Source organism: Lissotriton helveticus, chromosome 12 (assembly GCF_964261635.1).
Source record: "Lissotriton helveticus chromosome 12, aLisHel1.1, whole genome shotgun sequence".
Lineage (NCBI taxonomy): Eukaryota > Metazoa > Chordata > Amphibia > Caudata > Salamandridae > Lissotriton > Lissotriton helveticus.
Window position 1 is genome coordinate 28,209,270 of NC_136073.1, and position 72,089 is coordinate 28,281,358.

At 49.2% G+C, this 72,089-nt stretch overlaps 1 protein-coding gene across 1 annotated transcript; it reads right to left on the bottom strand.

The window, feature by feature from the left end:
- Positions 1-25,091: 25,091 nt before the first annotated feature.
- On the bottom strand, positions 25,092-54,792 carry TMEM102 (transmembrane protein 102). The gene is given in 3 exon segments (XM_078669079.1): positions 25,092-26,559; positions 54,489-54,747; positions 54,749-54,792. Coding segments are annotated over 3 exon segments (1,527 nt in total). The 5' UTR covers positions 54,764-54,792; the 3' UTR covers positions 25,092-25,306.
- Positions 54,793-72,089: the final 17,297 nt, after the last annotated feature.

A 72,089-nucleotide genomic window follows, 5' to 3' on the forward strand; every position in this document is an offset into this window, starting at 1 on the left:
ACCGGCAAAACAATACGGCAATGAGCGGGGTGGCACCCGCGCCGTCAAACCACCACACAGGGCGGGCAAAATACAGCGCTCACGGCGCTCGGGCAAAATCCAGCGTTTTCAAGCGCTAGGCAGGCGATCTCAGCGCTCCTAGCGCTGAAGGGCAGAGAGCAGCGCTCTCAGGCTGCAGGCAACGAAGTCCTCAGTGCTCCCCAGCACTGGAGGACAGGACAGGGCTCCAGCAGGGGCTGGAGGCAGGCAGGGGGGCAAGGCTGGGCCAGCGCCAGCACACTGGGTCTCCAGGCAGGGAGACAGTCCAAGTGGCGGTCCTCCTGGCCCCAGCAGCAGCAACAGCCCCCTCTGGCAGGATCCAAAAGCAGAACATTTTCCAAGGGGACACAGCCCCTTCTTATAGTACCAAATCCTTTGTTTCAAGGTGCAGGGTGGGGGGGGAAACCAGTTTCAGCTGGCTCTGGAGCACTCTTGATGGCCCAACCACCCATTTCATTCACTGGGGAGGCTAGGGTCGTTAGACACACCACAGGGGGGCGGAGCCAGCATTGTGTGGGGAAAACCCAGCCCATCCAGGACACAGGTACACTCCTCCCACACATCACTCATGCTAATCTCCCACTCACCACCGGGCAGACCCATCCAGACTTCCTGGAGCCTGGCATGCCAGCCAGCTCCAGCCAATCACTCTCCAGCACCCTCACAGCACACGCACATCAATGTCCAGAAGTAGCACTTCCCTTCTAGACACATACAAGCCGCACATACCATTGCGCAGCATTCACTCTCACGAGTTCATACATACTAAACTCGAGCCTGCACTCCCCACACATCAGGAACTACCAGGGCACACACATTCCCCATGCATTCCTATGGGAGGGCAGGCCAGCCATACTACACGCACGCACTTTCACTCTGGGACACAGGGAAAAAGTGCGCCAAGACCCAAAAATCACTGACACAGGGTCACACATAAGGCAAAAAGTTTAGGGGCGAACCTGCCCTGCGGGCCAAGTCCAACAGATTTACTCAGACATACTGATAAAAGAATGCAGCGCATAACGATGTGTGGAAATTTCATCAGTGTGCTGATTTGTTTCGATCATATTTAAATATTTGTTTCCACCACCCTTTGGAATTACCAGAAAATGTGCTTCATTTGTGCTTTCCATATTCTGAAATATCTGCACAGTTAATTTACAGACATTTACATTTTGTTTTATGCTAGAAAAACAAATAACATTGTACAGAAGACCTAGAGTAGCCAGCACATTGTCAAATAAATTATCTCTCTTTGAAGCCTGAGAAATAAAAGTAAACACCAAGCTCCCTCAGAAGAGGGCTTGACAGGCATTTGACTTCTGTCTTAGATTGCACAGCAAATGTGAGAAGAGAAGAACAATATTTAATGGCCTGTTTAAAGAAATCCAAATACTGGTGGAAAAATACAGTAAATAGAGTTTAGGGAAGAGACATACTCAAGCTGGACAGCCGCAAACAAACGGAGTCAGCAAATAGAAAGCAAGCAAATGTGAGTTACAAAACACAAACCCAATGGTAAGCAAGGGGCAGAAGGCATTCACAGGGAAGCTTTCTGAATGTCCCCAAGATGTTGTTAGCAAACCAGACAGCTCAAACAATGAAGACCTGAAGCTTCAGAGCTGGACGTACCAGTTCGAAGTCACGCTTTAACAGAGCAGGGTAACTGAGGGGCATCCTCCAGGACACACGGTGTACAAGATTTGCCACATTACAACATTGAGCCTTTTCTAGAAAGATGAGGCTTTAAAGCAGTGGCGGCCGGTAGGGGACGGTGGCGAGGGTAGAAAAAAATTAAAAAGACTTACCTGTGGATTGTCAGCTGTTGCCTCCCCTCCGATTGTGCTAACCCCTGCCTCCTGGAAGCATCCAGACTCCCTTAGCCAATCATGATGCTGCCTTACAGCAGCGGTGTGATTGGTCTGAGCGCCAAGGTTCGGCGCTCATAGAGGGACTGGGAGCCTGTGTATGTTCTCCACCCAGGATGCAATGCAGCCTGGGTGGAGAACACGCAAAGTGTGTATGACAGTTTGACCGACCCAAGACGGCTGCCAAACCGTTATGCGTACTTATGGTACAGCCGCCACTCCTCCCCGTGCTAGCATCATGCGAGCCCAACCTCGCCCTAACATGGAGCTTAAAGGTAGACTACACATAAAATGGAGAGGTGTGGCGCCGCGGCCAGGGCGACTAACGCTGGAATCTTGGGGACCACGGTTCGATCCCCGGCTACGGCGGCAGGTCAGCCCAGCACCATGTGACTCTGGGCAATAGCTCGCTTAATCTTCCCGACGGCCCCCAGCGCCTAGAGACCCTTACGGGTGATTGTGCGCTTTACAAATGTGGACTTTACTTTACTTTAAAATAACGTTCTGTTATTATATATATATATTTTTTTCCTCGGCTCTTAGAGCAGTCGGTCGACGCCCCTGCTTTAAAGGCTTCCTTAATACGAGAACGGCGCCTGTCAGATGGAAAGAAAGAATCTTCGTTATCTGGCCATTTGCTGCTAACTTTTTATAATTGTATTTAATCAAGTGAATGACCCAAACGGGGGACACGAATGGAATCAAAACCGATGTAGAGTCAAAGACACTCCTTTAGCAACCATGCAAGATTACTATATCAATGACTACTGCTCTCTGGACAATATTATCTATGTTTGTATCTTTGGTTGAGAACAACCCATCATTGTTCTGTACACGGGGTGTGTTACATATTGCATACGCGTAGCTCTTGGAGGTCACCACCTGTGGAAGATCCAGGAGCGGTGTGGTGCAGCGGCCAGGGCAGCTGACTTCAGGGCACAGGGCGGCAGCTCAGCTCAGCACCATGTGACTCTGGGCAATAGCTCACTTAATTTACACGACAGCCCCTAGCGCCTTGAGACCCATAAGGGTGAGTAGTTTGCGCTTTACAAATACGGATTTACATTTTTATTAACAAGATCCCGATAAATGTTTTCTAAATCCACAGTTGAGATGGTGCCTTTGGCTCTGCGTGGAGGGGCTTCGAAGGGATGGGATTCCAGACAGCGGTCGGCTGGTGGTCCTCGTACAGGGGTGAAGGGAGGATTCACCGCCTGCTTTAGTCCACCAAACATGGCCTTCCTTCGGATTTGGAGATGAATGTGACTGGTATTCCTGAATAATCACTGTACCCCTTTATTATAAACTGATTTATCAGTGCATCTGCCTAACTCTAGGAGCCCTGAGGACCCAAACCCTCAGAAGATGCCGTTCTGACCAGAACGGTGGTGCTCGGTGCTATGGTCCATGGGGAGTAGAAGGGCTATTCTACTCTGAGAAACCAAACTTCAGGGGCTATGTAAAGCCAGCCAGGCTTCTCTGCTATGAGATGCTGCAAGCATGCAGTGGATGCTTGCAGACACACAACCTGCCCACTTGGTCCTACAAAGTGGCTGCGTACTGCTCATAGCACCTACCCATTGTCCCGGATAAAAAGCTGCTGCGTGGAAGACGACTACCACAAGGTGTGTCATCATCAGACACCCCCTCTTGATATCAGCAGATCAAGACACTCAGAGAAGCATTCAGAATCCCGGATGAGGAGCCCCTGTTCTGGAGTCTACCTGCCCTCTCTACTGCTGATGCCCCTGTGCTTGGGTCTACCTTCCCTCTCCACTGTTGACGCCCCTGTGCTTGGGTCTACCTGCCCTCTCCACTGCTGACGCCCCTGCACTTGAGTCTACCTGCCCTCTCCACTGTTGACGCCCCTGTGCTTGGGTCTACCTGCCCTCTCCACTGTTGACGCCCCTGTGCTTGGGTCTACCTGCCCTCTCCGCTGCTGACGCCCCTGTGCTTGGGTCTACCTGCCCTCTCCACTGCTGACGCCCCTGCACTTGAGTCTACCTGCCCTCTCTACTGCCGACGCCCCTGCTCTAGGGTCTACCTGCCCTCTCTACTGTTGACGCCCCTGCGCTTGTGTCTACCTGCCCTCTCCACTGTTGACGCCCCTGTGCTTGGGTCTATCTGCCCTCTCCACTTCTGATGCCCCTGTGCTTGGGTCTACCTGCCCTCTATACTGCTGACCCCCCTGCGCTTGGGTCTACCTGCCCTCTCTCCTGCTGACGCCCCTGTGCTTGGGTCTACCTGCCCTCTCTATTGCAGACGCCCGTGCTAGGGTCTACCTGCCCTCTCTACTGTTGACGCCCCTGCGCTTGTGTCTACCTGCCCTCTCCACTGTTGACGCCCCTGTGCTTGGGTCTACCTGCCCTCTCCGCTGCTGACGCCCCTGTGCTTGGGTCTACCTGCCCTCTCCACTGCTGACGCCCCTGCACTTGAGTCTACCTGTCCTCTCTACTGCCGACGCCCCTGCGCTAGGGTCTACCTGCCCTCTCTACTGTTGATGCCCCTGCGCTTGGGTGTACCTGCCCTCTCCACTGCTGACGCCCCTGTGCTTGGGTCTATCTGCCCTCTCCACTTCTGATGCCCCTGTGCTTGGGTCTACCTGCCCTCTATACTGCTGACCCCCCTGCGCTTGGGTCTACCTGCCCTCTCCACTGCGGACGCCCCTGTGCTTGGGTCTACTTGTCCTCTCTACTGCTGACCCCCCTGCGCTTGGGTCTACTTGTCCTCTCTACTGCTGACCCCCCTGCGCTTGGGTCTAACTGCCCTCTCCACTGCTGACGCCCCTGTGCTTGGGTCTACCTGTCCTCTCTACTGCTGACGCCCCTGTGCTTGGGTCTACCTGCCCTCTATACTGCTGACCCCCCGCGCTTGGGTCTACCTGCCCTCTCCACTGCTGACGCCCCTGTGCTTGTGTCTACCTGCCCTCTCTCCTGCTGACGCCCCTGCACTTGGATCTACCTGCCCTCTCTACTGTTGACGCCCCTGCGCTTGGGTGTACCTGCCCCCTCCACTGCTGACGCCCCTGTGCTTGGGTCTACCTGCCCTCTATACTGCTGACACCCCCGCGCTTGGGTCTACTTGTCCTCTCTACTGCTGACACCCCTGTGCTTGGGTCTACCGGCCCTCTCTACTGCTGACGCCCCTGCGCTTGGGTCTACCTGTCCTCTCTACTGCTGACGCCCCTGCGCTGGGGTCTACCTGCCCGCTCTACTGCTGACACCCCTGTGCTTGGGTCTAACTGCCCTCTCTACTGCTGACGCCCCTGTGCTTGGGTCTAACTGCCCTCTCTACTGCTGATGCCCCTGTGCTTGGGTCTACCTGCCCTCTCTACTGCCGACGCCCCTGTGCTTGGGTCTACCTGCCCTCTCTGCTGCTGATGCCCCTGTGCTTGGGTCTACTTGCCCTCTCTACTGCTGACACCCCTGCGCTTGGGTCTACCTGTCCTCTCTACTGCTGACACCCCTGTGCTTGGGTCTAACTGCCCTCTCTACTGCTGACGCCCCTGTGCTTGGGTCTACCTGTCCTCTCTACTGCGGACACCCCTGTGCTTTGGTCTATCTGCCCTCTCTACTGCTGACGCCCCTGCGCTTGGGTCTACCTGTCCTCTCTACTGCTGACGCCCCTGCGCTTGGGTCTACCTGCCCGCTCTACTGCTGACACCCCTGTGCTTGGGTCTACCTGCCCTCTATACTGCTGACACCCCCACGCTTGGGTCTACTAGTCCTCTCTACTGCTGACCCCCCTGCGCTTGGGTCTACCTGCCCGCTCTACTGCTGACACCCCTGTGCTTGGGTCTAACTGCCCTCTCTACTGCTGATGCCCCTGTGCTTGGGTCTACCTGCCCGCTCTACTGCTGACACCCCTGTGCTTGGGTCTACCTGCCCTCTATACTGCTGACACCCCCACGCTTGGGTTACTTGTCCTCTCTACTGCTGACCCCCCTGCGCTTGGGTCTACCTGCCCTCTCTACTGCTGATGCCCCTGTACTTGGGTCTACCTGCCCTCTCTACTGCTGACGCCCCTGTGCTTGGGTCTAACTGCCCTCTCTACTGCTGATGCCCCTGTGCTTGGGTCTAACTGCCCTCTCTACTGCTGATGCCCCTGCGCTTGGGTCTACCTGTCCTCTCTACTGCTGACACCCCTGTGCTTGGGTCTAACTGCCCTCTCTACTGCTGACACCCCTGTGCTTGGGTCTAACTGCCCTCTCTACTGCTGACGCCCCTGTGCTTGGGTCTATCTGCCCTCTCTACTGCTGATGCCCCTGCACTTGGGTCTACCTGCCCTCTCTACTGCTGACGCCCCTGTGCTTGGGTCTAACTGCCCTCTCTACTGCTGACACCCCTGTGCTTGGGTCTATCTGCCCTCTCTACTGCTGATGCCCCTGCACTTGGGTCTACCTGCCCTCTCTACTGCTGATGCCCCTGTGCTTGGGTCTAACTGCCCTCTCTACTGCTGACGCCCCTGTGCTTGGGTCTAACTGCCCTCTCTACTGCTGATGCCCCTGTGCTTGGGTCTACCTGCCCTCTCTCCTGCTGACGCCCCTGCACTTGGGTCTACCTGCCCTCTCTACTGCTGACGCCCCTGTGCTTGGGTCTAACTGCCCTCCCTACTGCTGACGCCCCTGTGCTTGGGTCTAACTGCCCTCTCTACTGCTGATGCCCCTGTGCTTGGGTCTACCTGCCCTCTCTACTGCTGATGCCCCTGTGCTTGGGTCTAACTGCCCGCTCTACTGCTGACACCCCTGTGCTTGGGTCTACCTGCCCTTTATACTGCTGACACCCCCACGCTTGGGTCTACCTGTCCCCTCTACTGTTGACGCCCCTGTGCTTGGGTCTACCTGCCCTCTCTACTGCGGACGCCCCTGTGCTTGGGTCTACCTGTCCTCTCTACTGCTGACGCCCCTGCGCTGGGGTCTACCTGCCCGCTCTACTGCTGACACCCCTGTGCTTGGGTCTAACTGCCCTCTCTACTGCTGACGCCCCTGTGCTTGGGTCTAACTGCCCTCTCTACTGCTGACCCCCCTGCGCTTTGGTCTACCTGCCCCCTCTACTGTTGACGCCCCTGCACTTGGGTCTACCTGCCCTCTCTACTGCAGACGCCCTTTGCTTGGGTTTACCTGCCCTCTCTACTGCAGACGCCCCCATGCTTGGGTCTACCTGCCTCGTGCTCTGCTGAATGAAGCCCCTGTGCATGAATCTTGCACCTCGGGTACTCTCTCCCTGCCTTGTTAAAAGGTTGGGAATGATATACATCGTGTAACCACCAATGTACAGCACATTTTGCTGAAAGAGACTTTTCCTTAAAACGCCATGGCTCGAGTTGGACTTTCGATGAATCATTGACCAGCATCCCATCCTATTCTTTTGTTTTTGCTCCACTCAAACAACCTCGTGCAGAGCTTCAAGTTTTGTTAATCACATATCTATGACTGTGAACAAAAATGCTACCAATGTTGAACCAAGATGTAAATGTAAATGTAAATGTACAGGAATTTATATAGCGCAAATCACCAAGCGGTTTCTAAGCGCTTGCTTAGGGAACCCGTCCTGGTATTCCCCTGTGAGATAACCCCGGCAGGGTATCCGCAAGGTGAAAGCCAGGCATCCCGCCGCGAGGGGCCGTTGTGGAGATTAAGCAAGCTATTGCCCAGAGTCGCAGATTGTGAACCCGTGAATCGAGTAGGCACCGGAGCGAGAATTGTCGAGCCCATGGACATTTTTTAGGACTAAAGACCCCGCCGAGCCGGGAATTGAACCCTGGTCCCGGGCTGACCTCTGCTTCTAGGTCTGCCTCCTCTAACCAGTGAGCCACACTTCTCCAAGATGCTAGAAGTCTTGAGTTCCCTGGACAGACATGGTAGACAGACTGCTGGATTGCAAAGTAATCCATGCAGTCCTTTTTCTTAATTACCCAGAACTCCCTTCTGGAGAGATTCCAGCACTGATTGAATGGGGGGGGCACTTGAAATGCACCTTTCCTGACTCAAGGGAGAAGGGATTGCACTCACACGGTCTGCCCAGATCCTGAAACTCTTGGTATTCAAGAGAACACATACAGTACAGAAAAGGCATCTAAAAGTATCTTTTGTAAAGTTGTGGGCTCTAGGCGCACATAATTTGTGAATAACGGACGCAGACACAGGGTATATGGTGCATAGAACTGGCAGGGTCACTTGACCGGTGAGGCCCGTGTTGGATGGGTGAGGGGTGGGTGTTTGGACCAGCCAGCAGGACACAACATTCCTCCCAAATTTTATTAAGACAAATTAAACAAACAAACAAAAGTCCAACCTGTGGGAAGGAATAAAACCAACTAAAACACATCAAGTCTGACAACTTCAAGAGGCAGTCCATAGGACAACGGTGGACAGGTGCAGCTGGGAGCACCCGGGGAGCTCAGCACGCGTCCATAATTTAGCCAGGTATCGCTGGACACGAACACCGTGCTGATGCAGTCCGGATCCCTCTGCATCAGGTCAGTTGGATGACAGCCCACCTATGTGATGTTGATCTGTCTAGCGTGCTTTTGCTGTGAGGCAATTGGTGTTTTATATTACAAACTTTGGTGCATCAAGAGCATTGGTGGAGTCCACCGTGAACACTGGATGGTGTTGCTTGATCCCTTGGAGACAGTCTTGGCATGCCGTGACCTATTGAACTCGGTTATTTGGCCTGGCTACCTCCTGGTATCCATCGGTGGGCAAAGTCAAATCCATTTCTCATGCTGGGGGGATGCCCCTTGGTTGAGAAGCCACGGGACTACCTGTGGGCTGCACTGGGGCTGCATACGTGTCTGCAACTGGACAGCCGCAAAAGAACCTCAGAACCACTGCAACGTTAGGGGTGGGTGTGTCCTGGTCAGAACACGTGCTCGCTAATGGGATCAGGAAGTAAACCAGAAGGGCATGTGGTCACTGGTTCTTCAGCTCGTCGCTGGTGCTTCGTGTTCGTGTGTATGGTAACGGTGCAGGATTCCAGCCTTGTTACTAGACGCTCTAAGAGTGGTGGTGATGCACATGTCAAATGATGGAGTGGTTGCCATTAGACGACTTATACAACAGGTGGCGATGACTTGTGTGGAGGGAGGGTGACTGGATGGATTTTGAAACCTGGTAGCTCATTGTATTCTTAGTGCAGCTCTTCTTTGGCGTGTGCGCTTGCAAGCAGGAATGCCATTTGCTTTAAGCAGCACGTGACAGGTGGCAGGACAGTCGCACTGTGAAGCGTGGGGCAGATACACGGTTCGCGCATGCAGGTGGCGTACCTTTGGGATTCCAGCTAAGCGGTCTCCTGTGACCTCACTGCACCCCGGTGGCTGGCTTGTGTTGGTATGTGCACTCAGATAGTGGTACGAGTCCTCGTTCCATTCCTGTCTCCTTGTTAATTTCTCCTGCGCACCTGTGGTCATCCATTCTTCTGTGTGACAGGATTGTCACACTCCTTTCTCTCCACTCCTTTTCTTCTTTGCAAATGCGGCAACGTGCCACGCTCTCTTCCTCATTAGTTCTTGCTTGCAGTGCACCGTGGCGCCCGGCCACATGTCTTCTTTGTGCATGCTGAAAAAAGTGGTGACATGCCACGTGTTGCATGTCAACTTTGCACATGCTGTGACGTGGCAACAGGCCATATGTTGTCAGCTCTTCTCCCTGGGACTTCCTGCTCACTCTGTCATATCCGTTAAATTGCACATCTTTCCCGTCACGGACCAATCACAGGTCTGGTCCTGTCTGTAAGACTGGACGTCTTCTCAGGTGCGTCAGCCATTTCATGGGTGGCATTAGAGGTAGGTGTGCTTTGAAGAATCCGGTCTACAGCTTCTTCCAGACCTTTATTTTCCTCGACAAGGTATTCCGGGTGCAACCTGGATCACGGTGGGAGGTGAGGGTCTCCTTTCTTTTGTGTCAGTGGCAGCTTCCCACTAGGGCACGTGCAACTGTCCTCATGCCTGTAATGGGGGGAAACGGCTTTTACAACGAAGCCGTTTCCACGAAATCTTTAACCACGCATGCAGTACAACGCATGCGTGGTTACAACTAATGCCTTTACCACGCATGCCTTTACTACGATGTTTGTAGTAAAGGCATATGTGGTAAAAGTTTAAACAAAAAGGGGGGGGGGCTTGGGGGGGTCTCCCCCCCAAATAAAACAACTCACCATAAGTCACGTCGGCATCAGAGTCGATTAAGAGAAATCGGTAAAAAAATGCCGTTTTCTTTTAACGACGTATGACGTCACCACGCAAATAGTCGGTGAAAGGTTTATGCGTGCTAAACGAATTCCGTTGTAACACATGCGTGGTAAAGGCATGCGTTGCAATGGAATTCGTTGTATCATCATATATTCGTAATGGGCTGATGTGTGGCACAGGCTTAAGGCAGTATTGGGAGCACTCCCTGAATAGTCTCTGGCCCACTGCGGGGCGCTGCTAGTGTAGCTAGGGTAAACACAGTCTCCTTCCTGCGTTCGGGCCACAAGGGGCCCTTCCTCTGGGATCTCCTTGATTCCTCACTTCATTGATGGCAGGGAACCTCCTTTCTGCCTCCTCTTCGCTTGAGGGTGCAGTGCTTGCGCCTCGAGGCTGTGCCGTCACGGTGTTGGATCCTGCCCAGGTGTGTGCGCTGGGCAGGGTTGGTCACTCCATGTGACACTCATTGATGGTCCCATGGTGGCCATTCCGTGCGGGGGCGTGCTGGCACAGACTCCTTCACGCAGCAATTCATTGTCTATGCGCCAGAGTGAGTATTCGCTCAGTCTCGCTCGTGCATTGCACATGGTTGCCACTCCTCTTGTGCTTCCTTCGACTGACGGGTGGGGGTGTTCCTGTGCCTCTGTGGAACACTGGCCTCCCTGCATGTCTTTGTGGAGCACTAGTGATGCTCATGCATAGTCTCTTCCAGGGTGCCCTCTGCTGGCACTCGGCCTGTGTCGTGACTCTTGCTGTGGCTTGCCTCCAGGGGTCATGCACTACTTTCCTTCTTTGCTGAGGCTGCTTGCAGTGGCAGGCGGGTACTATCTTGGGGCCTGTATTGCTCTCTTTGTTCTACTTTTGGCCTTCAGGTATCTGGATTGGCAGGGAGAACAGTGCAACCCTCTCGCTGGGCTGGGCTGGGCACGGCCATACTGTAGAAGACTCTACTTTTGCTGTTTGAGGAGAGTTGGTGCTGCGTCTTGCATGCAACCATACACTGTGTCTGCTCTGGCAGAGGTGGGGCTAGCAGTAAGTCCTCATGGCTGCCATCTGCTGGTGCTCTGTGTTTTCTATTGCTTGCAGTAGTGGCCACTTGCCACCAGGGGGCAGGAAGTGCTCGCTCAGCTAGTCTCAAATCACTGGGAGAGCTGTAGTGTCCCTGTCTCCCATGGGAGACAGGGAGCAGTGCAGGACTATTCCCACCTTTGGTAAGCCTAAGCATGGGGTGGGGTAGTGCAGGGCTACAGTTCAGGCTTGCTGTTTGTTTCATCCCACCTTCCCTGGCCTCTGGCTGCTACATCAGTTTGCATCCTCTCTTCCGTAGCTTGAGCGGAGTGCCTGGCACCTGGTAGGTTCCTTCTTGGGTGACCGCGTTCTATGTATTCACGTGTTGCAGGCACTTTTTCTTGCAACAGATTCACAGTGTTCGTGGCCCTTCTTAGCGCCAATAATGTTTTCTCGCAGTTGGAGTAACATCCATGCCGGGAGTTAATTACTAGTGGTCCTGGCAGCTCCTTTCCATAGTGTTGCAGCCCCTGTCTGTTCTCTGCTCAACCTGACTAGCTCTGCATGGGGACAACCCTAGGGTAATGATGCCTCCTGCTATTGTGGCCTCACCTGTCTTCCTTTTCTTCCCTTGCAGAGCGCACAGACGATGACTAGGTGGCGCTGCAGTCACCTTGCGGGGCCCTGGCAGCTTTCCTGAGACCATGGACATACATGGGCTTGACATGCAGGTGTGGTGTAGGTTCTGCACTGCCGGTGCGGTGTGTCGGGGGATGGTCAGAACAAACACAACACCCCTCCACTTTGTGGGGACTCCGCTATCCTTTGAAGGCAAGTATTTAAACTTACACTGCAGTCTCTCCTCATGCATCATGCTTCCAGGTGCTGGGGTGCCGGGGCAGGGGAACGACCACTAGGTGGCGCTGTAGTTACTGCCATGGGGGAAACATCCTTTACAACGCAACTTTTACTCCGCACTACCATTACGATGCAACTATTACAACGCAAGTCATTACAACGACTTGCGCTGGAGGGCGCTCTAGGATAGGGAATAGTTTAATTACTATCCAACACCTTCCCTACTATCCACGGGGACTGGAGTTGGACTAGTAAATTAAACTATTCACTATCCAGCTCCCCCCCAACGCAAGTCATTGTAACGACTTGCGTTGTAAAAGTTGCGTCGTAATGGCATGCGGAGTGAAAGCATGCGTTGTAATGACATACATCCCTGCCATGGCAGCCTCACTGGGGCTCACCGGGGCTTCTTCTCTAACCTGCAGCCGGGCACCGTATCGCTCTGCCTTTTTATGGTGCACACATCGGCACGCCCCTCTTCACAGGCCACGGCAGTCTCTCCAACTGTGGGCCTACACTGTCCTGATGATGCCTGTTCAAGCTATGAGCAGGTGAGGCAGGGGGCTTAAATTGCGGGACAATGCACATCTCCGAACAGAGCACTCACACGTCTTCCGGGCTGAAGTGCAGTGCCGGAACTACCGCTAGGCAGCACTGATGAAACGGAATTAATTCTATTCTCTCCAAAAAGTAACCACCGTCCAATCCAAGAGTGGCTCAAGAATCTTAATGGCCCAAAACTGCCCCCTCATCCTATCCGACTTAGTTAAGTCTCTTGGCATCACCCTTGACAAGAACTTATCAATGGAGGCACACATCAAAAACTCTGCAAAAGGTGCGCTTTTCTCACTAAAACACCTTAAGAAATTGAACCCTTTTCTTCCCCATGATGGCCTCAAGACAGTAGTTCAATCCCTAGTTCTCTCTAAAATCGACTACGGGAATGCCATCCTTACAGGGACTCCAAAAGCTCACCTAGCCCCTCTAAGGGCAGTGCTGAAGATGGCCGCTCGACTCATATCTGGAGTAAGATGATTTGAACACATCACTCCAGCTCTCAACTCCCTCCACTGGCTTCCCATGGAAAGGAGGTGTATTTACAAACTGGCCTACATCACACACAAAACAATCCACTCTCCGGCCCCCAACTACCTGAACAACAAACTGGTAAGAGCAGGTCAAACCAGAACACTGAGAAGCTCCAACTCACTCCTTCTTATTCCTCCAAAATTGAAAAATAAAACCACCCAGTATCGATCGTTTACTGGCAACGCTCCCAGGATGTGAAACCCTCTCCCTAGCGTCCTCAGACGCAACCCCTCCTTCTCCTATTTCCAAAGGGACCCGAACCTCCATCTCCTTAACAAATACTTTCCTGACCAACGTCAACAAACCTAGACTTCAATATCCGAGTTGATTCCTCTCTCTCTTGACATTCAAGGATAGTTGGTGACCGGACTGTGTTAGCCACCTTCGTTTGTTTTCTCTCCCTCCCCTGCACGGTTTACTTATTTTTCATGTTGCATTTTTTTTATCTCTGTTTTGCTTCCTTACCACTTTCCTACTATGTAATGTAATTTTCTTCTGTTTTTACAGTGTGTATGTAAAGCGCCCGATAACTACGGGTTAAGCTGGCGCTATATTTTGTAATTTGTAATTTCTACTGCTGCCACTCATGGATTTGTGGTCGCTCTCTTGGTGTGCAGCCCAATCTTCTCCACTCTCGAGGTGGTAGTTGGGTAGCCACTGAGATGTCACTCGCCATTGCAACTGTGCGGCCTTCAGTATGCTTGGAGACATGGGGTGATGCTGATACTGGTGAGTGAGCCCTGCTCCATCATGAAGCTTATGCCAGTCCGGCCCTCATATGGGTTTCTACAAACCGCTGCTTTATTACCACACTCAGTTGTGTCGCTGGCGGGTGTCTGTAGAAAGCTCCGTGGTGCTTTCCCTTTCTGCACTGCTCCCCCTCACAAAGGAGGAATTAGATGGCTTCACAGCCAAATCACACTTCTCCCTCACGGCAGGCGGAACGACCGCTGGTACGGGAAGTTGAGGAAGGCGGTCCGTTTCCTCCCCCAATACGGAAAAAGCCACTCTTTGCGCCGGCTGGCTTCGGGTGACTGGTGGGGTCAACCCGCCTCGTCGCCAATGTAAAGTTATGGGCTCTGGGTGATTAATGGACAGCCCGAAACCGGTCCCAGGATGCTTGATTCCGCTCCAGGAAAGACATGGCTTGGCAGTTCGGGCTGGACGGTTCCCATGAGGCACAGGGTCAAGAAGACTGATTTGCATATGGCCATGTCTGAACTGGCGTGGCTTGGTGACCAAAATAACGATGGATTAAACCCAGATCTGTGACTGGGGGTGAATGTTTTGTCAATGTGCAACATTCCGTCCATCACCTTGTGTGTTTTGTGATTAATGGACGCAGACACAGATTATATGGTGCATAGAACTGGCCATGGACATGTGCACTTGGGCTCTTTTATTGGCTGGGTCACCTGGCCTGTGTTGGATGGGTGAAGGGTGGGTGTATGGGCCAGCCCTCGTGGGAGAGGCTGGTAAAACACTAGACTGTGTCCAGTAAGACACAACATCCTTAATAAAATCAGAGTCAAAATCAGAGATACATTAAAATACTAAAATAGATCTCCCCATGTACAAGGTCTTACCTCCAGTATAAATAGATTTATTGACAAGACTCCGAGGTTGGGCTTGCAAGATGACGGACGGGTGGAGGGGAAGGGACGGGTGGAGGGGAAGGGACGGGGGTGGGGAGGAAGGGACGGGGGGGGGAGGAAGGGACGGGGGGGGGGGGGGGGCAGCGGTTCAGCCACAACAATAGCTGCCCCCTCGGCCAAGATTTTCTGGTGATACAGCTGTAACCATTAAATGGACTTGTTACAGCTACACTAATCGTGAACATTGTTTATTCACGACAGGCTGGCAAAGCCCTATAGCCTGGTGAAGTCGCCCTCCCATTATCAGAGACCCCCATAGCAAGGATGAGCAGACCAGGCAGAGCTGGTTTACGTTTTGCATTCTTAGACGTGTAGTCATGCACTTTTAACGTGAAATGAAAACCTGCAAGAACAAGAATACAAAATGACAAGTCAGAAGGCGCCTCTGACCCCTGACCCTGCAGTCAGAGAGCTCTGCGTTCCCAGTAACCCTGGTGCACACACTGCCTAACACAGCTGCTTAGCCCACCTCGTCTGCCAGGAATGCCAGTCAGACAGGCTCCAGTGTGGGCATCAATGTACACAGTGGCGCCGGCCTGGCTATGCGTGGCGACGTCAGCTCAGCAACAGGTGTGCTGCAGTTCTACCTGTGAGCATCAGGTGGCAGCAGAGAGCTTCAGATGAGAGTTTATTATCTCCAATGGACCACGTTTTGTCAGTGCAAGGTTGGTTAGCCTTATCGAGCTGCGGCGTTACATAGCAGTACTAGTTAACCGTAGTGATGTCAAACGTAAGGGCCAGGAGCCACTGCTGGTTACCCGCAGGGTCAGTCTATTGATGTCAATGGCTACGGGAAGGGTAGCCGGGGATGTCTTCCCAGTTACCGCTGGTTCTAGCTGGGATGCTGGTTACTCACAGTGAACGAATCTAGTGCTTGAATTCACTAGGCGGTTATTACTAGCAAAGTTACCTATGGCCCAACTAGGCTTACAACAAGTGCCACCTTATGTCTCTACTGTTAGCACTTATGTGCAGATGTCAGATGTGTGCCATTAAATCAGTCACATACGACTAGTTCCACCACAGTATGTTAACAGCATCTGGCCAACTATTAGCAACCGTGTGAAGTTATAGACTAGTTCACATAGTAGCGTTATGAAGCAGGAGTCAACCGGTTAACTCACAGGAAGGCTCGACTAAATAATATTATAATGCAATAGGTAATTGTGAATTCTATTTAACCTGCACCCGCGTTAGAAGAGCAGAGTTAAACGTAGTACTAGTTATTCATTCCAGTTAACCCGTAGAGCTGCCTGGAGGGGCGCGTTAGGTAGTTGTGCCAATTTTCACTGCTGGTTATCAATTCTCGTTAATGTGTAGAGCTGCCCGAAGAAACTGGTTAGGCAGTTTTGCTAGTTTTGACTGCTGGATTGTACTGGTGTTTGGAGCTATTACGTGTTTATTCTATTTAATAAATGTAAGTATTCTTTACTAATGTCCAAGTGTCTGGTTAAGCTGCAGTGCTAGTTACCGATGAGAATTACTCCGCTTTGGCGTCTGGAGTGTCCAGTTAAAATGCAGCTTTAGTTATCAGTTCTAGTTTATCTTTAGAGCAGTCTGGGGGACCTGCTGTGTTATGTTATTTCAATTTAATAGAGCACACGACTCACCCAGGGGCATCTCGACGCTGTATCGGATCATAAGTATCAGCGAGAGGGTAGGAATTAAAACAGATGGGCTGCAAGTAGTTTCCTAAAATAACAATGGTTACTACAAATGCGAACGTGCAGAGGCAGTTTGTTCCAGTAGTGGGGCGCAAGGTAAGAGAAGGCTTTTCCCCCACAACAGGTCAGCGGAATGCGGGGAACATTATTATAAGGCTTTATCACACGATCTTAGCCTGCGGCTCGGTGTATATAGTTTATTTTTTGCAGATATATATCAATCAATCAGAGTACTTGTAGAGAGCGCTACTTACCCGTGAGGGTCTCAAGGAGCTGAGGGGAGGGGGATGCCGCTACTGCTCGAAGAGCTAGGTCGTTAGGAGTCTTCTGAAAGTGAGTAGGTCTTGGGTCTGCCGTAGGTGGGTAGGGAGGGTGTTCCAGGTCTTGGGGGCGAGGTAGGAGAAGGATCTGCCACCGGCGGTCGTTCGTTGGATGCGGGGGACAGCGGGGAGGGCGAGGATGGCGGAGCAGAGCTGGCGGCAGTGGCGTAACGAACCTTGAGGGGCCCCCCTGCAGGGTACGTGAAGGGACCCCCTCTGGGCTCAATCTAGTGCCCCCCAGCAGAAGTGCGGTGCTGAGGTGGCCCCCTGGAGGGTGATGGCCCCCCCCACCGCGGGGGCTGCAGGGGCCTGTGTTACGCCCCTGGCTGGCGGATGGGGGTGTAGAAGCGGAGTCTGCTGTTCAGATAGGCTGGTCCGGTGTTGTGAAACGCTTTGTGTGCGTGGGTGAGGAGCTTGAAGGTGATCCTCTTGTCGACGGGGAGCCAGTGCAGGTCGCTCAGGTGGAGTCAGATATGCATGCCCTTTGCCTTTTAATGCATTGTGGGTAAGGCAGCAGATCTTGAAACAACCGCTTTTTTTTCAATATGACTGCAGCTCCTTGAGCAGCGGGGCCCAAGAGGTGCCGGTAGGCAATTGAGAACAAGCCTGGCTGTAGTGTTTTGGACTACCTGTAGTTTGGTTACCAGCGTCTCATTTGCTGCCGACAAGAGAGCGTTGCCATAATCCAGCCTACTTGTTACTAAGGCCTGTACTAGGGTTCTTCTAGCCTATGTGGGGAGATAGGGAAATGTTCTATGCAGTAGAAGCATGGTCAGAAAGTACATTATGGAGGTGGTCAAATTGTGCTCTTTCATCGTTAGAGTTTGATCGATTTTTATACCAAGATTCTTAACAGATTTCTTGGGCATAGACGCTGATCCCAATTGTTTAGACCACCATTCATCAGTCAAGATACTGGAAGCCTTTCCCAGCAGCATAATGTCGGTCTTGTCTACATTCAATTGGAGACGATTCTCATTCATCCAGTCAAAGACGGCTAACATACCCAGGGTACAGCGCTTTTTAGTGGCCGCCTGGTCGGACTCTAATGTAAAGAACAACTGGGTATCGTCCAAGTATGATCTTAGCAAAGGGGGGAATATAGATATTAAACAAAGTAGGGCTCAAACAGGAGCCCTGTGGGGAAACCTTGTCTAGTTGCATTTTACAAGAGGAATTTGGCCCAGGATGACGGTTTGATGTCTGTCTTTCAAACAAATGGTGGTGCCGTTTAAGAGCAGGGCCTTGAATGCCGATCTCTCGCAGCCTCGCCGGTAGACTAACATGAGAAACAGTATCGAAGGTTGCTGAGAGATCCAATAGCACAAGCATGATTGAGCTTCCTGCATCCAGAGCGAGTCGCAGAGCTTCAGTCACTGCCAGCAATGCCATATCTGTACTATGGCCAGGTCGAAAGCCAGATTGTGAGGGATCCAGGATATGATTGACTTCAAGGTAGGAAACTAGTTGTTTGTGGATTAAACCTTCAAGCAATTTGCCCTAAAGGGGAAGCAAGGATATGGGGCGATAGATTTGTTTTAATAAAAAAAAGAAATTGTTTCAAACACATGACGCCTTCCACTCCGCAGGGATGGTGCCCGTTTCCACCGAGTAGTTAAAAACCTCTACGATAGCCGCGGCAAGGTGGTTAGATAGCAACAACATTGTATTCGGAAGACACATTTCCAGAGGAGAGCCTGATTTGGCAGCCACCAGCGAGCTACGGATTTCCTCTAGGGTAAAAAGGTACAAAGCGGTCTAGGGAGATTTTCTCCTCAAAAAAATTAGCCAGTGAATCACAAAGCTCTTAGGAACCTGTAGGAGATTGGCACATGCTCGTGGGGTGGTGAAGTCTAGAACAATATTAAAAAGTGCTTTGGAGGAGTTACCTGCCAATTCAATTTGATTAATAATGGAATTTCGTCTTGAGATTTTGATATTGTAGTGATAATGAAACAATGCTGGTATGTAAAGGTCCTTGTAAAGTGGTGTTTTAGTTCTACGCCAACGTGTCTATAACTTCTTACACGCCGATTTTTCTAGATTTAGCTCGTTGGTAAACCAGGCAGTAGAGAGTCGTTGCACGGCGGAGCTATAGTTTTTATAGGATACTGTTAGATCGAAGGCTTCTGTTGGTGCCATGTTAAAAGTGTTCAGAATGTCAGTAACTCAGGATTGCACTACGACACACAGAAGTGGAATGGTTTACTAAAGTCTTTGCGAGTAAATTTGTGCAAGAGTTTATTGCTGCTCTATTATTTTTCATCAAGTCAGGTGATGGTGGAGTCTGAACATAAAAGGAGATTAGAAAATGATCAGTCCATGTAAGATGGGTTGGAGCCTCGCATTCAAGTAGTTCAGAATTGGAAAACAGTAGGTCAAGAGAGGGACCGGCTATATGCGTAGGGCCTCTGAATCGTTGGGACTGATCGAGCCTTTTCAGATCGGCTAGTAGTTTCGCCACTTCAGCGTTAGTGTGATCTTCCCCATGGAAATTGAAATCCCCCAGGAGAAGAAAGGTTTTAGTGGCTAGAACATGGGTGGCTATTGATTCTACCAGCTGTTGACTGGCACATGCCTTATAACTAGGGCTACGGTAAATCAAGGCTCCGTTCCAGCTTTCCGTAGCAGGGAGAATTATTTTGAAAATGCCTAATTCCATAGCATCAGTGTTACTAGTCGTGATCCATGTCACATTAATGGTGTTTTTAAAGACAGTGGCAATGCCTCCTCCTGTTTTCCAGACTATAGCTTTTTTAATTAGTTTATAGTTATCTAGAATGGCCAATGTGATTACGGGGATATTGGAGGGATTCAGCCAAGTTTCCGTCATACACAAGATATCCGGTAATTGAGTAGTGATTAAATCCCATATTTCTGTCGCGAGTTTGGCTAGCGATCTTACATTACAAAGGAGGCTTTTTAAATCTTTCTTAATGAGTTTTGGGCCATGGTCGGACCCAGTAAAGCTCCCCAAATCAAGTGAGTTTTGGAAACGACATTTGTAACAAGTCATCGGGCCCTCTAGGATATGGGGGAAGCTGTTGGTGCAAAAGAGTTGTTCAGGGGCAGTTAACTTGTGTGAGATCCCAGCTGGTAAGCAGTGGCCGTTGAATAATAATAGTGGGGGTCTGTTATTTTTCCCAGGTGAGCCAGGGGGTACTGGCTCCTGGGTGCAGACGGGCTTGCCTTTGACGAGGCATGCCCGCTGCACGCGTCCGCTTCACATCCGGCCCTGCATCTGCATATAACACCTTAACCGGCGGCTGTGATTTTGCGGAAGTGCGGCACTTCCGCAAAAAGGGCGGGGCCGCGTCGGCCATTGGCCGACGGCAGCAATGGGGAGGTAGTGCAGCACGGAACGGGTTAAGCCATGTGCACTAGAGCGCTAACAGCAGCCCACCTGGAAGTGAGTCACAAGGGCTTTCTCCGCAGCAAACCGCTATAAAGCTGCGGCGGTCTGGAAAGCTCGGACTTGGCGACTTCAGCAGACAGTGAGTTTAATGTAAGTGAAAAATTATAAAGAGATTTATAAAAGCGCAATACAATTACCCGAAGGTGCAAAAAAACTAAAAAAAATTAAAAATACAAGGTCAAAAACACAAGCACAGCGCAATACGTGTTTAAAATATACTGCTAATGTTTGCCTGGCAGTTACACCCAAGAGTGTAGCGATACTTAGACCTGGCACCAACTCTACTCTGACACCACGGAGAAGCCCCAGTCACAGAAGGCTTTGTCGATAGTGTGACATAAAATCATTCATGTGCTGTACGCGGGGCGGCTTTGCACCCGCCCCGGCTCTGGACTGCAGCGTGCACGGTTCTCGCTCATTGAAGCTTTCTGATAGGGTGTTGCGGCCGCGGCATGGAGACACCACAGCAAGATGGCGCTCACCATGGCCGTAACACTGGGCAGGGTGAGTCTACAGCCCTAGGATTCAAGTCCTGGCCCTGCCTGTGCTCACTCACCCCCACTTAAAGAGCTTCTTTCTACGGATATCCTCATAGCTTAGTTTGGGGGAGTCCAAGGGTTAGGGGGGAGGTGTTCTTGTGCGCAGGCTCGATGTCCAATCATGGCGGGATAGCTTTGCTAGGAGTCTGGATTCTGGAGTACTGCGTTTGAGCACCAAGAAAAGGTGTGCATGGCTCCTGGGAAGGGAAGTCTGTTGTCTGGGTGCAGTAACACATTCCTGCCTCTAGATGGGTCAGCAGAGCTGCAAGGGACAGTCGGTGGTGGTAGACAAGGGTCACCTTGTAGTTCTGTACTCTGGTGCACTGTGCTTGACCACCGGTGAGCACGGAGTCTGGGGGCGGTCACTGCTGGCCTGACCCTTGGAAGGGGTGGTCAAGAGTTGGGGTGCAGGGACTCTTCCCCGCTGAAGGCTTCTCACTAGGACATCAGGGATGGTGCAGCGCAGGCCTCCGAACATGGCACATCACAGCAGGAGGCAATGTGCCCAGCTAGCCCCAATCAAGGGCATCCCCACCCTGTGACAGGCCTCCTCCATAGAGTGACCCCTACGGTACCCCATCTACGACAACGCTGGTTTATTGCACACCCCTGAGAGCACCATTCCTTCTTCCATGGGTACCCTACACCCCCAATCTACCACTCTGAAGTACTGGGGTGACAGCTGTCACTAATCTTGCACGGTTTCCCTTAGCATGTGCAGATACACCCCCTTATCCTGAAAGCATCTCCAGAGTTAAAACAAAATAAGGGGCCTGTTGTACTCTTGGTCCAGCTATGCTCACCCCATTTCTTTTTCAATATATAGGGGTGCGGTGGTGAGGTGACACACCCACCAACACAACTCCTTTGGCAGTGAATATTAGGGTTCACACCCAGAAGGTACTAGACTCCTCCCACCAGCACTGACGGCACTAGGCACCTCTGGGGTGACACCCACCCCCACCTCAGAGTCTCGGTACACGTCACCACTGATGTTCAAACACCATCGCTACGCTGTCACTTTTCACCTGACAACTGTCCATGTTGTTGAATCCTGCGGCCCTTGAGGACCACTGACCCGGGGCCCCAGTAACAATTGGCGTGCCTTGGACTGCCTCTGCCCCGCGGACTCCTGACGTCCGCAGTTTTGACGTATTCTCGGTAAGTTCTAGTCCAGTCTGCACCTCCACCCCCAAGCATGCTACGCTTATCGCCGGAAGCTGCTGGACCAGCTAGTGATCCCTTGGCTAGTGCCTAATTTGAGCCGGTGCCTTCCGGTGCTCAGCACCGGCACTTAATTGGTTTCCGGTGCTCGGCACTTAATTGTCAACACCATACTTAAAACAGTCTACCAAATGGTGGGGCTGCACATCTAATTTAGAGATTAGCAGAAAAACAGTTATTTAGGAATTCAATATACAGTAGAATTGCTAATACCGGTCTCCTTAGCCATTCCTTTAGCTTTGGGGACCTGGAATAATCTCCTTGGGAGAGGAGTTGGCCTAACGGCTAAGGTGCTCGGGGATCTGGGTTCGAGTCTCGGTAACGACGCCAAAACCTCCTGTGATTCTGGGCAAATCACCTAATCTCCCCGTGCCTAAAATGAATGTGTGTCCTCATGTAATGTAACTGGTGCTATATAAAACTATATATAATAATAATCTGAACTGTCACTTCTACATGTGAGAGAGATAGTTTGTAGTTGTTTTAGCAGCAATTACAGGTGATGGGTGGTGCAAGCTGCAGTGGCCTCCTAGTCAGAGCCCTGGCACTCAATATTTTACAAATTAAGCACTGCTCTGAGCTCTAAAAAAGCAATCATTTATTCATTAATTCTGCTGCCAGAAAAGTAGGTGTACTTCCGGGGCACAGTGTGTTCCCCAACTCAGACACCCACATTCGGCTACGGAACATGAAGCCATCTCCTAACCCTAACTGCTACCCCCGTCCCCCACTCCCAACCACTCCCCAACCCACAGTGATGACAAGCGCTTGAAGCCTGCACAGACCACCTCTGAGCCCCTCCGCTGTTCAAGAAGACAAGAGATTTCAAGAGGAGGCCTTGTGACGTAGGCGTCTAGAGTATGAACCAAACCTTTCCGAAGCCAAGACGTCTGAAGACCACATGCTTTCTGCTGCTGGTTACGCAAACCATGCTATACAGCTCTTACTGTTGTAAACTGTGGAAGAGGTGTGGCGCAGCGGCCAGGGTGCCTGACTACGGGGTTCACGGTTCGATCCCCGGCTCCGGCAGCAGGTTAGCTCAGCACCATGCGACTCTGGGCAATAGCTCGCTTAATCTTCCCGAGGGCCCCCAGCGCCAGGACACCCCCGTCGGAGGTAGCTATGCGCTTCACAAATGCTGGTATTTACATTCAAACCCCTTCATCAGCGTCGGATTGGGAAGGCGGGCAGCCGGGCATTGGCCGGTGACCTGTGGGCTGTTTTTTTGTTAGCTCTATGAACTGACCCACAGAGCCTTACTGTCGCTGCCCCGCCTTTTGCAGCAACCTTGCTCTGTCAGTGTTCTGCCACTATAGACTTTAGCTTGGTCCCCGTGGGGCTGGGGCAGACGCTCCGAAGGGAGAAGTGTGGCTCACTGGTTAGAGCGGCATACTCTGAAGCAGAGATCAGGCCCAGGACCAGGGTTCAAGTCCCGACGCGGCAGGGTCTTGAGCTCAATGTCCGCGGACTCAATAATTCTCGCCTCGGTGCCTAGTCTAATCATGGGTCCCACTCTGCAACTCTGGGCAATAGCTTGCTTAATCTCCACAACGGCCCATACAACACTGGGATGCCTGGCTTCACCTTGGGGGTGTCCAGGAGGGGCTTCTCACAGGGAGAGCCAGGAAGGGTTCCACAGCGTTATACAGCGCCGGGACGCCCCGTTGGGGCAGCTGTGCGCTTTACAAAATACACTACAAATACAAATACAGTGTCACTTCCCTGCTGTTAAACTGAGGTACCTTGCTGGGAGCAGGTCATGCAACAGTTGGGCCATTATCACCTCAGCTCACCTGGAGCAACAGCAGCGCCAGGCCATCGCCATGAGGCTATACGGGAGATGGAAGAGTAAGTGAAGGGTGATGGGTCCCATCTTCTACTCCCCCTCCCGCCAACTTCGCTCCTCCAACCAAGCCTTCGCCACTGTACCTCGCATCAACAAGACCACCATGGGAGGCAGATCCTTCTCTTACCTGGCTGCCAAAACATGGAACTCACTCCCCGCTTACCTTCGCCTCACCCAGAATCACCTAGCGTTCAGAAAGCAGCTTAAAACGTGGATATTTGACAAATAATCCTCCTCCCCTTCCTAAGCGCCTTGAAACCCTCTGGGTATGTAGTGCGCTATATAAATCCTATGACTTGACTTGACTTGACATCTGGGGCCAGTTGTTGGCACCTCAGCCTTTCAGGCCTTGGTAGAGGGGATGTATGTTTGCTTAGGCCTCACTGTGAGGCATCTTTCACAGAGAGAACATTTGAGAGGATGTAACGTTAGGGTCGAGTCCCAGCCTCAGCTCAACATCTTGTGATTCTGGGCAAATGACAATAGTCTTCTGTTCGCTCATGTTTTAAGAGCCTGCTTAGGCTGGAATAATAATACTAAAAGAAGACTCGTTATACAATAATAACAATGTCCCCATTCCTCTTTCCATGGCTTTTCAGTCTTTGTTTAGTTTTTAACTATCTGTCATGGATCATTAAGGCAGCTTTAGACTAGATTTTAAACTCCACTCACCCTATGTTTATTGTTTAATGCCTTAACCGCGGCGGTTTTTCCGCTGTGGTGCGGGCGTTCTAAAGGGTGGGCGGGGCTCCGTCAGCCATTGGCCGACGTTGGTCGACGGGAGCACGGAACGGGTTGAAGTGCATATTGATCAGAGGAGAAAATATCAGCATTTGGCAATTTTCTTAATTTTCCTACGACCAGGACATTACAATACCAGTAATGCTGGTTAAAAATGGGCAGGTGGCAAACATAGCCACATAGGGAGGTGTGCCCTTTGGGCCACATTATTTCACCTCACTCGCCCAGCCAAAAGGTAGTGCATCTAGCTTTCACCAATGTTTCTGGCTCTATGTGCTTTAAAATATGTAATTTATAAAACATTTCTCTCAAAATGAGCCCAATGAGATTAGCCAAATGCTGTTTTATAAATGGGTGAACTCTGGGAATGTGGCCCACTATTTTTAAGGGGTGCCCGGGCCAAATTGTGATCCCAATCCTACCCTGCCCTTCATAGTAGGATTCCAGTGCAAGCGCCCCTCTTTGAATGCAAAGCCAGCCGCGAGACCCCCGGATAGCCGACCACCAACACCTCCCAATACAACTGATGCACCGACAGTACCACAGACGGGTGAGAAGGCGCGCCGCGCCGGCTGCGTCACTGCTTGCTTCTGGGACAGTAGGACACCGTAGGAACAAGGTGGACTGTTGCATCGCTAACAGATTGAATATTATAATTTTATTAATTCTATGGAAATTGAAAAGTAAAACGAATTCACTTTTGGAAAAAGCATTTGGTTCACACAAACCCCTTAACGTTTACTTTTTAAATTTCTTTTGGCAATAATATCATATTATAAAGTTGGGTAGATTCAACAGAGGGTAAGAAAGTACCATTTCCCCCTTATCTACAGTTAACCAATCCACTGTCAGCTCAGAAGAACTTGTCGTTGATGCGGAAGTGGGGCCTTGTGACGTCATCCGGGTTCAGGAACACCGAAATGGACTTCCCTTGATTCTCTGTCACCAACTGCTTGATCTTTCGGGCCAGCCCGTTCTCCTCCGCCATGATAGGTGGGGCGCCTTCAGCTGCTAGAGCCGCCGGCAGCACCCCGGCACCGTGCAGCTTGCCTGCCGCCTTGGCGTGCTCGATGGCGGTGCTGAGGTGCTCGGCTGGCTCGGCCCGCACCGAGGACAACTTGCGGGCCAACAATATGGCGGTCTCGTCAGAGAGGTGCTCAAACATATTACACTGTGGGAGGAAGAAGTTGGGGCAGCACTTGTTGAGCAGACAGTAGTTCAGGTCATCCACCAGGCCAAGCAGGAAGTGGGCCGTGTTCTGTGATTCCAGCAAGTAGCTGGTGGGGAGGCGGTCACAGGCCCAGAGCATGATGGTCCTCAGATGGTAGGGGCTGATGGCCCGGGGCCTGGACAGCAGTTTGACAATGATGGCCTTGCAGGCCTGGAAGGCTTGCAGCAGCGGTGATGGGATACACTTCTTCAGCTGCACCTCGCTGCGCGAGAACGCCAGGCGCCACTCGTGTGTCGCGAGCCCACCACGCGAACAAGATGGTACTAAGTAGAAGCCACCAATCACCTCCTCCTCTGTGATCTTCCCGTCCCAAAAGTGGTTCTCTGACAACCAGCCCTGGGCTACTGCTGGCCACCCCTTGAAGGACACCACAGGCACGAGGTCATACAGAATGCGGCTGGAGCCAGCGGTGAGGATTACAGTGGTCAACTGGCCATTCTGCTCTGCGCGCACTGTCCTTGGCATCCCACGTTGGGGGTTCTGGCGGATCTCTTCCAGCACAGAGGACACTGAGCGGAAGAACCAATCAGCCACCTTGGTGGGCGAGAAGTAGAGGGCACCGCTACCCGGCGGGTCCATCCCCTCTTCGCAGCAGAGTTCCCGCCAACGCTCAATGACGGTCGCATCAAAGAGATGTAAGCTGAGCCAGGTATGGCAGGGCAAGGACTGGCGCATGTCCAGGGTGACCGGTTGGTTGCGATCGTGCAGCTTCAGGGCAGGCACCAGCAGGGTGAAGTCCAGGTCATAGTCGGTACCTCGGGCGTAGTCCCCCAGCTGGTCGGGGTCCATGTCGAGCACACCCTCGCGGATGCCGCCCGACAGAAGCAGGTACTCGTTGGCAACCGGGAGTCTGTGGTCCAGCTTCTGCACCAGGCCTGAGGAGACAGAGAAGAGCTAGCGTCATGATGATGGGGAAAGAGGAATGAGTTAAGAAGGACTGAGAAAGTGACAGAATATCAGAGAAGTAAAGACCTGGTCAGAGAAGCCAGTAACAAAAGGAAAAAAAATAGTGGAAATTAGAAAAAGGCCAGGGGAAGGGAGAAAAAGGAGAGGGGAAGGGAGATCGCGATGCACTGTGGAAAGAGGGGGAAGGGAAAGCCACAGAAAAGTCAGAGCGTTGAGGTTGGAGTAGGGGAGGAAGAAGAAGAGGAAGGGGGGGGGGGACATGAGAAGTAGTATTTGAAGAAACAAGGTATACAAATCCATCAGGATTCCAGCGTCACTACCTGCATGATTTCTAGGTCTCAACCACACACAGCTTAAGTTGTTTGTTGTCAACAGACTATTCCATTTAATACCCATATGCCTAATGTGGGCTCTGGATCGGCCACTTCCAGCCATTGGCTTTTGTGTTCTTCCGGTTACAGCCATTGGTTTGTGACACTGTCAATCACATATCCCGATCAGCCCACATGCTTTCACCTCATTCAGTCATCTGTTTCTGCGTCATTCTGCCTCCAATGGAGTGCATGCATTACTGTGCACGAGGAGCTATTTTCTTTGCAGCGGCTCCCTCACTCTCCGTTGCACTTCTGCTCTTTCCCTGCTTCCCACCTGCTCTGGTTGCCATGCCCTGCACTATTCCTAGCCACTTCTAAGACCCGTGTTCGCCTAGTGGCCCACACACTCTTTCTTCAACCCCTTACCAACCTGCACATCAATATTGCCAATACTTGTATAATTTCTTTCGTAATTCCAACATCAACCAGGCGCCCATCTGGGACTGGTATTTTTCCATAAAGGCATTTAAATAGGATTGATTGCCCGTGCGTGGACACCCGCACACAGGCAGACATCTTTGAAAGGTATTCTTTCCATAAAGACATTTAAATATGATTGATTGCCTGTGTGTGGACACGCAGGCAGCCATCTTTGAAAGGTATTCTTTCCATAAAGACATTTAAATAGGATTGATTGCCTGTGTGTGGACACGCAGGCAGCCATCTTTGAAAGGTATTCTTTCCATAAAGACATTTAAATAGGGTTGATTAACTGTGTGTGGACACACACACACACACACACAGGCAGACATCTTGGAAAGGTATTCTTTCCATAAAGACATTTAAATAGGATTGATTGCCTGTGTGTGGACACGCAGGCAGCCATCTTTGAAAGGTATTCTTTCCATAAAGACATTTAAATAGGGTTGATTAACTGTGTGTGGACACACACACACGCAGGCAGACATCTTGGAAAGGTATTCTTTCCATAAAGACAATTAAATAGGGTCGATTACCTGTGTGTGGACACACACGCAGGGAGCCTTCTTTGAAAGGTATTATTTCCATAAAGACATTTAAATAGGATTGATTACCTGTGTGTTGAGACACACAGGCCGCCATCTTTTAATACTTTAGGGTGAAAAACATTCAAAAAAGTCCACCAGCGAGAGCAGATGGTTGCTTATGAGGAGTGGCCACCTCTGAGTAGTTTCGGTTATATTCATCATAAACTATGCCATGGTAAACAAGCATTGGCAAAGCTAATAGGTTGGAAACTGAATATTTAAAGTGAGACCAAGTGGCTTTGCTAATTCTTGTTTCAACTAGAAGCCTTTTCCTGACTCTGCACCTTTGGTGCTGGGCTTCCTTCGTTTTTACCTCGATCACAAAAGCCTGTCTGAACAGTAGTCTATTCTGGTAGAAGTAAAAATGAAGATTTTCATCACGACCAATAGTGCCCCAACAGTTGCATACATCATATACTTTCCCCTGTGACATTACGGTCCACATAGGTATGAAATGCTGAAGATAGCCGGGCTATAGTCAAAGGCCCTCTGATGATAGAACAAAGAATTGGAAGCATTAAGAGTCTTCTCCCATCAGAACCCAAGAAAAAAAAATATATTGAAGGGCGTCACAGATCCACCATCTCCCACAGGCATCTAAACATTTAAATGAGGGGCTTTGTTGCATGATCTGCCCCTCCCAACCCCCCATTCTCCAACAGGTCTACAATTGTGTCAGAGAAGGGCAAGTTACTTACAAGACACCTCAAGTACCTATAACTTGTGCCCCAGGGTAACTATAACTTGCGCCCTCGCCATGCACTGCTAATACCCTAGATATTACATCACTCATGACAAATTCATTGATAATATCACTGTGCATGACTTGGGCGTATATATATATATATATATATATATATATATATATATATATATATATATATATATATATATTTTGCCAATGATTCCTCATTCACCTCCACATTCGGTTTCAAGGAAAAACGGCACACCAGGTAGGTTCAGGCACAATTAGTATTTAATGTGCACTCTCCAAACAAAGACGACGCGTTTCGGCGAGAAGCAAGGACTTGATAAACCGAATGTGGAGGTGAATGAGGAATCGTTGGCAAAATAAAGTGTGGCGACTGCGGCCACCTACGGCACCAGCGTTGTAAGGCTGAGGATCGCCGAAGCAGTACTGTTTGGGATATATATATATATATATATATATATATATATATATATATATATATATATATATATATATATATATATATATATTTTGCCAATGATTCCTCATTCACCTCCACATTCGGTTTCAAGGAAAAACGGCACACCAGGTAGGTGCAGGCACAATTAGTATTTAATGTGCACTCTCCAAACAAAGACGACGCGTTTCGGCGAGAAGCAAGGACTTGCCGAATGTGGAGGTGAATGAGGAATCGTTGGCAAAATAAAGTGTGGCGACTGCGGCCACCTACGGCACCAGCGTTGTAAGGCTGAGGATCGCCGAAGCAGTACTGTTTGGGATATATATATATAGATATATATATATATATATATAGATATATATATCTATATATATATATATATATATATATATATATATAGACACACACACATACATACAATTTTTAGTATACTGGAAGGACAATGAAGCCCGAGGAAAGTGTGGAGTCACAAAGTCCTACTGTGTACAGCTCCCCAAGACTCTCCCCCATGCACGGTTGGTCCATGGGTCTGTTTAAAGGGGGTGACATGCTTACAGCTCTGCACACAAAGCATAATCTTACAGGTGGGCAGATAGGCTGAGGTTAGTGCCACCTCGGTGCTCCAACCAAAAGCCCCCCACCCCCCTGCAAGTCTTGAAATACAAGCCCACTGGTACAAAATATTATCTGCCCGACTTCTCTTAACCCAAGGTCTGTGCACGTAATACAACGTGAATGACAGGGTGTGGACGCGTGCCACAAGATAGCTCTTGGAGCAGCAGCGATGAGCATCTCCTTCAATGTGGGGGATGGGGGTCAGACCACGCAAACTCTTAACAGAGAGGCTACAGGCACAGCAAGAACCCACCTTGCTCCCCTCAGATCAACTCTCAAAGTAGCTGCCAGGATGGTCACTGGAGTAAAGAAATATGAACACATCTCTCCTGCTCTCACAGAGCTAAAATGGCTCCCAATCGGAATGTGTGCCAACTTCAGAACTGCCTTTCTCACACACAAAGCTCTGCACACTGGGAAACCTGCCTACCTGGCCGCCAAACTCATTAAGGCCGGCCAGACAAGAACCCTCAGGAGTACTAACACTACTTCTCAGTCCCCCAAAAACTCACAATCAAAAAACCCCATCACCCTCCTTCTCTGGAAACGCTCCAAAAATATGGAACTCCATTCCAGTCATATCAGAACCATCCCCTCCTTCCTAAAATTCAAAAGCCAGCTCAAAGACCTCTACCTCAACTGTACTCCCCCGAATGGTTAACTGGACCCGTCGCGTCTCATTGTTTACCAATGTTTTACTGTGTTTACGATTGCCATACTATGTGTTCGATTTTCTTCACTATAAATGTTGTAAAGCGCTCCGATACCTCCGGGTCAGGCCAGCGCTAAAATAAATAAATAAATAAATAAATAAATAAATAAATAAATAAATAAATAAAAGGCTGCTGGCCGACTGCTCAAGAAAGTACCAGCAACTGGTGCAAGAGCAGCAAACTTGTGAAAATAGGGGTCTCGCTACCATGGGGAGCAGCAAGAATACCCACCATCAGTGGGAGCACCGGAGGTGCCAGAATGGACAATGGCTGACATCCTGTGTTACGCTTTGCGAGTGGCCCAAGTCTTCTAACAGATAGGTAACAGGAACTCCGCCAACTTGTTGGAAGTGGCCTCCACTCGTCAACGCCGGATCGAGGATAAAGTCTTGATCTTACCTAGAGCACTCTGACATGCACTCGGGAGACAGCTGCAACAATAACTGGTTCAGCGAAAGCCCCAGTAGCGAGACAAAAACAAACTTTACAAGTCAAGGCTTGCCTACAGCACAGTCAAAAAGGTTAAAATACCAAACATTCCTCACTCATGCTCACTCACAATTCATGACCTAGAAGTACCATCATCCAAAGCCAAATCAACCACATATTGCGATTTACAACACTATGTTGCAATAAAGCATTGCAAGGGGAAAGGATTGTGCAACAGGCAGGAATTGACAAAAATGTTCAACCGGAAATGTTTCGTATGGATACGTATTTAATTGTTTTTAGATAGAATCTGTGCATATTTCCATTCAATAGAAAGCACTGACACAGTCTAGTCCTTTGTGGAAATTAAGTTTTGTATTTCTGAATCCTGAGGAAGGCTTGACTTTAAATATTTGTGGAGCCAAAACATTGTTGACGCTTAACTGTGATCTCACAACTACTTCCTATTTTCTTTAATACAAAATGATATCATACGTGCTGCAAATAAATGTGATTTGAGGTGCAGGTGTTTCTCTGGCACAAATGGTCAATGAAGATTTGATTCAGGAATGTGGTTTCAGAATTTTTTAGTCCTCCTCTCCATGAAACATTATTAGATCATATTTCATTTTTGACCTATATAGTTACTACCCTTATGAGGATGTTTAATAAATTAATTATGTATGGCTAGTGTGATCACTCAAGTTATTGGTGTTTGTGTGCCTGAGGGAACACAAACCACATATTCTTCGATTCTTGAAGAAACAAGCATTAGTTGTTAGTTTCAAATTACTCCATCAGGGATTCCAGCAACGTGTGCTACTCAGGCCTATCACGAAATATGCTACAGGGATTTCACATTGCTTAAAATGCAGCAGTTTGTACTATCTGTAGCCTATAAAGGGAGGGTTATATCTCAGAGGCCCATGGCTCCTTTCACTGGCATAGAGATAAGGCTTGGATTAAGTTAACAAGCATCTGCATGGTGCTATTACTCTCTGCTGTACTACCAAGCTCGACTCTGTAGTCTTTTTAGGTCGAGCAGACGTACTCTCAATGCGTGAGCATTGAGAGTGTCTGCTACAGACCTAATGTGACCCGTATTCAGGAGAGTGGACACGACTCAGACGCGCGCTTTTGCAGTCTCAGTTTTGACCGCGGGAGCGCGCGTCTGAGCCGCGCTTGCGCAGAGTAACTCACAGCCAGCCCCCACCCCTCTGCATGCACGCATACACACAGGCGGGCGCTCACACACACACGCTGCCGCCCCCCACCCACCCCTCTGCATACACACAGACACGCAAGCACGGAGCCCCACTCACCGGACACATCCAGCCCCCACCCCTCTGCATGCACGCACGCACACACAGGCGCGCGCGCGTACACACACACATACACACGCTGCAGCCCCACTCACCGGGACTTCTACTCCGCAGGACTCTTCCGACGTCAACGGGCACAGGGACACCGGCACTCCGCTCCTTGGCTTCCCGGGCGGACGCCGGCTGCACGCAGGGCTCTCCTCTCTCTGCACCGGAGCCATGCGCCAGCCACTGCAGCCTGCCTCCTGGGAAGCTCCGGTCGCGTGTCCGGCCCCGCCCCCGTCCCAACAAAGGTTGCCTGGCTTCCTGTTGAAGCCGGGCTGCTGCGGTGAGTTTGCGTTTTAACCCTTTCCTGTCTGTAGACACATCACCCTGGGCACCGCGTCAGCACATAGGACTTCGATATGTGTAAAAGTTGTGTTTTATTTTATTCGCCCGCTTTTCTGTGCTGACACTTCCTTGTTATTTTACTGTAAAAGGCATACTGTGCAGTGGCTATTGACCTTGCATGATTCTGGGATGCAACTATGATGCTCTCTTCTGGCAGTCAGAATTAGTTTCTTTTGTTCACAGGTCAGTACAGCAGTCAAGAAAAATAAAATGCATTATGTTTAATTATAGCCACTCCTAAATAAAATCGCTAAGGCTCGCATTTCGAGTAGCAAAAGCAGTTACCATTACTGCCGTGATTCTGATCGCCAGGAACGCCGTGTATGTTTAGTTTTTTTTTCCCTCTTAACCTGGAGAGTAATCTCTAAGTTAAAGTCTGTAAAGTCTGTAGGAGAATTTGGGGATGTGATAAGGGACTAACGAGCCTCGAGAGAATCACATTGAAATATCTTTAGTAGTTTGCATACTAATGTTCAGGCATAATAAAGCAAAACCGGAAACTGCTCGAAGACCTTCAGCAGTAGCTTATGCATGCTAATAACAAATGCCCCATACAGCTGCCACAAGCACACAGTCCATGAGCGTCCAAGTGATACTTGATGAAAAATGTCTTAACAGGTAATGGGGGAGCTGTTTAGCCAAAGTCCTTATTTGCTGGATTCATTGTCCGATGGTAATTTTAATTGGAAGCCATGGAATGTAATCCAGCCCTACAACTCACTGACTCTCCCTCCCACTCACTGACTCTCCCACCCACTCACTGACTCTCCCACCCACTCACTGACTCTCCCACCCACTCACTGACTCTCCCACCCACTCACTGACTCTCCCACTCACTCACTGACTCTCCCACCTACTCACTGACTCTCCCACCCACTCACTGACTCTCCCACCCACTCACTCTCCCACCCACTCACTGACTCTCCCACCCACTCACTGACTCTCCCACCCACCCACTCACTCTCCCACCCACTCACTGACTCTCCCTCCCACCCACCCACTCACTCTCCCACCCACCCACTCACTGACTCTCCCACCCACTCTCCCACTGTCCCGCTCTCCCACTCTCAACACAACACATATTGCATTACAAATGCAATAGGTGTCACATTTGCAAAAGTTTAAGCTATTGGGATTGTAAATAACAATGCTATTAATGTATCCATTTTCAAAACCAACACATACAAAAATATTGTCATTTACAATGCCAATAGCTCAAACTTTCCTAATGCGAGACCTATTGCATTGCAAATGCTTGTTTTATACAGGCGTGATAGACCGGCCGCATATGGGGCGATTTCATAAACATGGGCTTTTTGTATACGTTTATATGGTTGCCCAGGTTCAGTGTTACCATTATTGGAAGTAAATGTTAAATAACTCAAAAAAATCATAAACCTGGAGCTCAAGTGGTTTTCATCATCTGGCCCTCACCTCTCTGCCAAAGGTACACACCCGCTTCTAAACTAGGAGTCACGGAACAAAGAGCAGGTGAAGCTTCTAGTCCCCAATAGAACCTGGTCATGCGTGAAGGCTTCACCCATCTGTTGCCGTCAGCATTCTATACAGCACTCCATGGAGTGGGCTTTCTGTCAGCCCCTTGCTCATTATTGGATGACTTTCAATCAATCAATCAATTAATCAATCCATTTGTAGAGCGCGCTACTCACCTGTGAGGGTCTCAAGGCACTGACGGGAGGGGGGTGCTGTTACTGCTCGACAAGCCAGGTCTTGAGGTGCTTCCTGAAGGTGAGATGGTCCTGGGTCATTCGTAGATGTGTGGGGAGGGAGTTACATGTCTTGGCGGCCAGGTAGGAGAACGATCTTCCTCCGGTTGTGGTTCTGCGAATCCTTGAGACGAGGGCGAGGTTGGCGGAGCGGAGCTGGCGGGTGGGTGTGTAGAACGACAGGCGGTTGTTGAGGTATTCGGGGCCAGTGTTGTGGAGCGCTTTGTGTGCGTGGGTGAGGAGCCTTTCTCGTCTGTAAGTCCCTGTGATTCATTTATGAGAGATAGTGGCCTATAAGATTCACACCTCGCCTTCAGCAATGCTATAACGAGTGCCTCTTAACGAGGATGGTAGAGCACCACTGTCATATGCCTCCTCGTAGACTGCATGCAGGTGTGGGGCTAGTGGGGTCAGAGTATTCTTTATAAAATTCCCTGGCGAAGCCGTCCAATCCGGGAGCCTCGCCATTCGGCAATACGTGGATTGCCTCCCTCACCTCGTCGACTGCCACTGTCTGCGTTAGGTATTCCCTTTGTCCCGGCGACAGCCATGCCAGAGCCACTTCCTCAAGATAATGGCACAATTCATTCGACAATTCCGTGATTTTTGGTCCGTATAAGCCTGCATAGAATTGTTTGAATGCCTGGAGTATCTCTAAATTTGAATAGCACGCTGTATCTCCTTCGCCCATTATGTGTACTACAGACTCTGTACCCTTCTGCAATTGCAGCTTTTGTGCAAGGCTATGCCCAGGTCTCCCACCCTCACAATACACGCGAGCCACATGACGTTTCGACATAAAGCGTGCCTCTTGATCTGCCAGAGACTCATAATTCGACAATTGTTCTCTAATAGACGCTAAGATAGCCTGTTGGGTGACGTTCAAATTCTCTTTCTAAAGAGTGTAGCTTATCCTCAGCCTTGTTTAATTGTGTTCTAAGGCATTTCAGTACTCCTGTTTGTATGCTTATACATTTTACTCTTATTGTGATTTTAAAAGCTTCCCACAGTGAGCCTCGGCTAGATACAGAATCTGTGTTTAAAGAAAAATATTCTATCTTTGCCTTGCGGACCTCCTCTTTAAAGGCTGTGTCCAAGAGCACCGCTGGGCGGAAGCGCCAGACAAACGGTGCAGGGGCTACACTTGGAACCTTCAGTCGCAACAGGACCGGTGCATGATCAGACAGCGTCCTAGGGAGGTGTCATACTTCATCCACCCATTGGCACATCTCAGTCGAGAGTAGCCAGTATTCCAGTCTCGCCCACGTTCCATGGACCGTGGAAACAAATGTACATTCCCTCTTCTTTGGGTGTCTCAATCGCTAGGCATCCTCCAGACCGTATTCATCCATCCCACCCCGTAGAATCTTGGCTGACTGTTTGCCCCGCCACTCCGTATCTTCTGAGCGATCCATTATAGGATTCAAATACGTATTCAAATCTCCTCCCCAAATAATGTGTGTAGGTGAAATGGTGTGCAATCGTCTCCAGATATCTGAACAAAACTCCGGATCATCTATGTTTGGTGCATAGGTATTAACTATTGTAACATCAGAACCTGCCAGCTGCCCCTTGCAATTAAAAGTCTGCCCGGATCAGAGACAAATACAAATCTTTTTTTAAAAAATTTAAAAGTCTGCCCGGATCATCCACCTGGTGGTACGTGAGTGCAATAGGGATCCCTCGCCTAATCAAAAGCAGGACCCTCCGTGAGTATGTGGAATATGAGGAGGCTAAGCGGCATATCGGCCACCGGGAGCCTACGGCGCCATCCGAGCGCTTATCCAAGTGTCTCTCTTGCAACAAGGCCACATGAATATTATGTCCGGCTAAAAATTGAACTACGAACCTAACATTTTGGGGGTTGAGACCTCTCAAGTTCGATGTAATAAGGTTTATACTGTCATCTAACCGTGTCTTAGTATCTCTTCATAATGTTGTGTCGGTGCTCGAGCTGTATGGCAACCGGGGTGTATGAGACGGAAAATTGTGTATGTTTGGGGTGCCGCTCGCAGTCGAGTTCTGTACAAGCCTTCCCTGTCTTGGTAACCAGCTCCAAACTGAACTTGCCTTGTGACCTGGGAGCCCGTGTGCTCGGTCGCCATCTGCCGTGAGGAGACCACGCCTTGAGACCGGGAGCGGGACTGCGAGGACCAGAGGTGCTTGCGCAAGATCATCCCGCGCACCTGGTGCCTCTTCCCGCCCCCTCCTCTTATTTAGCCCAGCCTCCTGACGCGCGCGCGGACGGAAGCGCGGGCGAAGAGCGGGCCGTTTGAGGCCGTTAGAGTACGGCAGAGTCCGGTCCGGGCCCTCCCCTCTTTGCCTGAGCTGATCCCCAACCAACGAAGCGATGAGCACTAGAGAAACTAGAAGCAAAACTACACTAGCCGCGGCGGGAGTCGCAAAGGGCCCCATTGATAATTACTTTGTCAAAGCCGGATCTCTTCTGATTGATGAAATCGAGGTTCTGGAGAGACGAATTTCCCAGGAAATTGACTGGGTCAGGAGATCCTCAATGGGGCCAATGGCTCAAGCAAGAACCCCGGAGGGGAGGCTCGTGTCTACAATTAGTGCAATGACTGACCCGGGAGTACATCAATTCCCTAGTGTTACAACAACTGACCCTGATTTCACAATCGAGGCTCCCAGTGAACTCGAGGACATGAGTTTAATGGCCCTCCCAAATACTCAAATGCTCCAAATTTCACCAGGAACCTTTAATCCAACTCTGGAACCCAATACAGTGATAGTTAATGACAAAGAGTCTAGCTCTGACAGAGATAGGGGGGTCAGGGAAGGTGCAATACAAAAAAAGAAGAGGGGGGCAAACCAAAGAAGATAACAAGACTAAGTCTCCAAAATCTAAATCATCGAGGGGAAAAGGGGCGAAAGGAGGCACTACAGTTATTAACTTAGAGAAGCCGGGCACTACAATTTCCCCGGCCACAAATATCACTCTAGTGGATAACTCCAGCGATGACATCACACTGGAGGATATTGGTACACTTCTCAGGTTCCTACTGAGCCCTCTTGAAGCTCGATTGATCAAGATCGAAGCCAGGCTAGTTAACATCGAGAAATCTACGGTGCAACTAGTTGATTCGAAAAAACATGATCCCAACGGATCTAAAGCAGTGAAAGGGGGCCCTGATCCAAAGTTTAAAAAGGGTAACGATTCCATTCTAGTTGTAAAGAACAAGTTACCCTCTACTGGCTCTCAAAACCCACAAGTCAATTCAAACAAGACATTGCAACTCCCGGCTAACCCCAACACCAATAACGTCCCCCCAACATCTCAACATACACTAATTGCTACTCCAACTACTATCCCCCGATCCAAAGATACTGCTCTTATCCCGATTGATACTAAGGGCGATTTAACACTTATGGGAGAGAAATCCAACCCCATCCGCAAACCAAAACCTGTCAACCTTCCTCCAGAGGCTGCCCCTTACACCTTAGTCCTAGCAGGGGTTCCGGAATTAAAACCTATGACAACAGAACCAACATCTTCACTTAGGAACAAGGTTGTTAGCTGGTTATCCACATATAGACCGCTCCCGAGAGGAATAACCAGTGACATCTCTATGGTCAGGCGGGCCACCTGGGTGGGATATTCTAGAAAATCTATAAGGGGAGACTGTGTCCTGGTCACCTTCAGAGAACCGGGCACAGCTGCTTATATTTGTGCCTGGACTTCTGACGACCAAGGCAGTAACATCCAACCCCTTCCTCTCTCATTTTTCTATCCATCAAGTGTACACAACTTGGAGGATCAGAGATGGGGGTACCACCAAGAGTTGCTGGATGACTGGGAAAGTTGTCGTAGGGAGAGAAGCGCTCCATTTCATCACAGGGGAAGACCTATAGACCACTTTTTACCACACGGGGAGGAGGCAGGTTGGGAAACTATTACAAGGAGGAGGGGCGGAGGGGGAGGACTTATTAGAGGAATTCCAGGGCCCCATAGAATGCACTATCCAGTCCACTTCCCTACCTACAATAGATTTAGTAGCTTGGAAATGGTAGATTGACAATCGGAAAATGAGGGGTGTGGATCGACCACATCACATTGGATAGGGAACAGTACGCTCCCAGTACCCACATCACACACAAGGGCACAAAAGGTATTGGAACTAAACCTAGCTCTAGAACCGATCAAAGAGGATCCAACTGCGATCCATACTACTCCAAGATTGGCTCTGTGCTACTCATCCCCAATCCAGACGGCAACGCCGGAGAGTAGTGTCGTTAACACCATTTCCAAAGGTTCATCTACTACCAATCTATATTCCCTAGTTCTGATTTCATGGAACGTCGCGGGTTTAGCTAGTAAAATTGACTGCACAGAGTGGGGTTCTTTTATTAGTTCCAAAAATATACTACTTTTCCAGGAGACCTGGGTGCATGAGGAACTTTCTTTTCAGGGATACGCAGCCTTTTCTAAACCTGCCAAGTGGGGGGCAAGGGGCAGGCCATCGAGAGGACTCGCGACATGGGTAGCAACGGATCTAGGCTGCCAGGCTACCTGTTTGGAGACAGACTCCGACGATATTCTGGCCGTCCTATTAGAATGGCCAAATTCCTCGAAATTGGTGGTCGTCAACATATACTCAAGACCGGTACCCATGTCAAAAGAATCTAGTACCATAGAGGAACTCTCTGCGTTCCTCGATGGCATTCCATGGGAACTCCCATGCCTGGTGGGAGGTGACCTAAACTCACAGTACGAACCACTACCAGGCTTACGTGATGGCCCCTCCTTCGAAGAAGATTCTCGTTGGCTTGTTCCTGTGACGGCGGCGCCTCCACCCAGCGCCTGGACCCCCCTGGCCTTGCAGATAACTGCCCTTACTCTAAACCAAGGCTTAAGGGCCTGCAACAGCCGCTGCAAATCAGACATACCAAGTATCTATACTTACAACAAATCTGGTAGTGAATCGAGACTGGATTATATCCTTGTCAAATTACCAATGTGGTCACAAATAGTCGATTTTAAAGTCATTGAGAGAAGGGATAGTGACCACAATGCCCTGGAACTATCCTACTCTTTACCGGGGCACGAGGCTACAACGCTTGGCATGGATTAAGGTAAGACAGGACTCCTACTCGAAAATAATCGGAGAAAAGTCAGGTGGGAGAAACTGGCAACTAGTGGAGATAAAATACCTAAACTATATTCAAGGATTATCCCGTTATTGGAGAGGGCTTTTCAGATAGGGAAGGATGTGGAAGGAGAGCCAAATAGAGAAAAGCTCGCCCAGATACATGCAGATCTAAATAGTACGCTAGAGCTAGATTTGTTCTCAAAGGCAGGGAAAAGAAAAGCACCGTTAGCTAAGACGACCTGGTATAATGTTACTTACAGGGAATCTAAGGCCAAATTGATACTTGCAATAAAGGGGCGTAAAAGCAGGAAAGAAATTCAAGCCAGGAGAAGGTCCTATAGAAAGCTCCTGGCGAATGCGAGGGCTGAATGGGATCAAAAATATTGGGAAAACCTCTCAAGATCCCTAACCATTAAAGACTCGCGCAAATTTTGGCGTATAGTCTCTAATGGTACAGAGGATTTATCCTCAGCAATCGAGCCTAACATAGCACCTAGTCTATGGCAGAGTCACTTTCAGGCGCTGTACTCAGTAGAGAAAGGGTCTCCCAATATAACAAACAGTATGGCTGCCCCAGATTCAATTAGTGACCCTTTCACTGAAAAAGAGGTGAGGGTGGCCATAGCTGGTTTGTCCGCTGGGAAAGCGCCTGGTCTCGATGGTGTACCTGGGGACCTGTTCAAGCAGGAACCAGGGATATGGGCCCCATATCTTACATTGATATTCAATGCCATTCTGGGGGGAATGGAGGTCCCGGACACTTGGTTGGGAGCAGAGGTGGTTCCAATTTATAACAAGCATTAGAAATGCAATCGGGCTCGGATTTATTTGAGTTTGAGCTAATGGCATTGTAAATGCCAATGTATTGTTGCTATGTGTTATGGAGTGTGTTCATGTGGTGTGTACTGCCAGTGATCTCCTTGTGAGTGTGAGAATATTGCACCGTTACTGCCTGTGATGTCCTTCTTGTGAGTGTGAGGAGCTTGCACCTCTGCTGCCTGTGGTCTCCTTGTGAGTGCAAGAAGATTGCACTGCTGCTGCCTGTGATGTCGTTCTTGTGAGTGTGAGAAGCTTGCACCACTGCTGCTTGTGAGGTCCTTGTGAGTGGGAGAAGCTTGCACCTCAGCTGCCTGTGGTCTCCTTGTGAGTGTAAGAAGCTTGCACAGCTGCTGCCTGTGATGTCCTTCGTGCGAGTGTGAGAAGCTTGCACCGCTGCTGCCTGTGAGTATGAGAAAGATTGCATTGAGCATCTCTGTGCTGTGCCTGTTCTTTGTAAGGGACTCTTGCTCTGTTGCTGCTGCTGCCTTGGCACAGTACCTGCTGTGAGTGTGTAAGGGAAGCTTGCACCACTGCTGCTTGTGATGTCGTTCTTGCGAGTGTGAGAAGCTTGCACCTCTGCTGCCTGTGGCCTCCTTGTGAGTGTAAGAAGCTTGCACTGCTGCTGCCTGTGATGTCGTTCTTGTGAGTATGAGAAGCTTGCACCGCTGCTGCTTGTGATGTCCTTCTTGTGAGTGGGAGAAGCTTGCACCTCAGCTGCCTGTGGTCTCCTTGTGAGTGTAAGAAGCTTGCACAGCTGCTGCCTGTGATGTCCTTCTTGTGAGTGTGAGAAACTTGCACCGCTGCTGCCTGTGAGTATGAGAAGATTGCATTGTGCATCTCTGTGCTGTTCCTGTTCTTTGTAAGGGACTCTTGCTCTGTTGCTGCTGCTGCCTTGGCACAGTACCTGCTGTCAGTGTGTAAGGGAAGCTTGCACCACTGCTGCTTGTGATGTATTTCTTGCGAGTGTGAGAAGCTTGTACCTCTGCTGCTTGTGGTCTCCTCGTGAGTGTAAGAAGCTTGCACTGCTGCTGCCTGTGATGTCGTTCTTGTGAGTGTGAGAAGCTTGCACCGCTGCTGCTTGTGATGTCCTTCTTGTGAGTGGGAGAAGCTTGCACCTCAGCTGCCTGTGGTCTCCTTGTGAGTGTAAGATGCTTGCACAGCTGCTGCCTGTGATGTACTACTCACTACTCTACTCTACTCACTACTCTGCACTCACTACTCACTACTCTGCACTCACTACTCACTACTCTAGTCACTACTCTAGTCACTACTCTGCACTCACTACTCTACTCACTACTCTACTCACGACTCACTACTCTACTGACTACTCTACTCACTAGTCTACTCACTACTCACTACTCTGCACTCACTACTCACTACTCACTACTCTCCACTCACTACTCTACTCACTACTCATTACTCTGCACTCACTACTTTACTCACTACTCTACTCACCTCACTACTCTACTCACTACTCTACTCACTACTCTACTCACTACTCTACACTCACTACTCACTACTCACCTCACTACACTACTCACTACTCACTACTCTGCACTCACTACTTTACTCACTACTCTACTCTACTCACCTCACTACTCTGCACTCACTACTCACTACTCACCTCACTACTCTATTCACTACTCACTACTCTACTCACTACTCACTACTCTACTCACTACTCTACTCACTACTCTACTCACTACTCTACTCACTACTCTACTCACTACTCACTACTCTACTCACTACTCTACTCACTACTCTACTCACTACTCTGCACTCACAACTCACTACTCTAGTCACTACTCTGCACTCACTACTCACTACTCTACTCACTTCTCACTCCCCTACTCACTACTCTGCACTCACTACTCTACTCACTACTCACTACTCACTACTCACTACTCACTACTCTACTACTCTCTACTCTACTCTCTACTCTACTCACTACTCTACTCACTACTCTACTCACTACTCTACTCACTACTCTACTCACTACTCTACTCACTACTCTACTCACTACTCTACTCACTACTCTACTCACTACTCTACTCACTACTCTACTCACTACTCTACTCACTACTCTACACTCACATCTCACATCTCAACACTTACGACTTGAAAGCGCTGCAACAAAAGATGTTACAGTTAACCAATGAATTGGTACGCAGTTTACATACATAGGAAGGATGGACATTTACGTTGGCTTTGCTTGTTCTTCCTATCAAAACCGATGTTCGCAGCAAGAGTTTAACTCAGTGAGACATCTTGCTGTACATTATGCATGTTAGTGCTTACAAACTACTGTATTCAAACTACGTTTTGTAGTGTTCTGCTCTGCAGTGCCCTGTATGACCTCTGAGCCCTCCATTGCCATTTGACCCGCACTAAAGTGCACAGGTGCACATCCCCTCCCTGGCCCAGGGCCTGGGTTATTGCCCTGTGTCCTTTATGTGCTGCGTACAAGTGCCTAGATCTGCTTGCGTCCGTTCTGCCGTGCCATGAATAGGCGCTGGAAGGAAGCGTGTCACCTCTGGATTCATTGTGTAACAGTTTGTTCTAGCCTAGGCAGCAGTGTAGCTCACTGTATGTCTTGTGCTGTGTCATGCTGCACTGCATTCTGCAGCATTGTCTCCCATCTCATTGTCTCGCCTAGCCGGCTTTTCAAATTTTGGTTATCCATTTGTTGTTGAAAGTGATTCTCCCCGCCAAACCTCACAGGTTATTTGTTCGTCGCTGCATATTTGTTCTAGTGCGGAGAAGGGATGTTCTTGTGCAAGATCCTTGTCGATAACACCTACATCCGGTCTTCGTCCGGCTTTCCAGTTCTGCATCTGCAGTCAATGCTATTGGTCATTGTCTGTCTTTTAGTTTTCCCAACTCTACTTTAATGATAATCAGCATTTCATCTCGCCACCGTTAGAAACATAGTTGGTCTCGTTCATTATGCAAATATCCAGTTTTCTGTGTTTCATGCAGCCGCAGCCCGGTCAGCTTGGCCTACCCCAGGTGACAGGAGAGGGGGGGGAGGGGGAGGGGGGTTGAGGGGGGAGGAGGGGGGGGGAACTGGAGCACTCTCAACCCAATGGGCTTTGCATTATTTCTTTGGTGTTTTTTTAGCTGATCTGAGCCATAGTTTTCATCCGTTTATAGTGCCTGGTGCGTTTCTCAGTGAAAAGATTTGTTGTAGTTATTAGTTTTCACAGGTGCTCGGTGTGAGCTGCTATAACGCATATTTACGTGCTCCGACTTAAAGCATTTTTTCCTTGTAATCCCCTCTAGAAATGTCCTGGCCTTTTTGACATAATCCGCGAACTCCTTTTGGCCCGTGTTTTGGCAAGATAAGAGTGTTCCTGCTCGAAATAGTGTGTTATAAGAATACATAATCCTTGTATCCCACCTTCTTAAAGATTGATGGAGTTTTGGCAGCGCAAATCACGAACAGCTTGGATCCGTGTGCTGTTTTGTGTTTACACAGGCGCTCCTCGCATTGTGATGCTTTACAATTTCAGCTTGGCAAACCGGTGCAGACTAGAGCGCCTCGCAGTTCGGTGCTTCTGCTGCCGCTGCCCTGCGCGTGCCCATTACCCAGTGCGGATGGGCTCGGGGGCCATACGGGAGCACAGCGGCGCTGCTGCTGCCACTTGCACGTCCCCATAAACTGCAGAGAGCACCGCAGCACATCTACTGCTCCTGGCACGTGCCCATAAACTACAGACTAAATCAGGCGGGGAGACGGGGGTGAGCCAGAGAGCGGCAGAGCAGCTCCCCGGGCCGGCAGGAAGGAGCCGCACACGGCGTCTATGCCTGTGTGCACGCGAGGAGGACGCGCGCCAGACAAACACACTGCTAGATGGTGAACGCGCGCACACCATCTGGAATGCATTACACGGCCACCCTGACAGCTCCTAATTATAATTAATGTACTTCTTTGCGCGAGCACGAACGAAATATGCCCAAGATGGCGGAACAAAACTACATTTACCCTATCACTTCAAGCCTATTAAAACGACAACACAACGAAGACGAATCACTGGCCAGATGACAGAACACGCAAAGGAATGTGTGGAATTTGTCTCGGCCAAAGCCCTAGGAGATACTTCTTTTTTTTTCTTCTTTAACATTAGTTCTCGAAGCTCCTCCCACTTTCAGTGGGGAGGAGTCCGAGCCCTAAAAAGGGGTCCCCTCTGCTACCAGCCAATTACCGTCCAATCAGTCTTATTGATATATCCCAAAAGCTTTTCGGAAGACTGATTTTGGACCGGTTACAGGATTGGATAGAGGAGACAGGTATCTTGACCCCTTACCAGGCGGGATTTAGACAGGGGGTCTCTACAATAGACCACATTTTTAGGCTGAACCTCTTATATTGGAGGACAGCAGTAATTGAGGGTGGCACCTTGTATACTGTCTTTGTAGACCTGCGTGCCGCCTTCGATTTGGTTCCTAGGGCGAAACTATGGAAAGTTATGGAGGAGTTGAATGTCCCTGGAGACATCCTGGCAATCCTGATGAGATTACATCACAACAACTATGCCCGCGTTAGGTGTGGCAAAGGTGGCAACTTAACCGAAAGATTCCCCGTTCGCAGAGGGGTAAGGCAGGGTTGTGTGCTCGCACCGACCCTGTTTTGCCTCTTTGTGAACGGGGTAATTGCCCACCTGACCAGGATTCCCAACACTGATGCCCCAAAATTGACTGGCAGCAGGGTGCCTGCAATTATGTTTGCAGACGACACCCTGCTGCTGTCGAAATCCCCTATGGGCATTCAACGTGTTCTAGATGGGTTCATGCAGTTCTGTTTAGAGCGGGGACTTGAAATTAACCCACAAAAAACTAAATACATGATTCTCAACCCCAAGCCTCAAAATCATGCACCTCCTAGGTTGGGAACAGTTAATTTGGAACGGGTGCATACAATTGAATATTTGGGGATCACTCTTAATGAAAATCTAACGTGGTCGGCTCACCAGTCAAAAGTGAACATCAAACTGGCACAGTTGGTGGGTGGCACTATGAGACTGGTGAACAAATCTCCATACCGGCCACTTAGCCCCATTATTCATATCTACAAAGCCCAAGCCCGGGGGGTGTTACATACGGGGGTGAGTTGTGGGGTCATATCCCATCACTTAAACTATTAACAACTGAGAACAAATTTCTGAGACAGATTGTTGCTCTCCCACAGAGTACTCCACTACTCCCTCTTAGACTGGATATGGGTATTCGGCCAATAACGGAGGAGCTGGGTCTTAAGCCTTTGACATTCTGGCGGCGTCTATGGAGCAGCCCAGACCTTTCAAATTATAGAGCTGAGCTACAGGAGTTTTTACAGTTACCCAACGCTAAAAGAATTTCGTGGTTGACTTACATTAAGGAAACGTTGGGGGTAATTGGATTCCCAGAACTATGGCTGGACCGATTAAACACCTGTACAAAGATCCTGAAAAAGGTTCTCGCGAGACCTTATTACGAACATATGCTCCTCAGAGCTACCGAAGGCACCCGGGACGGATCATTATCCAACCAGTTCATAAAAACTAAAGACTCCTATCAACTCGAAAGTGTCTTAGATGCCATGACCCCAGCATTAACAAGGAAATTATTCCTCCAATGGAGATATGGAACCCTTCCACTAGCATCATTCACAGCATCCTGGTCTTGTCGCTCCTCCCTAGAAACTTGCCCGGCATGTGCTCATCCAAAGGAGAACGATGTTCACGTGATCTTTTTTTGTAGGGGCTATGAGAGGAGCAGGAAATATTGGCTAGTCCCCTTGCTCAGGAATTTGGGGTTCAGAACCTTTTTACCCGCTTACAGAGTTTTAAAGACAGACTTATCTCCCACTTTAGTTTTTGCTCTATCCAAATTTTTAACTTCAATGTGGTACGCCTGAAGTAGTCGTGTAAAAGACTTGCGTAAAAAGACTTGATGACTTGAGACAGATTTAAATTGTGGTACATCTCCATTTTATTTCTCTTTTAATATTCTGATCACTAAAGCTGTTTAATACGTTTTTAAACTCTTATATAGAATGTAATGTATATCTTTTATGATCTTGTGATCGAAATAAAGATTTTTGAAGAAGTATGTTTGTGAAGGTATACCATAAATGAACACAAACTTTCCCCCTCCCACTTCAGCAACCCCGACTAGCCAAAGACATCCCCAACAGTTAATAAACATATACCATTGTGGCATTGACATTCCTAAAAAAACAATTACAAGAAAAATGCAGCACACTGTGTTGGACTCATCTGGGGTGCTCCCTCGCGGGCGGTTGCCAGTGTCCCAATCACCCTCCAGGTGGACGCAAGGGGCCGGGTTCCCAGGCAATATGATAACCCTTCCCCACCTGCTGCAATGTACACTGGTCTACTGGGCTGTATAGTATTTTCCTTCGTCAGGGAGGACAGGTCCATGGCCGTATTATAGGCACCATAAGTGCTCTTGTAACTACTGTTCCTCCCATTGCTCATGTTCTGTATTCAATCTTCCCATCTTCAACATTTGCCTTTTGCAGCTGCCGCTTGACAGGCAGGAATTCTCTCCATGCAGACTGTACTGTAGCTGTGAAGTCCAGGTAGAAAGAAACCGGATTTCCCTGGTATTGCACTACTCCTTTTTACTCTGGCCAGCCTGAGGACCGTATCTCTGTCCCGATAATTCAGGAGTTTCGCTATGATAGGGCGTGGGGGATTCTTGGTGGCAGCCACGATGTGAGCGCGCAATGTGCCATCTCCACTACCAGCAGTGCCGATAGGTTTTCGGCTCCAAACTAAGCCTTCAGCATTTCTTGAATGTAGGTCTCCATTTTCCCAGTATTAGTGGACTCCGGTACACCAATAATGCGTAGATTATTGCGGCGGGAGCACGCCTCTAAGTCTTCATTCTTTGCTTGAATGATCGCCAGGACACTCTCCATATTCAAGCTCTTCGAGCTCACGGTTTGTAATTCGTCCTCAGCTTTGGAGATTCTCCGTTCCTTCTCCGCAATGCATGCAGACTGCTTGTCCATTTTTGCTGCTATATTGTCTAGTCATAGATTTAAGGAGTCAATTTTGCCATCAATGGATTGCAAGCTATTTTGCATAGCTAGTAGTGTTGTTTCAAGGGAGCTCCTCTCCGCGGTCCCCGTGGGCTGTCACTCTTAACGTGTCCGCCTCAGACAGCTGCTTTGTAGAACCTCTTGTTTCAAATGTGAGCCTTGCCTGTGTTTTCTCTACTTTACCCATGACAAGGGCAGCCGGGTGCACCACAGTTGTTCACAGTGTAGGGGGCAGTTCTATCTGTTCCTGCTCTATTCCTCCCAGATGTATGGCAGTTAACATGCGATTCCTGTAGAGCTCCATGTCGAACCCCGGCAGGAGACAAGAGTACAGTCCAAGGACCTTGCAGCGCCCTTACTATATTAATGCATATACTGGACAGTTCTGCTTCTTACTGAAATGTTTACAAGCTTCAGCTATGGTAACTAGCAACACTCTGGTGTGACCCGCTTTTTGTCAGGGCAGAGTCAAGGTCGTCCGTCGGCAACTCTGCGTGGGAAATGGGGCCCCAGGTCCCTATTGTGTCCGCTGCGCCCCCCTAGCGGGTTCCGTTTATAAATATGGGACACCCACGTCCGGCCGGGACTCAGTTCCCTTCAAGTAACAGGCCACCAACCAGGGGCCCAACGCTCAAACCGGCTCTGCGGCGGGAGAGTGGTGCACCCGTCCACACACACACTTCTCTGACCGCGATCCAGCGGCGCACCCTACTCACTGGTTCTCGGCCAGGGCCCACTTCAGCAGCACACCCACAGATACAAACTCTGCACCTCTCCCCGCTCAGAGTACGGGCCCGTTCGACAGCCACGCCACAGTCAATTCTCCGCAGCACGGCCCCACGGCAGTTCACGGTGAGCGGCTGAGGCTCTTTTCCTGTTTGTTGTGTGCACCAGTAGTTCCCGGTCAGCTAGGTGGGTATTTTATCTCAGCCGGTGGGGCCTGGGCCGATTAATAGGCAGATTGAAGGAACCCAGCCGGCACAGCTACACTAATGTGCGGCCATCTTGCAATGTGCTATCTGGAGCCCACAAGTCCCTTTGATTCATTGGACGTTTTTTCTCCCTCTTGTTTTTGTCCCGCCACTTGAGTATTTCTTCTTACCCTTGCTTTTGATTGGACAGGATGTGCCCTTCCATTGCTGACATCATGGAACTGCTTTTCTGTTTAGCTTTTTTAGTTCACACTCCCGAGAAGTGCATTTCCTGTTCCTGCCTCTGCGGAGTGCACACTTCCCATCTTTCCGTGGTCCATGAACCTCCCCCACCACATCAGTCTCCTCACACCCTCCCTTCCAGTACTACTCTGCAGTGCAATAAGCACAGGGTGGCAGGCTGGATGATGCCCAGGATGTTGTTCTGCAGCCACAACCTTCTCCCACCCAGTCTCTCTTCGATGACTCCTCCATGCTGTGAAAGGTCTCGGATGGCGGGCTTGGCTAGGTCCTGGGTGATGCACCACAACAGGTTACTGTGCCTCATTGTACGCCTTCCCCCATCGTCTCTCTCTTCCTTACCACTCTATTCTCGCTCCACGGTGGCTGCCATTAATGGCCTTTTCACAATGCCGGATGCTTTCAATACGCGCTGACACTGGCAAAGCCAACAGCAGCGACTGACCATAATAAAAACTAGAGAAAATATGAATTTCTGTACTTTCAAGATGGCCACCAAGTAAAGTCATCCATTGTGTCATGCACCATGGAGGCCATATTAATATATGGCAACATGGTTACCTAGATTTCCATGCTCGCCACTGCATTGCATTATCAAGTTGCATCCTGCATTTTATTTCTGTACTTTAAAGATGGCCGCTGTGCTGTGTTGCGATGCTACTTTATGTCGCGACACACAATGTGGCAGCCATCTACAGAGTACATAAACCAATGTCTTCCATAGTTTTAGGATGGTCGGTCACCCCTCCTGGCTTTGCCAATGCGGGCACATTTTTAAAACATCATGAGTTGGCAAAGCCAATAGTGGTGCCCTCAAGGTAAAGTTTTTTCAATGCTTGTCTGTGCAGGCACCCTCCCTTTGGAATGCACTAACCTTTCAAAACTTCTCTTGAACTTCATGAAAAAGCTGAAGCTTCCTGTGTTTGGTTAGGTTTTGTGTAGACTCTAGGCAACAGTGTGGGTGATAAAATGCTACCATGAAAATACCCCTTAATCAGACTTTAACGAGTCGAAGACTTCCTCAAGAAATAAGTGGATCTATTTTCTGTACTGTTAAAGAGATGACATGAGATTATTTTTATTAATATCACAAACATTTGTTCATAGATTACGAACGCTGCAGTGCCAATGTAGTGCTTTGAGGGGAAAAAACTGTGCACCACTGCAGGGAAGAGACGTATGTGTTGTAACTGAACCCTGGGGAAATCAGATTAAATAAACGTAGTAGTTACACTTGTAAAGCACTGAGTCCCGACTGCTTCTAGGCACAGGCCATAATGGCGCAAGGGCTCACGGGAGGAAAGAAACACCCATCTGTTGTATGTGCCAGGACTGGTTTCTAAAGTTGCTCTGTCACCAACTGTGTGACATTATTTGGACCCGTTGTCGAAGCACCGAAGGTGCCCAGCGGGGGCGCCACTCCCCAAGGGATGGTTGCAGGAAGTGAGGTTCGCTCGGATGCGGCTGCCTGGCCCCGGGCAGAGGTCACCCTGCCCGGCGCTGCTGCAGCCGCCTCTGCGGGTCGATAAGTGTCACGAGTCCAGAGGAATTTTAATGTACATTTTGGGTGTCGTCACTCGTCAGCACGCGCTTGATCGTGACCTTGAAGGGGCAGAGTGGGTGGAAGAGAGGGGCCAGGCAGACAAACGGAGGCCAGGTGGGGGCGGGCAGCCCTGGGGCACTCCAGCCTCCACCAGGGTGGAATGTGGGCGGAGGGACCCATCCTGGGGGCACAAAGGTGTTAAAGTAGTCCAATGTACCTGCCCAGGCCTACACCCCACCTCCCCCCATTCAACCACCGCAGCTGCAGACACAACCCCCTCACTCAAATGAGCGGTGCGGGGGTGGGCAGTGGCATGCCAGTGCTGCTGCCACCCTTCTACCCACAAGGCCATGCGAAAACCAAGGGAGAGTACCACAGATGGACTGTTCGTGGCAGGTGTTTAGAGACCGCTGGTGAGTGGGGGGGGAACACATACAAATATCTACCAGGCACCATGCCCGCCTCTTCCTCCCCACCGTGTATTTGGGGAATGTATGAGGTTACAACGCATACAATTACAACGCATGCCTTTAAAACGGAGTTTTTACATAGCAACATCCTTTACAATGCATTCTTTTACATTGCATGCCATTACATCACATTTTCAGAAACTACCTTTACAACGCATGCCATTACATCACATTTTCAGAAACTACATTTACAACGCATTCCATTACATCACATTCCAATACATCGCATTATACCTTTACAGTGCATACCATTACATCGAATTTAAAGTAATTGTTGGATAGTGTAGGGGTAAAAATTACTATTCTAACTCCAGTGAGTGCAACAGTAGGGAAAGAGTTGGATAGTGTAGGGGTATTAATTACTATTGTAACTCCAGGGGGTGCAACAGTAGGGAAAGAGTTGGATAGTGTAGGGGTAATATTTACTATTCTAACTCCAGTGAGTGCAACAGTAGGGAAAGAGTTGGATAGTGTAGGGGTATTAATTACTATTGTAACTCCAGGGGGTGCAACAGTAGGGAAAGAGTTGGATAGTGTAGGGGTATTAATTACTATTGTAACTCCAGGGGGTGCAACAGTAGGGAAAGAGTTGGATAGTGTAGGGGTATTAATTACTATTGTAACTCCAGGGGGTGCAACAGTAGGGAAAGAGTTGGATAGTGTAGGGGTATTAATTACTATTGTAACTCCAGTGAGTGCAACAGTATGGTCATTGTTGGATAGTGTAGGGGTATTAATTACTATTGTAACTCCAGTGAATGCAACAGTAGGGTAAGTGTTGGTCAGTGTAAGGGTACTATGCATTCTAATGGTATGCATTGTAATGACTTGCGATGTAATGCCTGCGTTGTAGTGACATGCGTTGTAGTGACATGCAAAGCAATGGTAGCGTTGTAATGACAACCCCCCCCCTCAACCAGGCAGCTGGTAATCCAGGCCACTATCATCTCTCGACTGGATTACGCTAGCTCTCTCCTGGTTGGGGCTAATCAGGCTGAGCTTACTCGCCTGCAACGGGTACAAAATGCTGCGGACAGAGCGATTGTTGGCCTGCCCAGATTTTGCTCGGTGTCAAGTGTCCTTCGCTCCTTACACTGGCTTCCAGTGAGGAAGCGTATCCTTTTTAAGGTCCTTTGTTTGACCTTTAAGATTCTGAGAGGCATAGGCCCTGAAATTATGTCCAGCTTTCTTTCTTTCTATGTCCCAACACGCACTCTCCGTTCCCTAGGCCAGGCCTTTGCTGTAGTTCCTAGATACAGGCTTTGCCGCGTGGGGGGATGTTCCTTCAGCGTTAAAGCTGCAATAACATGGAACTCTCTTCCGGTTGAAATTCGCCTGCTGGAGGACCTCACGGCTTTCCGGAAAGCCATAAAACCTTTCTGTTTCAGTTGCCCCCTTTTAGTTTTCTGTTAGCACCTGTTGTGTTATGCCTTACCTTGTCAAATGCGCCAGGACGCTCCTTAGCTGGAGTAGCTGTGCGCACAACAAATAACAATAACATAACATAACATGCTATGAAATCGACTGGTAACCCAATTCTTAGCATTGTGTGAGAATAATCCCAATAGGCTGTGAGCAGGATTGGTCGATCTATTGTCTCCCTAATAGTGGTTGTTACTTCTTCCAAAAAGTCCTGAAATTCAGGGCATGTCCAACATGTGGAGTAATTCCGCATCCACCTCCCCACATCTCAGGCATTCCGCATCATCTCTCTGGAAAAACGAGTTTATCTTCCCGGGAGTGAGGTAGGCTCTGTGCAGTATGAAGACGTTAATTTGATGGAATCTGGCATTTCTTGAGGACTTGGGGATCCCCTCTAATATATTTTCCCAGGATTTATCTTTTCAGGTCCTCTACCCAGCTATTCCAAAATTTGGACAGTGCCTGCGACGAGTCTCTACTCAGTGCCCCATATAGGCATGTGGCTGCTTTAATTCTACCACCCCCAGTGCCCAAGTATCTACAAGTGGCATGTGTCGGTGGTTCAGCGGGTCCCAGTTTTCAGTATGCACTAATCGCTGCCACTAATCCCGCGTTTACCAAAAAATGTCCTTGGGGCAGCTCGTAACTCTCTTGGAGGTCCTCATGTGGCATGAATTCTCCGTCGCTGTACGGATCACCTATTCTTGTTACTCATGCTGTTCCCCAATCTTCCAGTCCCATCAATGTTGTTCCACAAGGAAGCACCCGCAATGTCGTCAGGGGAAGGTCAGGTGAGTATGGGAATTTGGTATTTGTTTTTCGGAGAACTCGTCTCCGGCATCTCCTGGCCATTGTGATCAACTCAATATCCTCAGGTGTGTCCCCACCCTTGCCCAACAACAACTTCCACAGAAGTCCAAGGTCTGGAGCAAAAGGGTCTATTTCTCGGGTCTGAGATTGGAGGTCACCTACCCACCTTGCCACCCTTTGAAGTTGGGCCACCAGATAGTATTGCTCAATGTCCAGGACCGCGAGTCCTCCCTCCAGTTTTGTATGTTGCATTATTCTGAGTACTACCTTCCTCTGACCTGTGCCCCATAGAAGCGACGTAATTAAAGAGTAAGTCTGCATGCCATTTCGGAGGTATCCATATTGGAAGTGTTGTAAACAAAGTATAGAAATTTTGGGAGAGCCACTCTCCCAACGAATGAAAGCGGAAGTCCACTTATATTGTCTGATCATCACTAACTTACTATTAAAAACTGACACCTGGATTTCTTGAAGGGGTTCACAGCAGCCAGGTCCATGCAGGCCACTGCTTTACACGGACTGACAAACCCAGAAAAGCATCACAGGACCACAGGTCTCCGCCGCATCCAGGATTCCACAGACCGACTCTAGGCTGCTGCTGGCCGACATTCCCACGTCACCCAGCCAAACTGTGCTGCTATAGCAGTATCCTGAGGGGCGGACGCTCATCAAGATAGAGACATAGGAGAAACTGTTCAATCTTGACCTGCAACATGGTGGTGGCAGGGTGAGGGGAGGTGGTGGAGAGGGAACAGGAACCTAGAAAACTATAAAGTTAGTAAAAGACTGTCCACGAACTGGAAGATGCAAAACTCTGCCCATCTGCAAAATCACAACAAGACAAAAAAACTGAATCCGTATAATTTGGGGGTGGGGAAACAATCAGTGCCATAGGCTGAACCAAGTTACTCAATGAAAACCTATAAAAAGTTTCTGCTGACACTACCATTGGTAGTATATACCATAAGAACAGGGACATCATGTGGATTACAAGCTGGGGAGTTCTACTATGGCTCTGAGCCACCAATGCAGGAGTGTGGCTGAGAACAGTTAAAATAAGACTTATAATAATGCTGCATTAAAATGTACAACTTCACCTTAAACCAATATAAAAGTTAGATAAAGTTATCAAGGTAAAAGACTTATAAAACCACAGTCAATATTTAAATACCACAAATTGTTATTATTTAGGTCTACACCTACAGGAAATGTTAGGGTGTACATACCCACAACTAATTGCCATGGGACAACAGTTTCCTAATTTGTGTCGTAAATGCAATAGTTATATCATCAATTCTAGGTGACCCATTTTTACAGGTGACTTCAATGGGATACCCTCGTTACTGTATTCAGAACTAAGGGCCTGGTTAGGATGACGGTCGGACCACCAACGACAGGCTGTCGGTGGTGGTCTGACCGCCATCCAGCAAAACGGTCTGAGTGCCGCATTAGGATGAGGTCAGTCCAACCGATACGGTCGGAGGGACCGACCAACATGTCCGGCAGGCTCAAGGAGCCAGTCAGTTGGATCGTAAACCCTACAACAGAGGCGGTGCCTTCGCAGGTACCAACATAGGGATTATGATGTCCCTTTCCGACAGTCTTTTCATGGCGAGGGAAAGAAGCAACAGAAGGGTGGGAAGGAAAAGAACAGAAGGGATTGAGGAAAAGAAGCAACAAAGCCAAGAAGAAGTTCATGCATATAACCTCATAATGAAAACTAAAGAACCCAATCAGGAACTGAGTTGGTAGAACTGAGTAGATTGAGTGTGGCTCACCCAGCATGGAGAAGATAAAGTCCTTGGCACTGTGAACCTCCAGCGCCCGCTGATCGTCATAGTCGCGCATCTCATGCTTGCCGAACTCTTGGACCAACTTGTTGAGGTCTTCGATGCGTGCCGCTGAGCGGAAATCTAGGTCCGTCAGCGGCCGGGCCGATGCAGGCTTGGAATTTATCGCTGCTGTCCCAGAGGAAGCCATGCCACAGGCCTGAGGTGGTACCTCACGTTCAGGCGCTTCTGTAGTGTGAGGCTTTCTGCCAAAATGCCCGCATGTTGGCACAGAAATTTATTGGAACTGCTCCTGCGGGAGATTAGAACAAGAGGGAAGGATCCATGAACGACAAATCACTGGTTCAATCACAAAGAACCTGTCCTTGTGCAAGGCTAGATACTAACACAGTAACAAAAGAGGCAATTGCTGTCAAGCAAATGAATGGACTTGTACAAAAGAAACAGGAATGTAAAACCAACCATATAGATACACACATGTTAAAAGAAACTTAAGAAATTCACTGAAAAAACACAAAGGTTAAAGTGGATGGTGGACTTATACGTAGGTCTTCTAATAATAAAAGAAGCTAGAGTTTTAAACTAAAAAAAATCATCAGTTGTATGTAACGTACATAAGTATAATTGCACTGCTGTAGATTTCAGACATCAGTGATGTAATATGTGCAGTCATAAGCAGCTCAAGTTACCATTGGCGATTTTTTTAAAATAGTATGTTCTTTTTAATAATTGAAGAACTACGTATAAGTCCCCATTAACCTTTACATTTTTGGGGTAAATTACAAAGTAGTTTTTTTTTTAACACAACTTAATTTTAATATCTTACTTTGAAATTGTAGCCTATTCAAATTAAAGTGAACTATAGATAATGTATGACATCGGCAGACATGATATGGGAGAGCACATTTAATCGAGTGACTTGTTGTCCCCAATAGTTTTGGCAAAGAAACAAAAGGGAGGGTGATGCATGTGTGTCAGCTTACGATGACAGAAATAGGCTATTTAAGTTGACAGTCATCCTCGCCCAAATATAAACCAAATTACTACTTTGCAATAGGAACATGGTAAAACGTTAGTTGCACAACGTGCATACCACAACTTTCCTATTCAGGATGATTCATTTAATTAAAAAATATTAATTATGGCCTAATGGCATACTTGTTCTGTGACAATCTATTTCCCATGGCGTGATGCGTGAAATTCATGACAATGGAAGATGCATGGCATTTTGTCTCTTTGGAAGTTGTGCAGCAGCTGGTCAAGGAAAAAGAGAGTATAAGGAAAAAACCTGAAGATATCCGATGCTTCAGGCACAAGAAACAGGTTTTCTTTCTTTCTTTTTAAAGTGTAATACTTGGGTCACTGCACAAGTGTAGGGCTTGCTCAAGAAGCCTGGCAGGTTTCCCAGTTGACACATACCATTTACAACATTTGCTTTGTTTTCTCTAGAAGGGGAGGATCTGTGCCACTGTTCCATAAAGGGAAGCCTGTATGTGTAGGTATGTGGAAGTTACAGAATCGGGGTGTGTGTGTTTGCAAAGGAAAGGAAGAGACGAAGAGTAGAAATGGGGATTGGCAGGGGGTCTGAGGCAGTTAAAGATGACTAGATGAACTTCCAGCATGGTAAATATTGATCTGCTGAAAAACAAGAAACCCAGAGAATTGACAGGGATATTGTGGAGGTGCAGAGCAAAAACGAGGCAACAACGGGAAAGGGGACTGGCCGGTGAATAAAGACGCATGTGTTACAAGGTGGTCAACTCAAGTTAATGAGTGAGTTCTGAAACACTGCAGAGAACTAGTTGGTGTTAAGATCCCGGGCACCGCTGCTAGGTTCAAAACCGGGCTTTAGAGCCATGTTCTAGGCTGAAGAGAACCCCCAGATGGGGATAAAAACAGGGGTAATCATACCAAATCATAATAACTTGTTTACATACTGAATTTCATTATGTAATTCTTCACTATATAAGTGATAACAAGAATAGTTATCATACAATTTAAATATTCAATTGACCAACTGTGGAAGGATTTAAGGCAGACCTGGTCTTGCTGAAATTGACTGAGGGAAGCATTGAACTCACCGAGGCATCTTTCTAGCATAAGTGTTAGCAGTGGTTTCCACCAAACATTTTCCATGTTAAAAGGGAGTGTGGGTTGGAGGGTTTCTCTTAAGGCGAAGAACCAGACCACAAGCACAGGAACAGATAGACAACTCCCTTCCCCTGGGTGCCGGGGAGACCTCGCTTGCGTTTAACAGCTATATCCATTCTTCATGTTCCCTTCAATAATGAAAGGGTGGGGCATTTAGTGCTCCCCTAAATTTGAGATATTCCAGTTACTAAGGATTCCAGTTCTGGGACACCCAGGGACTTGGTCTGGCCTGGAAGGTGGAGGAGTGACACCCTGCACATACACAAGGAAAGGATGCGGTCAGATTAAAAGAAGTCTCTTCTAGAGAATCTTGAAAATGTACCCCTGACAAGGACAGGAGTAGAAGACTTTCCAGGGTGAGAAAAAGAGGGGTGTAGGGAAAGTGAACATGCAATCGCTCAACAGATCTGAGCAACTATACATGTGAATATTTGCTACCTGAAAATGGAATTGACAAAAATTTGCTAGGAGCACGGTTTCCACGTTATTTATGTAAAGTCTTGTGAATTTCCAAAACTCAAGAATCTACACCAATACACTGACATATTTTTTAACTCTAAGAACTGCGCTCCTAATTTATTTTCATGTTTCTTATAACACATTTTTCTTCATTATTAATCTTTTCTAGTTCTTCCCGTTTCAGGCAGTGTGAGCTGTCTCAGCCTGTTGTTTCCAAAGAATTCATTCATAATATACATACACAAAGGGGCTTTTACTCAGTGGACTTCATCTATTGATCATTTAAATTATCATACACATTTTGCTCCCACCCATCCCAGTGTACAGCTTGAGACAATAGGTTGGCGACAGCACAAACCGCCCCCCGTGCACATTGTTTACATCTGCCTAAAATAGGCTCTCGTCAGTGACGGGACTGGCTCGAAATGAGATTTTATTATGGTTTTACAGTTAAATAATTCTAAATTTGCCTGTAGATTGCACACCCAGTTACCTGGTGACTGACTTTCTCCAAATTCCAATTGTGAAAATTCGAAACATTTGTTTCATCATAAAAACATACGTAAGAACAGTCAATCAATCAATACATTTGTAAAGTGCGCTACCCACCTGTGAGGGTCTCAAGGCGCTGAAGGGAGAGGGGGGGGGCTACTATTGCTTGAACAGCCAGGTCTTGAGGTGTTTCCTGAAGGTGAGATGGTCTTGGGTCAGTCGTAGGTGTGGGGGGAGGGAGTTCCATGTCTTGGCTGGTAGGTAGGAGAACGATCTTCCTCCGGTGGTGGTTCTGCGAATCCGTGGGACGCTGGCGAGGGCGAGGCTGGTGGAGCGGAGCTCTCGGGTGGGAGTGTAGAATGAGAGGCGGCTGTTGAGGTATTTGGGCCCATGTTGTGGAGCGCCGTGTGTGCGTGGGTGAGCAGCTTGAATGTGATCCTCTTGTTGACGGGGGGAGCCAGTGCAGGTTTCTCAGGTGGGCGGATATGTGGCTGTGGCGAGAGATGTCGAGGATGAGTCGTGCGGAGGCGTTCTGTATGTGTTGAAGGCGTTTCTGAAGTTTGGCTGTGGTTCCTGCGTACAGAGCGTTTCCGTAGTCCAGTCAGCTGGTGACGAGGGCCTGGGTGACCATCTTTCTGGTTTCGGTGGGGATCCACGGAAGATCTTTCGGAGCATTCGCAGGGTGTTGATACAGGAGGATGAGACTGCGTTGACTTGCTTGGTCCTCGTGAGGGAGGAGTCCAGGATGAATCCCAGGTTTCGTGCGTGGTCTGTGGGTGTCGGTGCGGTGCCCAGCGTTGTGGGCCACCAGGAGTTGTCCCAGGCGGATGGGGATTGTCCAGAGGATGAGGACCTCCGTCTTGTCCGAGTTGAGCTTCAGACGGCTGTGCTTCATCCATTCTGCGACATCTTTCATTCCATCCTGGAAGTCTGCTTTGGCGGTGAGAGGGTCTTTGGTGAGGGAGAGTATCAGTTGGGTGTCGTCGGCATAGGAGATGATGTTGATGTTGTGTTTGCGTGCGATGGTGGCGAGGGGGCTCATGTAGATATTGAAGAGAGTTGGGCTTAGTGAGGAGCCCTGGGGTACGCCGCAGATGATCTTGGTGGCCTCGGAGCGGAAGGGAGGGAGGCGGACACTCTGGGTTCTGTCGGAGAGGAACGATGTGATCCAGTCCCGGGCCTTTCCTTGGATCCCAGTGTTGTAGAGGCGGGTTATTAGGGTGCGGTGGCAGACGGTGTCAAAGGCTGCCGAGAGGTCCAGGAGGATGAGAGCGGCTGTCTCTCCGTTGTCCATCAGGGTCCTGATGTCATCGGTGGCTGCGATGAGGGCGGTCTCGGTGCTGTGGTTGGCTCAAAATCCAGACTGGGATGGGTCGAGTGAGTTGTTTTCTTCGAGGAATGCAGTCAGCTGTTCATTGACGGTCTTCTCGATGACTTTAGCCGGGAAGGGGAGAAGAGAGATGGGGCGGAAGTTCTTGATGTCTTTGGGGTCCGCTGTTGGTTTCTTCAGAAGGGCGTTGATTTCTGCGTTTTTCCAGCTTCCCGGGAAGGTGGCTGACATGAAGGAGCTGTGAATGATGTTCCGGAGGTGGGGTGCGATAATGGTGTCGGCTTTGTTGAAGATATGATGAGGGCATGGGTCGGAGGGGGAGCCGGAGTGGATGGTGTTCATGACGCGGGTGGTGTCCTCAGTGCTGATGGGGGTCCATGTGCGGAGGCTGGTGGTGGGGGTCGTTGGTTTGGTGGCTGAAGGCAGAGCCTGGGGTCCGAAGCTGTCGTGTAGATCTGCGATCTTGCGGTGGAAGAATGTGGCGAGGGAGTTGCAGAGGTCTTGCGACGGTGTGATGTTGTTGTTGCTGGCGCTGGGGTTGGAGAGCTCTTTGACGATGCTGAAGAGTTCCTTGCTGTTGTGGGCGTTGTTGTCCAGACGCTCTTTGAACAATGTCCTTTTGGTGGTGCGGATCATCTGGTGGTATTCGCGGGTGGCGCTCGAGGGCTGTCATGTTTTCTGCTGTGCGTTTGTTGCGCCAGGTTTTTGTTGAGGGTTCTGCATGATTTCTTTGCGGTTTTGAGGGCATCTGTGAACCATGCGGTTTTTCTGTTGCTAGTCTTGCCTGGGGGTTTCTTTAGAGGAGCGAGGTCATCGGCGCAGTTGGTGATCCACTGTGCGAGATTGTGTGCTGCGTCGTTGGCGTCGGGGGTGTCGACAGGTGGGTTCTGGCTCAGTGATGGGGTCAGTTGGTCTGCGTTGATTTTGCTCCAGCATCTGCGGGGGATCTGTAGCGTCTGGTGGTGGGAGGTGGTCTTCTTGAAGGTGAAGTGGATGCAGCGGTGGTCGGTCCAGTGTAGTCCGGTGGAGTGGCTGAAGGAGACGTGGTTGCTGGCGGAGAAGATGGGGTCGAGCGTGTGGACGGCGAGGTGGGTGGGCGTGTCCACCAGTTGCTTGAGTCCGAGGTTGTCGAGGTGGTCGAGCAGGGTGGTGGTGTTGTTGTTTTTCTCCAGGTGGAAGTTCAGGTCCCCAAGGAGGATGTACTCTGGTGAGGCTAGGGCGTGCGGGCTGATGAAGTCGGCGTTGGTTTAGCTGAATTGTGTTCGTGGGCCCGGGGGTCGTAGATGAGTGTTCCTCGGAGGGTGGTCTGGGGGTCGGTGTGGATCCGGAAGTGTAGGTGTTCGGCGGCGGCGAGTATGTCTTCGGCGTTGGTCGTGATGCTGATGGTGTTCCTGTAGATGATGGCGATTCCTCCTCCGGTTTGGTTGACGCGGTCCTTCCGGGTGATCTTGTAGCCGTCTGGGATGGCTATGGAGATGTCGGGGGCCAAGGAGGAGTTTATCCAGGTTTCCGTGAGGAAGGCGACATCTGGTGCTGTGGTATCAAGGAGTTCCCAGAGTTCGACGGCGTGTTTGTGGACGGAGCGGTGTTGAGCAGGATGCATTTGAGGTGGTTGTTGTTGTCGTTGCTGTGTTCGGTAGGCGGGGTGCAGGTTTAGAGGCAGGTGAATTTGCAGGCTTGGCAGGTGAAGGGTCCGTGGGTGCGCCTCGGGGTGGCTCGGTGGCAGGTCGACCGGTGTTGAGTGCGGTGAGGATGGCGGTGTCGTACCTCAGCCGGGTGCCCTAGCATCGACTGGGGCCAGGGGTTCTCGCGCTGGGCGCGGTCCATTCGCGGACGGGCGCAGACAGGCTTGCCTTAGGCACGCCTTCGGTGCGCCAGCGGCAGCCATAAGAGGGTAGAAGGGGAGGAGGGGTCAGCTGGGAGGCCAAGACGGCCAATGGGTGCACGGGGGGTGGGGCCGCACGGGAGTCAGCGGCGGCAAAGAAACGGGAGGGCAGCGACGGAAGTGTAATGAAACGAAGCGCACACACACAGGGGTACAAAAAATAAGGAGGGCACGCAGTCACACGGGGGCACACGGGGCGCAAAACAATCAAGAGGAATGGCAGGCAATCAGGCAATCAAGGGCAGGTCTCCCAGGTGAGACCACGAGCGGGGAAGGCGAGGCAGCAGGAACCAGAGGTTCGGCGGGAGACAGGCACAGGTGGAGCTAGCTGCAGCGGTGGGGAAGTGACCTACCCGGAAGGTCAAGGGTCACTTTTGCGACAATATAGTTCAATTTATAATCGAAAAGAATACAATAAAAATGAATCTATGAAAAAAAAAACTGAAAAAAACCGCATAATCTCCTACACTAACTGCCACTGTACATTCAATTGCCCCAATGATGTAAAACCTACAAACATCAGCCCCCGCTACAGGCAATTCAGATCACCTGGATAAATTCAGGCTTTGTGTCACAGGATATCTGGCATTTAGCCTGTGATAAACCATGCTGTGCGAAGAAACTTTGAAACAGCCTCAACCAGGATCGAGGAGGTTTCACTTTTGCATACCCTGTATGCTTCCGCTATGGTGGGTGGGCTCAATAGCCTGCACATTGGGACACGCCCTGTGGATCTGGGATTTACATGAAGTGGGCAGAAGAACAGGAGATGCTCCTCACTTTTGCAGACATTTTTACAATAGAAACAATTCTCAGAGCCCGGGTTCATCTTTCTCCAGCCAGCAGTAAAGACTGAAACAGAAGCAAACCATACCTGAATTGAAGGGACAGAGACTGAGCCCGAACGGGGTGAATAAAGTCCAGAAATTCCTCGGCCTTACACACTGGTTTTAATAAGAGGAAGGCACTTGTTAGGGTCCCTTGGGAGCCTGCGGATGAGTGATCCCTGGACCTAGAGGCCTTCCATCCTCTTTATAACTAGGGCTGCCTCTGTTAATCAGTTGTTGCTAGATCCAGAATTTATCCAGACCCAACTCATTCCAACCCTTCTTGAGTGCTCTCAACCATTTGATTCCCCCCCCACCACTGGCCAAGATAACATCCTGCACACCCTCTCTTAAGAGGGAAAATTCATCAGTGCCCCAGATTCTGATCCAAAACAATTGGGGTCTCAAGGCCACCAGTGAGGAAATCTCAGAAATTCCCAGATCCATGCGAAGAGGAACAAGAGGTGCGCCCTTCCCTAAGCTCACCAGACTTGTAATAAAATTCTATGTTACACTCAGAGGACTGATTTTAGAAACCCCCCACAATTCTGCCCGCCTTACTTGGCCCTTATAGATTTCCACTACTAGAAGTACGGCGGACCATTAGGCCTTTTTGGTCAACTGGAGTGTAGCTCCTGCCCGTTGCTTTACTGTTACGGTACTCTTTACCTCACCTACCCTCCCACTTCCTTTCTCTCTCCTTTCTCTCCTCTCCTAATGTATTGCTGATTGTCTGATATAATGTTGTAATTGATGATCTTTTTCTGTTACACTGTTGAACCACATTGTTGCACTTCCTTTCGTCCCTCCTGTCGCCTCCTCCCGCATCCTCCCTCTATCTATGTCTCTCCTTCTCTCCTCTCTCAAAGTATTGAGACTGAACTATTTTCTCTGATGCCCGATGGAGCTTCCTGGTTTAGCTATAGGGGAGATGGGCCGTAGATTCCCTCCTGGGTCCTCACCTACCCATTCGGTCTTTAGACAGACTTTCTTTTCGTCTCTCCTTATTGTCTCTTCCCTTATCCTCCCTTTCTCACCTCCCCTGCCCCCTCCACTACTTTTCTCTCTCCCCTCTCTCCTCTCCTAATTGTATTGCCTATTTTTTGGGGGGGATTTAATGTGTAATTGTTGAACTTTTTCTGTTGCATTGTTGATTCTCATGTAAAGCGCTCTGATACCTCCGGGTCTAGCCAGCGCTATATAAAACTCTTTAAATAAATAAACCAAAACGGTCTAACCTGATGCCCAGGTAGTCAAACTCTTGGACTCTTGGGTAACTCCGCCTCCACCTTGATGGCTCCACTCAACTTGCCCTTCTTAGTTTATATCATATATTTGGCCTTCGGGGTATTTATTCAAGACCGAAATCGCTGCTGAACTGATTGAAGCTATTGATCAGCCTTTATAGACCACTCCTGGTTTTAGACAACAACGTGTTGTCCGCAAAGAGGAGGGCTGGTATTTTTCCACCTCCCAGGGAAGGGGAATAATTCACACAATTAGTTAAGTACGGAATGCAATTGTTAATGTGAAGGAAGAAAAGGGTGGGTGCAAGTACACAGCCCAGCCTAACACCTTGATTGGCTGGAACTGCCTCGGTTAACTCTCCTTTTGCTCCCAGTCTTATCTTAGCAACACTTTATGTCTCCTTTTTAGGTTTCGCCTGGCGTCCGCTGCGCAGCAGCGTTCGCGCAGGCGAAATCTTATGTTAGAACAGTACGGGGCTTTGTCCCGCCTGCTCTTCCATTGGCTAGCTCCATAAATGGAGGCTAGCCATTGGAAGAGAGATCTGTCCGTCATTGCCGAAACAGATTCGTGGGCGTTCCGGCGATTTTTACTCATCCGGCCCCTTTGTGACGTCACTGCGGCGGTGGGCGGGTGTTATTTATTTATTTTATTTTTTTACGCCATGATTTGTTATTTTCGTCCTGCCTTTTGCAGGAGTGGGCTGCTCTTTGTTTCCTGTGCGGAATCAGGAACATGTAACATTTCACCTCCAGTATCTCTGGATGATGTGCACGTTTTACTCTCACTGTAAACTCTGCTAACACCACACGCCCCTACACACGCACCACCCGTAGGAGTTCAGGGGCCCGGCAACGATAAGTTTAGTCTTTTCATAGGGTCTAGGCTCCCCCAGACCCCTCCCTCTGAGGCAGGCTTCCAGCCACAGTATGCCAAGGATGAGATGCTGAGCTGTCCGCCCCCTCTGGAGCCTTAGGAAGTGCTGGGGATGAGTTAAATTACTCAGAGGAGGAGACCAAGTGCCAGGTATTTGGGGAGGAAAGGTGGAAAACGGGTCAAACCAGTAGAACAAACTGGACAGGTTGCTTGGATAAAGGCGAGGGGTGGGGCTGGCTGCCGCTCTGCTAGAAGCGGTTCAAGCGGAAAATGCAGAGAACCAGGTGTTCTGTACGTCGCTCTGCTTGATCGCAGCAGTTCAGGGCTGCTAGGCACCGGTGGGCAGGGTGAGGTGTGCAGGACCACCGGGCATTGGTGTACGGGACCCCAGGCGTACAGCGACACTAGGCGTCGGTCGGTCCGGACAGCGCAGCTTTAGAGGTAGGATTTGTAAGTTAAATCCTGGCATTGCCAATCTTTGTGATCTTGGGCAAATAATAATCAGACCAGCGCTGGACTGTGAATGCTGCCCCACTGGTGACTACAGGCAAGCAGAGCCCGCAAGCTGCCTGCCCGCAGCCATCGGCATCAGCGAGGAAGGAAGAGGAATGCCTTCCAGACGTGGTGCCTGCAGTGTCATTAAAAGAAGTCCCGCATAGGCAGTGATGAGCACCCATGTGCAGACTGACCCATGTGGTCTCCGCTTTACTCTTCCTTGTTATCTATTTCTGGTTCTGCCCTCGGGGGTGGGGGTAATGTAAAAGACATTATTCCGTATGTATTTGCCATTAAAATTGCAGCGCATCTGGCGTCTCCCGCTCCTCAACCACCCCTGCGTCTGTTTTACCCTACGCCGCTCACTTTCCGGATCAGTGATCCGCATGTCAGAGCATCCTTTAGTGACTGTAACTATTCCCTTCAAACGGGTGTAGTGAGCCTGTCCTGTCCTACTAAAAGATTGTAGTGGCCCCGCCTTGCCTACAGTAGTGGCAACGGGTGTTCGATGAATTGAGGCGCCCATGTGCAGCCTGACCCCTGTGGTATCCGCTTTACTCTTACTTGTTATCTATTTCTGGTTCTGCCTCCCCACTTGTATTCATAGCTTGACATGGTCAGAACCTCCAAGTGCCAGGGAGGGTGGGGGGAGGGGGTACTGAACGACGTCTGATGGGGCAGGGGTGCCCTCGAGTATGTCAGCTAGGCCAACCAGCCATGGATGAAAGGAGGAGCGGCGAAGTGCACTTGTGAAAAATCCAGTCGACAAATTACAAATGTTTTACACATTATCCGGTTGTGACACATTACCAATATTTACATATCTCAGCTTACACAATGAGGCAAGCATTAAACTTAATAGAAACTTAAAACACCTCGGCGCAGCCATTAAACAGCATTCACCAGTCATACTGAGCCCAATAACAGCAACATTTGTTCATTACTGTTAAAGAAGCTTGAAACCTTCCACTGGGCCTTTCCTCGCGCAGCTTCTCGCTGCTGCTGGAGTGGTCATAGGGGGGCAGAATAATGCATAGAAAACTCCATAGCACAATGCATGTGTGGGTGTGGGGGGCAGGGGGGCGTGGCGATGCGCCAGAGGGCTCTGGGGCTGGGCTCTTAGTCCGGCTCCAAATCTACCCCTACTCCACTCTTTACAGCGCCTAGAGGCGACTCGGCTGAATGCACGCGCAGCAAGGACCCACGCTCCAGTGTATACACATGATCTTGAGAGACACTGGACTTTCAGAAATGCTGAGAGTTGTTGTAGAAACGCCAAGGGGGTCTCCCCTTTCCCTTAATACTTCCATGGCCCCAAATGTTCCCAAAAAGACTTCCTTTCAAGGGCCAATGCCATACGATAGAATCCGCCAGCCTCAGACCCCCGCCGGTTCCCGGCAGGCCTCTTATCGGGGAGTGTCTCTGTCTCTCCGGGTAGCCGTAGCCCTGGGGGGGGAGCTGGACTGGGGGGGGGGGCTATCTGTCTCTCTGCAGTGCCTGGCAAAGGACTGTCCCCTCTTCACAACGGAATGAGGCCTCCGAGAGAGGCGGAGACATGCGAGACACCCGGGCAGAGGGACATTCTGTGTTTGGCGACACAGAGCAGCACCGGGCACTTTGAAACATGCAAATGGGCCTCATTCCTAATAACAATTGTAGTTACATAGAGTGAGCGGTCACATACATGTAGCTGTCCGATCACATCCATCCATCCACGCTTTCACTCATCTGTCTATCCACTCTCTAATCACTACCTCTCTACCACTCACTCTCTACCACTCACTCTCTACCACTCACTCTCTACCACTCACTCTCTACCACTCACTCTCTACCACTCACTCTCTACTGTATATTACTCCCTATCTACTACTCTACTACTCACTCTACTACTCTACTACTCACTGTGTACCACTCACTCTCTACCACTCACTCTCTACCACTCACTCTCTACCACTCACTCTCTACCACTCACTCTCTACCACTCACTCTCTACCACTCACTCTCTACCACTCACTCTCTACCACTCACTCTCTACCACTCACTCTCTACTGTATATTACTCCCTATCTACTACTCTACTACTCACTCTACTACTCTACTACTCACTGTGTACTACTCACTCTCTACTACTCACTCTCTACCACTCACTCTCTACTGTATATTACTCCCTATCTACTACTCTACTACTCTACTACTCTACTACTACACACACTCTACTACTACACACACACTCTACTACTCTACTACTACACACACTCTACTACACACACTCTACTACACACACTCTACTACTCACCCTCTACTACTCACCCTCTACTACTCACCCTCTACTACTCACCCTCTACTACTCACCCTCTACTACTCACCCTCTACTACTCACCCTCTACTACTCACCCTCTACTACTCACCCTCTACTACTCACCCTCTACTACTCACCCTCTACTACCCACCCTCTACTACTCACCCTCTACTACTCTCTACTACTCACTCTCTAATACTCTCTACTACTCAATCTACTACGCTCTACTACTCACTCTCCACTACTCTCAACTACTCACTCTCTACTACTCACTCTACTCTCTACTACTCACTCTCAACTACTCTCTACTACTCACTCTTTACAACTCACTCTACTACTCACTCTCTACTACTCTACTACTCACTCTCTACTACTCTCTACTCACTCTCTACTACTCTAACTCTCTTTACTACTCAGTCTCTACTACTGACTCTACTACTCTCAACTACGCTCTACTCACACTAAGGAGCCCACTTAGAACAGCGTGAAATGTGAAGCATGCATTTGGACTGGGGCATCTGATGAAGGCACAGGCTGAAACCGGTAATGCTGTACATCCAAATAAAGAGCAGCCGCAGAAATGTCCCGCAGTGTCCTTTGTTTTCTTCATGCTGAAAGGAGGGAGAAGTGGATATATATATATATATATATATATATATATATATATATATATATATATATATATATATATATATATATACACACACATATATATATATACATATACATATATACATATACATATATACATATATATATACATAACGCTCCAAATCCTCTCGATTTCCAAAGAAGACAACAGCACTCGAGAGCTACTTTCAAAACTGCAGGTTTATTTCTCACAGGCACTCTCCACAAACGCGTTTCGGCGTGTCGCCTTCGTCAGTGTGGTAACATATATACATACACATACATACATACACACACATACTTATGCATTTATATATATGTATGTGCCACCTTTTATTTATGTTTTGGTTTTTGAAACCTAAATAAAACACATTGTTATTTGCAATGTCAATAGCTCAAACTCGCGTAAATACGCGACCTATTGCTTTGCAAATGCAAAAGGTCTCGCATTTCCGAGAGATTAAGCTATTGGCATTGTAAATGACAATGCCATTTATTTATCTGTTTTCAAAACCAACACATAAATAAAAATGTTGTAATTTACTATGCCAATAGCTGTAACTTTTGCAAAGGCGAGACCGTTGCATTGTAAATGCTTGTTAAAGTTGCTGTTACAAAGTGTGTAAGCGGCCTTGTAACATTGTAGCTGCATGCGTTTGAAGAATAATAAAATGCATGGCAGAACTGAAAGACAGTGGACTTTTTTTTACATTTTCACTTTGTTTTTATTGAAAAAATATGGTGGCCACGCTTTACATAGCACCTGTTGAGGACACACATTCATTGTTGTTAGGCAGGGGAGATTAAGTGATTTGCCCAGAATCACAGGATGTTTGGCGTCGTCGTTACCGAGACTCGAACCCAGATCCCCGGTCGAGCGCCCTAGCCGTTAGGCCAACTCCTCTCCCCATCTGATGACTTCTTTGTCTATCAGAATCTGCAGGGCTTTGGTTTAATAGAGCACAGATCTGGGGGGGGGCGCGAGCCCTGAAACCGAGCGTCAGGGTGATGGAGCGGGACTTGCAATCACCAGGGCAATGCAGCTTTGCTTGAGTGTCAAAAGTGAGGCCTTTGAATGAGTCCTGTCAAAATCACGGCATTAACATTGTTGAGTAAGACGTACTTAGCAGTAGGCCTGGGCAGGAAATTCCGTTCCGCTCGCGGAATTGGCGGAATTTGGGTAATTTTGCATTCCATGAACTTGGCAAAAATTCTGCGATCCGTGGCTTGGTGGAATTTTTTGCTTGTTCACGTTTTCAAAATGCATAAATTCCGCCCACCCCTACTTAGCAGTCCATGAGCCTGCAGCAGCCCCTTGCTCCGGTGCCTCCCCGCAGAAGGGTTATCAAACTGCCCTCGAGTCCTGCACACAGATGAACAGAAAGGATACCCTTGAATCATTGAACACCACCTTCTGGCGCTGAGAAGCCATTCAACGCGCTGCTTTCTGGGACATGTAGGCCTGGCTCATCCCAATTACTAATCGGGCTCAGGATCTGGATTACAATAGGGTCAAAATGGGCTGCAATGTCAAGTAGTCGATGCTATGGGGGTAATCTGGTAAATTGAATCTAAAGGCATCAGGACCTTCAAATTGAAGGGTTGTATATGGAACCAACATGCTTAATAATCACGTAAACCGCCCACCTGTTGAGCAGTGAGTCCAGAACTCCCAGCCCATAGTCCTCTGCAGCCCACAGTGTGGTCCTGGGCAAACAGCTGTGTCTCCTTGGTAACGCAAGGTCATTAGGTAGCATCAACTGGGCTTTCAGTTCCCCATCTAACACGTCCTGCAAGGTGTGTCCCTGCTGCACTGCACATGAACCTCTTGGACTAAAGTTCACGATTACAAACGGTTTTAGAGGAAGTCGAGAACTGAAAACGTGGCGTCCCTGGCAACATGGCGTCACTTGCATCATGGCGTCACCTGGTGACAATCCTCTCTGTTCTGCACCGCTAAGAGCAGAGGAACCGGTTCGACACCTGGGACGAGTAGGTCACACAGGCCTGTCTTTACTCTACAATCTGGTACTTGTCGCATTACTGTCCACACTGTAAATACAGAGCACGTGCAAAGGGAAGGAATATGTCTGGATGAGCTCCTCAGGCAGACGTGTTCAGGAGCTACAGAGATAAGAGGTGTGGGTAGAATGGAAAATGAGATTCACTCAAGATTAGGCACCCTTGGAATTCATGAGAGGCAGAGACAGGAAGTGCAGGGGGTTAGAAGAGGCATGAGATGGAATCGAGACTAGGCTCTCTTGGAATTCATGAGATACAGGAAGTGCAGGGGTTAGAAGAGGCATGAGATGGAATCGAGACTAGGCTCCCTTGGAATTCATGAGATACAGAGACAAGAAGTGCAGGGGTTAGAAGAGGCATGAGATGGAATCGAGACTTGACACCCTTGGAATTCATGAGATACAGAGACAGGAAGTGCAGGGGTTAGAAGAGGCATGAGATGGAATCGAGACTGGACACCCTTGGAATTCATGAGATACAGAGACAGGAAGTGCAGGGGTTAGAAGAGGCATGAGGTGGAATCGAGACTAGGCTCCCTTGGAATTCATGAGATGCAGAGACAGGAAGTGCAGGGGTTAGAAGAGGCATGAGATGGAATCGAGACTTGACACCCTTGGAATTCATGAGATACAGAGACAAGAAGTGCAGGGGTTAGAAGAGGCATGAGATGGAATCGAGACTAGGCTCCCTTGGAATTCATGAGATACAGAGACAAGAAGTGCAGGGGTTAGAAGAGGCATGAGATGGAATCGAGACTTGACACCCTTGGAATTCATGAGATACAGAGACAGGAAGTGCAGGGGTTAGAAGAGGCATGAGATGGAATCGAGACTGGACACCCTTGGAATTCATGAGATACAGAGACAAGAAGTGCAGGGGTTAGAAGAGGCATGAGATGGAATCGAGACTAGGCTCCCTTGGAATTCATGAGATACAGAGACAAGAAGTGCAGGGGTTAGAAGAGGCATGAGATGGAATCGAGACTAGGCTCTCTTGGAATTCATGAGATACAGGAAGTGCAGGGGTTAGAAGAGGCATGAGATGGAATCGAGACTAGGCTCCCTTGGAATTCATGAGATACAGAGACAAGAAGTGCAGGGGTTAGAAGAGGCATGAGATGGAATCGAGACTTGACACCCTTGGAATTCATGAGATACAGAGACAAGAAGTGCAGGGGTTAGAAGAGGCATGAGATGGAATCGAGACTAGGCTCCCTTGGAATTCATGAGATACAGAGACAAGAAGTGCAGGGGTTAGAAGAGGCATGAGATGGAATCGAGACCAGGCACCCTTGGCATTCATGAGATACAGAGACAGGAAGTGCAGGGGTTAGAAGAGGCATGAGATGGAATCGAGACTTGACACCCTTGGAATTCATGAGATACAGAGACAGGAAGTGCAGGGGTTAGAAGAGGCATGAGATGGAATCGAGACTAGGCTCTCTTGGAATTCATGAGATACAGGAAGTGCAGGGGTTAGAAGAGGCATGAGATGGAATCGAGACTAGGCTCCCTTGGAATTCATGAGATACAGAGACAAGAAGTGCAGGGGTTAGAAGAGGCATGAGATGGAATCGAGACTTGACACCCTTGGAATTCATGAGATACAGAGACAAGAAGTGCAGGGGTTAGAAGAGGCATGAGATGGAATCGAGACTAGGCTCCCTTGGAATTCATGAGATACAGAGACAAGAAGTGCAGGGGTTAGAAGAGGCATGAGATGGAATCGAGACCAGGCACCCTTGGCATTCATGAGATACAGAGACAGGAAGTGCAGGGGTTAGAAGAGGCATGAGATGGAATCGAGACTTGACACCCTTGGAATTCATGAGATACAGAGACAGGAAGTGCAGGGGTTAGAAGAGGCATGAGATGGAATCGAGACTAGGCTCCCTTGGAATTCATGAGATACAGAGACAAGAAGTGCAGGGGAGTTAGAAGAAAGGGGCATGAGGTGGAATTGATACCAGGTACCCTAGCCATTCATGAGATGCGGAGACAAGAAGTGCAGGGGGTTAGAAGAGGCATGAGATGGAATCAAGACTAGGCTCCCTTGGAATTCATGAGAGGCAGAGACAGGAAGTGCAGGGGGTTAGAAGAGGCATGAGATGGAATCAAGACTATGCAGCCTTGGCTTTTATGAGATGAAGACAAGAAGTGCAGAGGGTTATAAGAGCCATGAGATGGAATCGAGACTAGGCTCCCTTGGCTTTTATGAGATGCAGAGACAGGAAGTGCAGGGGAGTTAGAAGAAAGGGGCATGAGATGGAATCATGACTATGTACTCATGAGATAGGCAGGAAGTGTGAGGGTAGAAGAAGAGGCATGAGATGGAATTGAGACCAGACACACTTGCCATTCATAAAATACAAAGACAAGAAGTGTAGGAGAATTAGAAGAAAGAGGCATGGGGTGTTGTCACCACGAGGCAGCCTTGGTATTCATGAGATACAGAGACAAGAAGTGCAGAAGGTTAGAAGAGGCATGAGATGGAATCGAGACTGAGCACCCTTGGTATTCATGAGATACAGAGACAAGAAGTGCAGAAGGTTAGAAGAGGCATGAGATGGAATCGAGACAAGGTGCCCTTGATATTCATGAGATAAGGAGACAAGAAGCACAGAGGGTTAGAAGAGGCATGAGATGGAATCAAGACAAGGAGCCCTTGGCATCAAGAGTCACAGAGACAGGAAGTGCAAGGGTAGAAGAAAGGGGTCTGAGAGGGAATCAAGACTGGGCAACTGTAGGTACTCATGAGACAAAGAGACAGGAAGTGTGAGAGTAGAAGAAGAGGCATGAGATGGAATCGAGACTAGGCACCCTTGGTATTCATGAGATACAGAGACAAGAGTTGCAGGGGTTAGAAGAGGCATGGGGTGG